This window comes from Cariama cristata, unplaced genomic scaffold (assembly GCF_000690535.1).
Source record: "Cariama cristata isolate BGI_N322 unplaced genomic scaffold, ASM69053v1 scaffold4692, whole genome shotgun sequence".
NCBI lineage: Eukaryota > Metazoa > Chordata > Aves > Cariamiformes > Cariamidae > Cariama > Cariama cristata.
In genome coordinates, this window is record NW_009604267.1 from 1 (window position 1) to 58,774 (window position 58,774).

A 58,774-nucleotide genomic window follows, 5' to 3' on the forward strand; every position below is an offset into this window, starting at 1 on the left:
TGGAGAGAGGAAAATACATTAAACACTTCTACAGCATGAAAAAAAACAGGTTGGTTAATGGTTATTGATGGATAGCAAATGCTTTGTGATTTATGACGAAACAAGTCAGCAGAGCATAGAGTCTTAGAAAACACATGGGACAGGTTGAGTAAGCTCGGAGCCTGTACTGGTTGGCAAACTGGTAAAGTACAGATAATCCTAACCAGATATCCTTAATTGTTATCCTTATGTATGTCTTCCACTGCTCAGGACCATGTTGCGGGTGTCATCTGGTGGTGATTAGAAGCACACTGGCATTGTTACCAGAAGTGCTACATTTCTCTTGGGAAAAGGTGGTTTTCTCAGTGCTGTGCAATATGTACCAGTATGTAGTAGCATCATTATTTCTTATAATGTGAATAATGCTGCCCAGTCAGCACTACCCACTACTTGCATACTGCTACCCAGTCATGTGCTGACCAGATGACTGTCATGTCACTGCTCTAGTTTGGGCATTGTGCAAAAAAACCAGTTGTTCAGGACACTTGTTTTGTCATAAAATTTTATTATAACAGTAGAAAACCCCTTCAGATTGAACAAAAGCCCAGGACATAACAGAAGGCTTTAAGTCCACTGCGTAGGCTCTATCAAAGAACCTCTGTGGCCATTTGTAATGTGTATTTTACATCTTAAATCTGTAGCATGATTATAGCTTGTGTGAATAATGCTTCTCTACTCTGGACACTTGCCCTACTGGACATTCAAGAGACACATTAAAACAAGGCCTTGTACTCTCTCACCTGGATACCTGGGGTTCACCCCATGGGAACCTTTGCCTCTATGCAAGAAGAAGCTGTGCAGAGCTGGTATTTCTCTGCTGGAAGAACAACATCACATCACCATCCATTCGGTTTTCCTCTTGGGCTTCATCTTACAGTGTTAGCTGCATCCGACATTGAAAGCTTTGCTTATCTGCTGAGCTCAGCATGAATGCGGTTTACAGGTGTCAGACCTTGGCAGATGGGAGCCCTTGGGTTAAGAAATGGCACGAGCAGTGAGCTGGGGGCCTTCAGCTCTGCCAAGCGAAGTGAGTTCTCAGGTCTGGAGTTGCACCAGTGGCCATTTGAGTTGCGGTGGAAAAACTCCCATCTCTGCCTGGGTTGCACTTTCCACTGGGGAGCCCGGAGGGGCCTTCCTCCGTTGGTGCCTCCAGCTGTAGATGACTAAGTGAAGCTGTGTGGGCTGCTCGCTGTCCGGCCAGACTGTCCCTGCTATCTCTTCCCATAAACACTGGAGCCTTTGTCTCTGGCCTTATCCTGCCCCTGCCATCACAGAGCCCTTTCTGTGCTCTCCTCCCAGCACAGCGCCTCTGTGTTCAGGGGTCTTTTCTTCAGCTGCTCTTTGTCTCTGGGTGTTTATTGTGCCTGCTGCAGAGTGTGTGTGTTTGGGAGAGAGGAGGAGGGGCTCCTGTTTGTGTGGGGTTTGTAAACCTAGTGCATTCTTCAAAAGAGATGCTGAGCAAACTGGGTGGTGTTAATATTAACCCTTCACTGCCCTGCATTACTGACAGTGCATCACTGCACTGAGATTTCCTCAGTGTGAAAAATGCTGCGAGAGGGTTATGAAGTTGCTTGCTGTGTAAGGCATGGAGTCTTCTCCCTGCCTTGGTCTTAACTGCCCTTTGATTTTCTGTGAATGCTGCACATGTGTATCAGCAAAGAGAGCCTCCCAAACGTGGGGAGATGTAATTGATCTAGGATTTTCCCCTGGAGTCTTTCTGGAACTTGTTTTTATTGCAAACACTGGCTCACTAGCCCTTTCTGTTTGCATAACTGTCCCTTGCATCCTGTTTATGTGGCTACATGGGACAATATCTCTTCCTTGTACTGTATCCCAAAACTTTACGGCTCTGTACTTTAGGGCTTTTCTTTTGAGTAGGGTCCTGAAAACAGGAATTACTTAAATTCATAGTGTTGCCACTTGTAGTGACATATAATAACCTCCCTTTTAAACCAGCTTATTTTCTTTAACCAGCTTGTTAGTACTTTTATGGTTAGGATGGCTCTTATTGTTTCTTCAGTAACCATGGTCCCATATTCCAAGAGAGAGCTTCGGAAGATGAAGATCAGCAGCTTGGAAACCTTATTTCCTTTGTAATCACAGAATGCTTTGCTTTACGTTGATTGGGGGGGGAAGGGGAACAAATCAGCAACCAAACAGAACAGCATCAACTTTCTAACCTCCTTTTGTTCTTCCTTAGTAAGATGATGGGAATTTATAATGTGAAAAATCTTTTGTCCATCTCTGCAAGAAGCTGCAGGAACACAATTGTCTTAGTGTTAGAAGTGCCAGAAGAGTTTTTTATTTCACTGAATCTGCAGTCAGCATATTTCAGACTTTTTTTATGATGATATGCATAAATGGAGCATAATGCAAATGTTAGTTTTGTGTGATAAAATACTCATGTGTGATAATACTTTTTTTTTTCAAAGATGGTATCTTTTCTTAAGTTACTGAACTTTTCCCCAGAAATTAATAGGTTTAAATTCAGCATTTCATAAAATAATCTAAACAATTTTTATTTTCATATAATTAATATCCTGCTATTGGGGGTTGCAGTTCATGTGTTGGAGGATCTACATATTAAATTATTACACTGGGAAAAAGTTCAGCAGACTGTGTTCTTTGGCGGGGGGTGAGAGAGGAAGAAATGCAAAATAATACAAGCCTTTGAAACATGAATCCACACACTCAGTCATGACTAAACCTATTCAAACACTCAGGTGTTTTTTTTTCTGAGACTGCTCTAGGCTCTAGCATTGTTGTGGTGTGACTTGTTTTCTTTATGAACTAACTCAATTTGCCTCATCCCTTTCTCTTCAAGGAACAGTTTCTGCTGCAAAGCGCACAGGCATTCCAGCGCCCCGGGAAATATCATCATCTGTATCCAGAGAGCGAGCCGTATTGCGTGGTCAAGCCAATGCTAGGAAAACACAACCCAGCCCCACCTCTTCTGGTACACCAACTCCTACCAAACACGTGCGCCCCACGAGCAAGTCCAAGCAAGAGAATGAAGCTGGTGACAAGGCTGTTCTGGAATCCCAGGTTAAAGAACTCCTGGCAGAAGCAAAGACAAAAGATTCTGAAATTACCAAACTCCGTTGTGAATTGAAGAAATGCAAGGAGAAAGGGTCGCTAAACGCTGAAGGAATGGGTGCTTCCAACCAAAATTTAGAAACAGTATCAGCTGTTGACATAGATCCGTTAATACGGACCCTTCAGGAAAAAAACAGGACTTTTCAAAAAGAGCTTGCTAACCTGGGAGAAGAAAATCGTGCTTTGAAAGAGAAATTGCTTTATCTAGAGAACTCTCCTCTCTCGGACACAACGACAAGCAGTGGAGGTGACAGCAGCCTCCCAACCCCAACTACCCAAGAATCCAGTTTTGGAAGCCCATCAAAAAACATGTCGAGAGGTGAAATGGATGAGCACAGGCAGCATGTGAATGGGGGTGCACTACGCAATTCAGGTTCTTCCAGCAGTGATGTAACTAAAGCTTCCTTGTCACCCGATGCATCTGATTTTGAACATATAGCAGATGTACCTTCCAGGCCAACATCCTCCAACAGCAACCACTTCAAAGGTTCTAAATGCTCCACTACAGGAAGTTCTCCAAACAATATTAGTGACCTTTCTGTTGCATCTCTTACAGAGAGAATACAAAAAATGGAGGAGAATCACCACAGCACAGCAGAAGAATTACAAGCCACTTTGCAGGAGCTGTCAGATCAACAGCAAATGGTGCAGGAGCTGACAACAGAAAATGAGAAGCTAGTGGAAGAGAAAGCTCTTCTGGAGACTTCCTTTCGTCAACATAGAGAGCGAGCAGAACAACTGAGCGAAGAAAATGAGAAGCTAATGACTCTCCTCCAAGAGCGATCCAAGAATGAAGAAAGCAGAGCTCAGGAGGGGAAGATCCTTGAACTGGAACAGAAGTGTGCAGAAGTTCTTGAAAAAGCACAATTTGAAAGAGAGAAATTGCTCAACATTCAGCAGCAGTTAACCAGCAGCCTACGAAGCTTAGAAAGGGAGCATCAAGATGCCCAGCAGGTGATTAAAAGCCTCAGAGAAGAAAATGAAAAGCTCCTTAAACTTCTAGAAGTGGAACAGCAGAGCAGCAGTACGGTGACAAAAGCTCTGGAGGACTGTAAAATTGCCTTAGAAGGTCTAAAAATTGAGAATGGCTCTCTCAAAACTCAGTTAGAGAGTGAGAAACAAAAGGCTGCAGAAATCAATGTGATGGGATGTACTACTGACAACTCTGAGGTGCAAGAGATGCTGAAAGTAGCCCATGCAGAAAAGGATCAGTTGGAAGCATCTTGCACTGAGCTTAAACAAGAGCTGCTCAAGGCAAACAGTGAACTGAAGCACATTCAGGGTCTGCTATCTAAGGTAAAGCAGTAACAGCTGTTACACATACTGGTTGTTTATCTGTCCTTCCATAAATAGGTAATTGTTGGTCTTTAGATCGCTGTTGAGCCATTGATTGTAAGTTTCCAGGATTTAAATTGCGTGAATTAGTTTTGAATGGAAGCTGGAGTTGTATGATATTATCTCTGTTTCTGCTGCTATGTGTGTATTTTCTCAGAAATAACTGGTAGCATAGCTGTGTTTACAAATTCAATACTAATTTCCCTTAATATCTTCTGCAGAATTTACTATTTTAGTAAATAGAATTGTGTTTATCAAATTTGGAGCAAAGAACAGGTCAGTAAAAAATTACTTTGATATTATGTGAACAAATTGGTGAAAATCACTTGGTAATCCAGATGGAGAGAAAGGTATGAGTAGTTATCAGTGAATATTAAATTCTGAATAACTAATCATGCTTAATTAGTAGTGTACTATAGGTGTCATTGGTCATGGGGACACAAGAACGTGAGCTAGTGCTCAGTGAAGCTGATATTTACAGCAACATGACTAATGATGCACAGTCAAACTACAGATGAGATTATTTTCATAAAACTAAAATATCTTTACAAAACTGAGAAGTATTCTCTTTTGGGATAGGTAATGGCAAAAAAAATGGATTTATTTCAGAACAGTTTTTCTCTGCCTCATTTGATAGTTTGTAGCTTTGCTCAGCTTAAGTCAGTTACTGTTTCTATTTTCTGTGTGATCCCAGATGTTCAGAAGAGAGCTGCAATGAGAGACGTCATAGAAAAAGTATCAATAAAGCACAAACCAGTGATTATGTCCTACCGCTGCAGAACAAGTGATAGTCTGTGCAGCCTTTCCTGTATGGGCAGGGGATCATGAGAAGAATAGTAAAGTTGGCTAGTTGCTGAGGAAGAGAGCATTGCCAAAAAGCACCTGCATGATTTGAGTGATTTAGGAAATCCAGATGTCCTTTCAGATTAAATAGGTGACCACAGCAAATGGAGTTAGTAGAGGAAGCTCCCAAGTGCTTACTGGAGCTGCAGTTTATGAAGAATAAATGAAAAACTGCTGAGTGCTCAAACTTTGTACCGAACTTTTATTGCTTGGTTTGGAAACCACAGATTTCCTCCTTTTTACTCTTCCTTTCCCTTGAATTACTGGCTATTTGTGACACCCAAACAAGACCACAGGCTTCTGTAAGGCTGCCCTTCAGTCAGGCTGTGCCAGTGCTGCTCACTGAATTGGCAGCCTATGCTGTGCTTTTCCATAACTTGTTCATGCTCGGAGATCTCCCCCCAAACCTGGAAGCATTGATCTGTGGGCCTGAGCCAACAAACTGAAGTGCAGCAGATTCCCCCTTCAGTAATTCCAGATGTCCTGTGTCCAGAAATATACTGATCTGCAGTAGCTAGCTCTACTATGTATGTTTTCACAATGCATTGAAAACGCACGTGGCAAAAGCAGCAAAATTGTTAATGTGGACAAACTGATTGTTGTCTTGGCCCTAAGGTAGTGATATCACTCTCATAATGTGATACATAAATAGATGTGGAGCTTTCCAGGAATATAATTCCTCTCTGTTCATTACCTGCAGACATTGGTTTGGAATTATGGTCATCATATAGAGAACTTAACTTCCTTTGTGCATCTTGTTTTACTGTCTTTATTACAGGGAAAGAAAACTGACATTCATAGCTCATCTGTGTTTCCTGAAACTATCTCATTTGCGTACTGAAACTCAGTTTACACAATGCTTAGAACACAGGTTCAATTGTTAAGTCTATGAGATGTCCAGTAAAATCTCTAAGGAGTGATATCTCTTAAGAAATAAAGGCAAACTTGCAGCTTGCTTTCTTCCCTTCCAGGCTGAGAATGAATGTGGTCAGCTGAAGGAGGTGTGTGACCGACAGGCTGAGCAACTGAGCAGAACCAGCCAGAAGCTGCAAGAGAAAACATCAGAGAATGAAGCAGATATAAAAAACCTGAAAGAGACCATTTTTGAGTTGGAGGACCAGGTGGAACAACATCGTGCTATAAAACTTCACAATAACCAGCTCATCAGTGACCTAGAAAGTAGGTGGAGCTGAAAAAAGGATTTATGCGAACTTATTCGGGGGGCTTAGTTATGGCTGCAGCAGGGAGGAGGAGGTATGTCTTGATATGTGTGACAAGGGCCTCACTGTACAATTTTTCCAATTTTGGCCAGTCCATTCCTTTCGTGCACAAAAGTCACTATTTTAACAGTTAGTGCTGTAGAAATAATATTAGAGGCAGTCTCCAGGCCTCATTCTTCAGCGAAGGATGTATTGCCCATTCTAGAAACTGGAATTACTGGCCTTTTGAAGGGCTTTTAGGGAAAAAGCACTAGGAAGAGTGGTAAAGTCGAGGTTGCTGTCGCGTTGTGGAAGGGGAGCCGCCACCTGGTGGAATGGGAGCACATTTCGCTTGCCAGTGTTAACCTCCAGTGCTCCAGGGCTGTGTGTAGTGAAGGGGTGATGCTGCACATGTAGTTTTGTAAATTTAAAAGTCTGGTTTAATGCCTCAAAATAGTTGCCTATTTCCGAGATGTTTGCATTATAAATCTACTGTTGATTCCAATTCTGATGCATTGACAGAGTATCATAGTTTCAGTTTAGCCTATTTAGTGGCATTACTAGAAGCAAAACCAAATAGGCTGCTCTGCCCTCCCATTTTCGCTTTTCACCCTTGCCCTTATGTGTTTAATAATATTCTCCCTTTTTTTACTGTTCCTAGGTAAAGCAATGAAGCTGGAAGAACAAAAACAAGATACTGAGAGGCAGCTGAAGGCTCTGACTAAGCAAATGAAGGTAAGGCTTAGACTCCCTGACGAAGCTAAGCTGAGCTTTTATTGCAGTACTGGATTTGAGAGAAGCATTGTATTTTTCTAGAACAATTGTAGAAAGTTCTTTCTACATCTTTTCATTCTCCGTTCTCTTCATTCATTTCTAGCTGTTTCTTTGCCTATGGAGAAAAAGTATAATACATCATTAGCAAGTTACTTTGCCGCTTTCTGCCTATGAACTTCGACTTTGGAACAGCCGTTGCTGCTTTGTGAATCATCAGTAGCAATGAGCTCTTTTCAGCAACAGTACTTGTAGTAGTATTGCAAGTCTGAACGATCAATAGCTATAGGAGGAACTTTGTACTTCTGTGTTGGAGTGGGGAGCTTAGCACCAGTTTCCTCTTTGGCAGTCTCATTGGTACTGTGTAAAGAGGCAAGTATTTCGTTTGAGGTCGGCGTCATCTTGAGATTGTGGTGAAATCCTGGTTGCTTGTGGTCACTGAAGCAGAGATCAATAACTAAGTGCTCAGCTCAGGTGCATTTTTACAGCAAACAGTTTGGGGTTCTAATTGCTCTTTCTAGGAAGATACAGAAGAGTGGAGACGTTTTCAAGCTGATCTGCAAACTGCAGTGGTTGTAGCTAATGATATTAAGTGTGAAGCCCAGCAGGAGCTCCGTGTGGTAAAGAGGAAGCTTCAGGAGGAAGAGGAGAAGAGCGCCAGACTGCAGAAGGAGCTGGATGAGGTGAAGGGCAGCAACAGGTTCGTTACTTACAAAGGTCAAGATTTGATCTCTGACTGCTAACATGCATGCAAACAGTGCTTTGTCAATAACTATTCATTGGCTTGGATGTGCATGTTTGTCTGTTTTTAACTCTTCTGGCAGATTTTGTTGTCTCTTATTCTAAGATGTTTCTGTTCTTTTTCTTTTTGGTGATCTAGTTCCGTCAACTAGGCCATGAAGGTTTTAATCAGCAAATATTAAGTAATAACAATTGCCAATGTCCTCTTATAGTTTTGTTCTCAATATAGTATTCCACTGTGGTTTATTGCCTTCATAACTCTATGGGCAGCTGTATTAAACCATCTTTGAAAAGATTGATTGGCTACATATATTCAATTGGACATCCAGAAGAGAACTACTTAACCTGAGAGGAGTCAAGGACTGTATATGTTCAATTTAAAATGAAGACTAGCTGGACTGCTTTGTTCTGCAAGTCTGATATGTGTTGACTGAGTGATCAATGCAAGTTCTAGGATTCCTCATCTCACATGTCCTGTCCTTAATTTGAAACCTGTTATGTGATTAGCTGTGTTAAATGGTCTGGACTGTGGCCAGCAATGTGGTTAGCATTTAGCCCAGAATCACCTTCGTCATGCAGTGGACCCACCTGTAAATTGCTGTAGTCATCAGTGGTTGGAGGGGAACCAGTAGTTGTGAACTGGTAAAGAAAGAGATATACCCTAGCATGGTAAGCTGTATATGTGGGGCTTCCCTCTGTGGGGGCATGGTAAGAACAAAAGTGACTTTTACGGTTGAATCTGGAACCAGTACAGATGCCTTACAATGTGGCTTTTATGCAGTGCATGACCTTTTATATACCACCTTTCATTCCAAAAATCATACTACAATCGAAGTACTAAATAAGGAGAGATAGAAAACAAAAGATGTATTAGAAGGAAGAACCAAAATTTCTAAAGATGGTGCTCTACTCTTATTTTTTTGCCTTGATGCAAGCAGAGCCAGCAGAGCTGCAGTGATGAGAACTTGTACATGGGGAACAAAGAAAGACAAAAATAACACAGTCATACTGTTAATTAAAAATGTGTGCCAAATTAATTTTGCTCCTTTAGATTTTTCCATTTAATCTCTCTTACTAGATTCATGGCCACTGGCAGAATAGCCACAGGAACACAGTGAATCCTGTCATTTCTTTCAGGTGGAATAACAGTCCAGCTTTGCACATATTTGCTCACTGTTTTCCGTTCAGGAGTTTCCACAGCAGCTGTACAGTAGATGGGAGTAAAAAGATGGGAAGGCTTTTGTGCGGAGGTGTATGGATCAGAATTCCTGGGTTGAAGGAACAGAAATACTAATTTTCAGAAAAATAAAGAAGGAATGTATTTAAGCTCCAGTTTCATTATCGGAGTCCCCAGTGGATGCAAAGAAAAGCTATTACAGACTATGTATTCAGACTAAATGACTACCAGACAGTAGTTAAGTTCTGGGCTCTGTTTCCATTCCTAATTTGTTCTTAATTAAATTTCTCTTGTTTAGAGCGGGGTCTATATATAAGGGTGGGAATCATATACTTGTAGTTTCCCCTCTTTATTCTTTTGTTGTTTAGGCTGAAGATGTATTTGATAATACTTAAACTGAATAGGAGATGACCTGCTAATTTGCAAACTGGGATATTTATCTTCCATGTGTAAGGAACATGGCTGCATTGTCAGCTCTTTGGCATAAGAAGCCTGAGCTGCAAATACTGCTTTTGAAATTAGATCCCCAGAATCCATACATAGATAGTTCCAGAAGGAGGTATTCAGACATGTATTTAATTAAGTCAGTTTTGGCATTTGTGTCTCCCTCTTTTTCACGTACATATATGTCTGTCTTTGCATCATGTTGACTATGCATATCTTGCTTTGAGTATTACCTTGGTCATAGAGCCAGATATACTGTCTGCAGTGGGCAACAGTTATTCTTTTTCAAAGACAGGTGTTGAGACCAAGTTTTGCATCTGTCAATTTAGGTATAACTAATTTGACTCACAGTGCCCATGCAGAGAGTGGAAAACTTCTGTACTGAGTGGTATGGAGAACGTAATGAAGCCTATGTAAGTCATTGTCTAAACAAACCAGTGATCAACAGCTAAACACCGACACTTTAAAACTGTACTGACCTATAAAACAAATTCTCAAAGTTGCCAAATCTCCTGCTGAGAGCCAGTTCTGCACTCCTAGTTATCTTTACATTCCTGAGGTCACTGTCTTCCCCAGCACCTCGGCTTCTTTCACAGAGAAAGTTCGGGGGATATTCTCATCATTGCTTTTAGTCAGCTTTCACAAATGCTACTCCTCAGAATCAGCAGTAGATTCTGGTACCTGCGGTGACTTTTAATGCATGCTCAGCACTGGTAGAAACAGTTTGTAGCATGATGCCTTAAAGCAGTCTACAAAGTATTCCTCGTATTTGCTAATGCTGAGCAGCTGTGTGCTCAGCTGAATATCTGACAGTCCCTAGTGAAAGTTTCCTGACTGATTTTTAAGCTCCAATTGGAAAATGTGTCTTCCAAATAGCTTGCTACTCAAAAGTTTTTGGCAAAATCTGAGCCATCTCAAGAGTCATTAGACTCCACCTCATAAATTGATCTTGAAGCCATTTTATCTCCTACGACATCCTGCCATTTTAATGTTTGCCTGTGGCTGCCTGAGTTCCTGCCTCCAAGTTTGATTTCACCGTTACATTCTTCTAATCAGACAAAAAGTCATTTTTGGTTCAGGAACAGCCAAAGAACTTGCAGAAAAAATCCTGATGAGGTCATCAGAGTTCATCTGAATGAAGGTAAGAGCCTCCCAAAGGTATCTTTAACACAGATTAAATGTCTAATTCTATGATTAAGAATGTTGGGGGGAGGTTGGACCAGCATCAAACACATGGAATAAGGAAGAGAGGAGTTAACTTGTCCCAAGTTAGTACTGACTGAAACCTACAAATTGATTAACTTGTGTTTCAGGCAGTCTTCTATGGTATTTTACGTCCTAGTTAATGTTACTTCCCTGCAGTAAAAGGCAAGAACTTACAATCCAATGTTGTGTAACTGTCTCCTCACAGGTAGTAGAAATTGAAATTATATAGCTTCCATCCTTGGAGGCTTTCGAGACCAGACAGGACAAGACCCTAGGTAACCTGGCCTGACCTCAAAACTGACACTACTTTGAGGAGGAAGTTAGACTAGGTGACTTCCTGAGGTCCCTTCCAACCTAAATTATCCTATGATCCTGTAGCAAGTTTCATCTTTTCAGAACACTCACCTTGGAGATAAATACTTGATCCTAAAACAGCTACAAAAATGAATTTAAGTAGTGAAAAAAAAAAAATGCTATATTGGGTTTGTAACATAAAGGAAGAAAGTTATTGCTGAAAGTACCCAAATTATGGATGGTTCTTTTTGGCTTCATTACATACCCATTTCCAAGCCTTTCTGGCAATACAGTGTTTAGCAGCAGTGAAAGTTTCAAGGTCTTGCCTTGACTCTCCCTTCAAATTCTCAAAATTATTTTGGCACTATAACATTATGTGCCTTGAACCAAGAACATGGAGGGAAGACAATTGGGCTGGGAGTAGTACTCAGAAAACAGAGCAACTTCTTAGAATGATAAAAAATATTTAACCAAATCTTCAAATGGAAGCCTGAAGTGAAGCTTGTGATGTATCCCACTAATTTGCTTCTGTTCTTCTTCCTAAAGTCTCAAATGCCACAGCATGGCAGTGTTACATGCTTTTTCTCCTGGAAATAAGCTTGTACTCTATGTGTATTAAACCCTACTGTCAGTCTGTATGTGCTGATGTGCTGCTCATTTGTGCCTGTGTTTTGCAGCTGTTCTGTCTTACAGAGGTTTGATAGTTCATTCGGCTCTCCCTGAAAGTAAGCGAACTAGAATGTCAGAGCAGGGTCCTTGAAGTATTGTTTGTTTGCTCTACTTGGTGACTCCTCAGAGTTGTGGGAGTTTTTGGTGTTTTGTGTGTTCTTTTTTTTAACCTGGATGGAGATTATTCAATCCCCTCTGGTGTAAGGGGTGTAACTTTCTGAAACAGAAACTCTGACTGAAGCAGAGTAACTCTAGTTGCCTGGACAGGTTCATGTACCCATTTTGAACGAATACTCCTAAATGATTAGAGGAGAGGTAAACCGGGAACGCTACTGTCCTCCTCCTTTGAAATTAGTTCCTTGGCTTTAAATACTTAATTTCTTCCTATCTGAGCAACATAGATATTTTTTTTTCTCTTGTATTTTGTATTGTTTACTCATCATGTCCCAAAGCCAAGTTAGTGGAGTGTTAAGGCACCCCTTCAACTGTCCTAGCAACGACATCAGCATTTTCTCCTTTCCCCTTTATTTAGTGATGATGGGATGATTAACTGTAAAATAGACCTTGGCTTAAAATACTTAATTTCTTCCTATCCGAGCAACATAGATATTTTTTTTTTCTCTTGTATTTTGTATTGTTGTTTACTCATCATGTCCCAAAGCCAAGTTAGTGGAGTGTTAAGGCACCCCTTCAACTGTCCTAGCAACGACATCAGCATTTTCTCCTTTCCCCTTTATTTAGTGATGATGGGATGATTAACTGTAAAATAGAGCTGTACCTCAAAATGGGCATTGTGTTGCATCTTATAACTTCCCCGATTGTTGTCTGTATCTCCATAGGTGCCTGATCTCAACCGGCTAACACAGCCCTGAATGGATGCATAGCCAGCCCTGTGAGACACTTCAGGACATACCTTCAACTTGCAGCTGAAAAAGGGAAGTTTCAATTCAAGAAGGCACCTGCAGTTTTTTATTGCCCTGCAAAAGTCAAGTGTATCACAAAGTGTGAATGCTACTCAGGTCCACCTCTTCCCCATGGGCAAGAGCCTATTTCTTTGTTTCAGAAGGCTTCTCTCTTCAGAAGACTCAGTGAGGTGGAAAAAGTTCTGAATTAGTCTAAAGCCAACTAGGCCACAAGAAGTAATCACAGAGATCTGGGGAACTGAAATAACTGAGGGCTTTTTTGGAGGGATGGGGGTATTTGCCCTGAAACAGAAATTCAAACATGCCATTTTCAACTTAAGCAAAAAATAAAACTGAGTGTGTATGTCTAACTTTTAAAATTTAATGCACATACACATTGAGTTCTCCATGTAGTAGTATATTCATAGATCTATCTCTGTGTGTCTACATACGTGTATGCATAGAGATCAGTACGTATAAATACAGACACACAAACTCATGTGATTTGTTACTGAAATCCAGCAGGAAAACTGAAGAGAAACATGAAGTTGCTTTTTCAATATCAGCTGCTTTGATGGTTTCAGATTTTTAATATTGTATTGACAAGGCACTCACCACTGGGTGGCATGTCTGACTTGGTGTGTGTTAGGAAGCAGGGTGGTGCCCAAGGAGCATGTCCTGCTATGACTTTCACAGAGAGTGTCCCGTGTGAGCTTTGTCCTGGCTGTAAGAATTGCAGATGGAGCGATCAGAAGGAAAAGAAATTAATATATCAAGCCCCTAGTAAATATCCTCTCAGAAAGGGTTCTTTCTCATACCCTTAACTCAGGTGAAGTATACAATGATCAGGGAGAACTTGCTGAACTTCAGCTTTGCAACTGGAGACACCTGGAGAGAGCTTTACTTGGATGCTAAGGAGAAACTCAGAAGTCACCATCTCTACGAGGAAATCATCAGAATTCATTCCAGGACTGGAATTTCATGTTTTGGCTGTGGGATTCCCATCCTTTCCTTCTGGATATGAAGATCTAGCAAAGGCCTGGTCTCAGAGCAGGCTGAGCTAGTAGAGAATTCTGCGGGATGTCCTGGCTTTGGCATGGCCTTCACCTTTGTGCCGTGCTACTGGAGTGTATGCATATATGCACACGTGTTGCCTTTCTTTTCTGTGCTGGCAGCTGTTGAATGTTGGTTTTTATGTTTAAGAAATATATATTGAAGTGCCAAATAAATGTTTAAGTGTCTGGAATTGTCTGCTGCCTGCCCTTGGCCTCTCTTCTGTTCTGTGCATCAGCAGCTGTGTGTCTCTTCTTTGTGTCCCTTGGAGTTCAGGAGGGTTCACAACAATGATAGGACTGTGTCAAAGACTAGATCACAGAGTAATTATTTCTGAAAATATGGTTCTGTGGCCCTAGGCCACCGGTAACAAAGAGGTCATCAGAGCAGTTTAGAAATTTCACAAACACATGAAGGTTGCTGTTGCCAACATCTATACATTAAGCACAGAAAAATTTGCACCTTGGTGGTCTGTTGTCCACATATTCCAAACCTAGAAAACAAGGAGAGCAACGCTTGCTATTAGAGAAAAGCTCAGTGCATCTACTTGTCTCACCAGTGAATGAAAGAAACTAGGCAGTGGTTTTGTGAAAAGGGCTGCACGTTTTAATTCCTTTGTGGCTAAAGTGCTCTGCTTCCTCCTGGAGCTGCTCCACTTAAGACAGCTGCACTTGCAGCATTTATCTATGTAAACCATTCATTCTTGTTTCAAGGAAAGCGTACAGCAGTAGATGATGTTTTGTTCAAATCCATCCTTTTTGTAGAAGAGCTTGCTTAGTCTTCTTGGATGGCCTAAGCTATAATAAGCTGAATAAGTTCTGTGCATAGGGAGTAATTTTTGGTTTGAAGTTATGGCTTGTCATTAGTCTTTCTAAGTCACGTTCCTCCTATACTGTCCTCCTGAATTGGCTTGCCACTGCAAGTTAAGCTTTTACTCTTCTGCTTCTCTATTAAGAAACCCATAAATGTACACATACATGCATCCCCTTATCATACAGATTTTTCTCTTTAAAAATGGAAAGTACTCACCAAGTTTCATAACACTCCATTGCTTGTTGGCTCACGTATGTGGTTTTAGTTTAAGCAAATAGGTCTCAGCACTGTTCTTCCTACCTTTCATGCCAAGGTTTGCAGCATGAGACGCCTCAGTTTTCTGATGTGATTGTGTTTAACCTAGGAGGTTGTTTCAAGGTACATTAGAAGCCTTTTACAAATATACAGACTTAAGATTACAGGAAGCATCTTAACAAAATTGGAACTGGTAGTAGCTCTGGCACTTGAATCTTCATAATTACTCTGTACAATGACAGAATAATGGCATGTGATTTCTCAATGGACTTTTCTGTAGCACAGCATACGGGCTGGTCTAGTTACTCTAACTTTATTTAACATGTTTGCATCCTTTTGCAATCAAAGGTTAGACTGAGGAGACTAGTTTGTGAGGTTTGAGCTGTTATCAGAGTTAAATCTTAACCAATGAGGTGGTGACTGCTTAGAGCATACCTCTGGCTTGCCTTATTCTCAAGATTTGCCAGTTGGCCTACAGGCATTTGCTATTCCTTTCTTACTCTGATAATACTGTGCAAACCTTGTGCATGCCCTTGTTACCTGGATAACTAGACGGTACTCTTACATAGGGGTGTATTTAATTCTTGAATGTGTAATGGGTTGTATTGGGTGGCTTGGTATCTTAAGGCAGCAATCTATCCTTCCTCCATGCTTTACTAGAAGCAGGACTCCTTTAGCTTTTGTGTTTTCATATAACTAAAGGGCAGATGCTATCACCTGTTGATTTGTTGTTTATGCCTTATGAAGCCTCAGAAGAAAAAGTGAGAGGTAGAACTTAAAGTTAGGCAGCAAAACACTGGCTTCTTCAGAGTTCAGTGAATCTTACCCAATCTGCCTTTCCTCCTTGTTGGATTAAATGGAGAATGGAACTGAAATGGCTTTTTCTCTAGCCATCTGCCTCTGCAGGCTCCTCTGGCACACAAGGAACTTGAATGAATTAGCAAAGAAATAGCTAATGTCTGCTTAAAGACATCTCTTTAAATTCTGCCAAAAATAGAAGCATCAGTCCCTCTTATTCTCTTGTTCATTAACACCCTTTAGCCCCTTGCATTTTGTAGACTGTATTGGCAAAAAGGAAAGAAAAAGACTGTGACCTCTATTTTTAGCTCTATTTTTAGCTCAACAGAAGTTGTTCAACCACACAGGCACCTTCTGGATGGAGTCCTCTAGCCTTCTTATTTAATAATTTCTGGTTTCATGTTCATGTAGCTCTTGGTGCCTACCGTACTTAAGAGTAGGGAAAAGAGGTGATAACTCAGAACCTATAGATCAGCATGAATTTCTTCAGCAGCTAGGAGATCAGGAGAGTAATGTGTAAATACTCTCTTTTTACGTGACTAGACTTTGTTGTCTACTTGCAGCTTTCCTAAACTAAAGCTAGGTAGTTACACTCGAAGTCTGCCTGAGAGCTGCTGGGTAAGTACAGTGTCAGTGCTAAGCAACATCAGCCAGATCTGTAAAATGCATGACTAGAAGCAACAGTTACGGTGTATGATTACATACGCTGTTTAACACAGCTGTGGACTTCCCTGTAAGAATTCCTGTAAGTCCAGCACCTAATCTTGACTTCAAAATTTCTTTTCAATGGAGTAACTTAATGATCCTTCCTGTTAAAATACGAGTCTTATTTCTATTTTGTTTGTCTATCTTTATTCCAGCCATTGAATTTTGGTATTTTTGTGTCTGCTAGGTTGAAGCGCCTAACAGTTTTACTCCCCATATAACTGCTTATGGATTGTGATTGAGGGTTTACTTGTTCAGCAGATGTCCTTGTTGATAAGCTGTAAGAGTTAAGTTTCCAAAGTTTTTCATTATGAAGTATATTTTTCTGGTTTAATTTTTATAGCTCTCATCTGGGCCCTGTCCAGTTACTTATTTTATTTTCAGTTATAGCATTTTAACTGGTAACAACTATTCCAGTAGTGGCCATGCCAATTAAAAACATAGAGTGTAAAATAACATCTTTCTCTTTGGTTACTTTCCTCATTATGCACTGAGGACCACAGTAGCCCCTTGGCCCCTGTGCTGTATTGAAAGCCCATCTTCAGGTAATTATCAGTGATCACTCACAAGTCTCATCAAACTGCTTTTTCCTGTGATAATCCTCCATACCATGTGAGGATGGGGAATGGAGATGAAATGGTTAACAATGCAGAAAAGTTTGTTAGACTCAATGATTTAATGTTTGCTAAGGACTCCAAGAAAAGAATATGAACATTCTAATGAGTGGCCCATGTTCTGGGCATTACGATAAAAGGTGTGCGTGGTTGGATTTGCCTTACTACATGTAAAGACCTTTAATCTCTGCTTGCATTTCCTGTTGCCCCTGACTTTGATCTCGTCTCTGCTTTGCAGGCTGGCAGCTGAAGAGGTAGAATCTCTAGAGGCAGATACAACCAACCGCTGGCAAGGAGTCTGTATTAGCAGAGCATCTCCCACACCGTCAGAATCTGCAGCCACTGTGAAGTCACTGATAAAATCATTTGACTTAGGATGCTCAGGTACTTGAACACTGTATTTTGTAGTAAAAATTTTTCTAGCAGCAAACAGGTAACTTTTGCCATTTTGTGGTGCTTCTTGCTTCTTAATGGATATTTTCTGTCAGTGCTTGGTGCATAAATACTATCTGTGGAATGTCACTACGCTAGTGGTTCCCTGTTCTGACAAAAGGGAGATAGTTGGGTTTGAAATGCAAATGTTTCCATGTTTTTTCCTTGCAGGTAGCACTGGACAAAACATCACGGTTCACAAGGTCCCCAGGAGCCCTCTAAGTGGAATTCCAGTGAGGACAGCCCCAGCAGCTGCTGTTTCCCCCATGCAGGTACAGGGAGCTCTTTCCATCCTTGTAGTTTTAAAATGGGTAGGTGCAGTGTTTGCTACAGCATGACATAGCTTTAGCATGCCAACGTGCATATGTTGATAAGGGGAAGGGGAAACTCATCTGTTTATTTGCTATGAAACTTCAAATGCTGTAGTACTAACAAAAAGGATCAAAGTGAGTTTGTCTTTGACTTCAGTTTAGAGGTCTCAGTGGACGGATGTGAACTCTTTGGAATACAATTCTGAACTTTAATCACTGTTCACCAGAAGATAGGTTTCAATTATTGGGAGTTAGTTACAAGAAACATCAAACTAAATTAGGTAGCTGGCATGTCAGTTGAGAGACATGAGATAGTAAGTTTCTAAGTTGTATGCTCCCAGTTATCCAGTAAGTTCATGCAGCGCTGAATGAAAAGCTCTTACAGTTTGGTTTTTTTCCTACTGAAGCATAACTGCTCTGGAATGTAGTACTACTTCTGTCACTGCACCAGTTAGTTAACTTTCTGTTAGCACTCTTCAAATCTGTGGTGCAATGCTATTGGAAATACTGCTTCTGTGAACGGTGGAGAAGCAAATGCACTGTGCTTCCTGATTTCCATATAAGCTGAAGGCGGCATACAATCAGACTGCTAACTTTTGTAGGCTAGAGAAGCCATTGTCTGTTTTTGACTGGGTGGTCACTGGACTTACAACAGGATATCCCCTTCTGAATCTGGGTAAAAAACAGTTGCGAGGCTAGGGTGTTCAGGTGAGTGTTCTGAAGAATCAAATGACTTGGAAAGACTACTTAACAAATGTGTGAGCACATTTCCTTCAAAGAATCAGCAAAGGAAGTTTAAAGAATGGCATTAAACAGAGGTCTGGGAACCTTCTATTAATGCCTGACTGAGGGAGTATTAATGCTGAAACTGGCAGTAGGGCTGCGGAGACAAGAATCCTTCTGACTGACAATTTGGGGTGCTGGGGACAGAGGCAGGGTTAGGAACAGGCATTCTTACTTTGGGTTTGTGACACTAGATTATATTTGGCAAGAAAAAAATGGTGCAAATAGAAGCGTGAAATAGTTCAGGAACTAATATATTACCAGCTAAAAATGGTGTCCCTTTGTCCTTTTATTTTTCACAACCTTATATCTGGATCTACGTACAGCTGATACCTAGTTGAAAGGTTTCTGCTTTATCATCTTGAGAAAGCAGAAACATCTCTTCTTTCTGTATGCCTTTTTAAGCATGATGGCTAGTATTTTTTTTTGTTATCTTTTGTACATTTGTTTGTTTCACAGAGACATTCTGTTTATAATAATACCAAGCCAACCAGCAAGGGCGTTGCCAGACACACGGATCTTTCAGACCTTCCTCTTGCAGGTAAGTTGCAGTAAACATACAAATGTTGCCTCTTTTTAGTAGCAAAAGCTTGTCATTAACTGTTGGCTTTTGCCTGGGCCATTTTTCCTCTTCTCATATGGTCAAAAGAAACATGAAAAAGTGTCTTCAGAGTCTTTGTTTTAGAGAGCTTATTAATTTTTTCATGTTTCCATTCCCATCTTGATCATAGCCTTGGAAAACTGAAAAATAGCTGATTTATTATGGTTTGCCAACACAAACTTGCCTTCTTTATTCCGAAGTATCCGTGGCACCTCTCTAATCCATGCTGTGGAACTGGAGAGGATTGGATTTTCTTCAATATGTATGTATCTGGAACAAGTCCAAAGCACTGTCTTTTGAGGGTTTATTTGTTTTTAAATTGAGCTTCATTTGAAATACATCAAACATTTCAGATACCAATGTGACTGTTTTAGGAGCAGTCATATTTGGGCTCAAAATAGTTTGTTTTGAGAGTTCTCGAGAGATGCGCTTGTTTTTATTTCACACTTTGCTTTTGTTCTCTTGTCATTTAATATTCTTTTCTACCAGTGTTTGTTTCCCATTTTCTCTAGAGCCCTTTATTTTGATTGTCTAGTCCCGAATGTAGTTGTTACATTGGACTCAAAGCTGGTAACAACAGATTATTGAATTAATAAAGGACAGATGAAATATTATGTTCCTTCAGTGAAATTGCAGGGAGGGACAAAAAAAATCAGTCACAACTTCTTTATCAGTAGACTGGATTTTCTGCAGTAGTGTGCTAGTACAGGAGAGAAATTAGAACCTGTCTTCGTTTTTAGACTCTTCACATAAGCTGCTAAGCTTCCCCTTCCATCATTCAAAGATGAAGAGATACTGGATCTGAACAGCAAAACAGGTTATAGAGTAGATGGCAGCATAAACAAATAAAAGCTTGTCTACGCTGCTGGCTTCTCCTGCAGAATTAAATGCTAAGCAAGCAGAAGTTATCAGTGGAACAGAGTTTACTTATTTGTATCAGTTGGTTTCCAGACAGTGTCTCGCATGACAGTATACAATGATCCTAAACAGAACACGAGACCTTTTTAATCTCTGCCAGTTTACTGTAGAGTGAAGTCTTCTGTTAACTGTGTAATATAATGCCAGTTCTTAATAATAAATATCCCACTTCAGGCAATGGATAATTACTGTTATTACCCATAGACAATTGTTCTGAGAAAATCTGTTGAAATCAACAGGTATTTTATTAGCCATTGTATGGTAAAAATTTATGGTTGCTTATCTAACAAGTTCCTGTATTTACAGCTTCTCTTTGTACCTTGGTTTAATTTAGTTCCAATAATCCATAGCAAAGGTTTACTCACTTTAAAGTTGTAATAGCTCTGGTTCCAATCTAAATAATCCCAGAAGGCAGTTGATCCAAGCCCTGTGCAAACAACACTGAATTAAAAAATATCCCCAAGGAAATTCAGAGTGAAGTAGTCTCCATAATAATAATAATCTTCTGGCTGATTCTATCTGACCAGTATCACAGCAGGGTTCTGTGATGTCCTTAATATGACCCAAATGTTACATCGGTGGAGAGGAGAATGTATTTCTTCACAGAAAGCATTGATCTTTGGCTATGATCTTTTCATTTAGAACCAGAGATTTACTGGTTCTGTCCTGGAATTTCTAGCAGCCAAAAATGCATCAGAGGAAGTATATTACTCATGCAAGTGAGACTGAAAGTACAAAACTGAATACTATTAACTTCCACTGCTTCAGACACTACAGTATAATTCAAACTAGTAACCATAAAGTTTCTTTAAATAGTGCAAATAGATAGTGCTAACAGAATGTGATTTTCCTTAATCATGTTGCATATTTTTCATACGATTATTATCCTGTTTCTCTTTCCAAATGATTCTTAATACGCCCTCATCCTCTCCCTCTTTTCGTTCCAGCTAGATGCTTACGATAGCCTTTATACCTATCTGGGTTCCTTCCTTTTCCTTTCCCTTTCTTTTTCTGTACTATCCATGAACGCATCCTGGCACAGCACTTCCTAATTAGACCATGTCATTAGCGAGTCCAATTATGATAATGACAATTTAGCAGTGCTTTTTTTTTTTTGCTATCCTTATAAAATAGTAAGAAACCTGCATTCCTCTTCATAATACTCAGATTTTGTTTATTGGTGTGCCTTTTGCAGTAGATGTTTCTCTAAGCAGAATATTCTTAAGTTTAAAACAGTCCCAAGAATCATTCATTGATTGCCTGTCTGGTTGGTGTGGCTCTTTAAATTTGAGGCAATTCTCCATAAATCCAATGTAATGAGGAGCTAGAAGTGTCATACACGTTTGGAATATATAGTGGAAAACCAACAAAAAGACCTTTTAAAAGTATGCTGTGTGCTATTTCTTGTTTGTTAGGGGTTCATGGTGCACTCAAAGAAGGGATAGGTGAGTGGAAGGAAGGATGACCCTGACTCTGAAGGTCTGTGCAATTCAATGCAACAAAGCTCTGCCAACAGCCAAGCTACTGGGAATGAGACAATCTTCTGGGACTAGATTCTGTCCTTTTCCATCTGGACTTTAATAGATAGGAACTTAGCAGCCCTTTATGCTGTGGAAAGAAGGTGCAGAAATGCGTATAGCTCTCAGCAGCTGCAAATGTAGTCTTACAAAATTCAGGAGCCGGCAAGGGCAGCCCCATGCTTGTTGGAAGGATATGTTCATCTGGCAACTGCTGATACACACACCCCAGTTACTTCTGAAAAGAAATTTAGGACTGATTCGGTGATACTAGCCTTTGCTGCAGCTGAGATAAGAAGGAATTCATGCCTCCAGGTGATATGGCATTAATTGATAAGTAACATAGGGAGATAACTTAAAAGGAGGAGAAAAAGTTGTGTTCCACATTCATTTAATTTTTGATAACAGCTCAATATGCTGGCCATAGATCCTGCCTTGTTGACAGTTTGTCTACAGAAACGAAGCAGCCAACTTTCCCTGTGTTATACATTGCTCTACCTCATGATTGATATGCCCAGGGATATAATTTGATTTCTATGATCTCTTTGGCTTCTCTTCAAAAACCTATGAACATTGGACTCTATGGCTACTGATTTTGTTGATTTTATTTATTTTACCTATATACACCTATATAAATATATATCATAAAAATATTATATAAAATATGTAATATGTGTAATAAAAATATAGATACATCTGCTATGAATATATTGACACTTCCCAAAGTTCTGTCAGATAGGATACCAAGAATCATGTGATAATAAGTGCCATTTACTGCTGCCTTGAGCTGGGCTGTATTCAGGAGACAAGAGGCTTTCTTGTTACAAATCTGCTAATGGCAGAAAAGAAATTATTATACTCGGGCTGGTCAGTCAGCTGGTGAAGATGTCTGGCAATCAGCTTTTGAACCTTTAAGACTGTAGATTTTGGTATTTCCCCTCATTCACCTGGGGCCCCTACCCCCCAGCAGGAGTATCAATCACAGGAAACCAGGCAGTCTGTACTGTTGAAATCATCAAAGCCATTCCTTGTTATGATCACCTCTAATCTGCTCAAGGTTTCCTAGCCCCATGTGTGTTTAATGAACAAATGAGTACATTTGTTTAGAATCAAAACAACAGACTACATATTGTGTGCTGGGTGGCAGGACAGTGATTAATCAAGTTCCTCAGACTGCAAACTGACAGCTTTTTTTTTTTTTTTTTAATTCCCACAGACCTTCTGAAGGGGAGAAATGAAGAGCTGAAACCAGACCATTACCTCCGTAAAAGCCCCTCCCTGGAATCCCTGAGCAAACCCCCTATGGCCTTTAGCAGCAGAATGCTTACCTCCAACCCCAGCAGCTTGAAACCCCAAAGCAAACTCAGGTACCAACTCAATTTCCTGGGAGAAACAGCACACTGGAAAGATTGACAGCATTACCTGGCACTAAAATGAATGTTTTAATCTGGTGGGCCCCTGTCTCCAGTGAAAATTCTGCTGGCTAGTCTATCTGGTTCAGAATTACCAGGTTCTGTCAGATTCAGTTATCAAAATTCAGATTATGATAACTACAATTATCTGTAAAATGAGCAATCATGACAAAATAAGAATAGCAAGCTTTCAGGAGCCACTGAGTTGTACACGTGACAGAATTCTTGTATATAAGTGGTCAACTCTCGTTATCTTACTGTAGGCTTGCATGTTACAGTGAGTTAAAAACTAAAAGCTTTCAGGTCTAAGGGAAAGCTGGACTCATAATTTTCTTCTGTCTTGAGAAAAAGCATATATTTTCCTCTGATCTCCACCATTATTTCCAACAGTAGAAGCTGTAGGCAGGAGACAATGCGGGTGTTTTGATTTTTGGCCTTTAACTGTCCGTGAGGCCTTGACTGCAATACAGCTTCCAGATTTTTCATTTTATTCAAGAACTGGTTCTGCAGCAGCTCAATTGGATGTGAATTTCGTGTTACAGATTCTTTAGATAGTTTCTTTCAGTTCTACACCCTAAATCCTAGTTTTCAATGTGTAAAGCAAAGAAGTTACTTGAAAATTTTATAAGTAAAGCTGATGAAAATAATAGCAGAAATGCTGGGTTAACGCATGCTGTCAGATATCCGTAGGCTGCTGTTTTTTCAGCTCTTTGTATGCAGTGATACCAACTGAATTTGTCTCATCTAAGGGCGAATATAGAATGCAAGCTCTGAAAGGTATTGTAGGTTGGTTCATCTGTGCTGCCATTCTGCTTTGTCATAAAGATATTATTTACACACTAGTAAAAAATAAGAGACTTCAAGAATATTTATCTTCTCCTCCCTTATGCTTCCCTGCATTAGTGTGGAGAGAAAGGACCCACTGGCAGCCCTGGCTCGGGAGTATGGTGGTTCAAAGAGGAATGCTCTGTTGAAATGGTGCCAAAAGAAGACTGAAGGTTACCCGGTAAGGGAATAGGTACATTTTTCCTTTTCTCTAGAGAGTAATTCATCACTCTCCTATAGGTATGCAGTAAGCAATGTCACTTAAATATCTGTATTTCAATCTGCTGATTTTTGCATGTTTACTGCTTCTGGGTGTTTCCATCCTCTTCCTTCAGATTTCTTTAACACTGCAGTCCCTAATACAACACTGTCATAAGTAATTTGTATACAAAACCCAAAATATTTACTGCATCAAAAGTCGCTGATGGTGAGAAACAGAGTGTATATGTGCAGCAGCTTCAATTTGGCATCATTTTTGAAATTACACTCTAATGTTTTTTTCTTCTGTAGTCGACTGTGGGCGATGTGCTATTGTGAGAGTTATTTTCCTTGGTCATTTCTGTAAAAACAAAGAAATATTTCTTTGTGTGGCCTTGCCCAAATGAAGTTTGCAGCTTGGGGCCCCACTCTTTCTAATCTGCTGCAGTTTAATGGGATTTTACAAAGCAAATTTTGACTGCTTGAGAATGTCTTATTTCTTTGCAGAGTGATTTTCACTGTTCAACAGGCATAATGATTTGTCCATTTCTTGTGTGGCCATTGCTGTGCTTATCAAGCTCTGGCTAGTGTTTGTATGTAGTTGATTTAGGCCTTTGGTTCTGCTTGTAGCTGAGCTGTAGAAGGCAATTATAGACAAGAGTTCAGCCTGTGATATATGCTGGGTGTGCAGGATAGTCTTGGTTTGATATAATGTTGAGATTTTTCTTTCTTAAGAATAATATTGTTTGTTACTTAGAGCAGAAGACAAAAGCAGTTATCACCACATGATATGCACCCTGGAGCAAGTCTTTAATAAAAGCAGAGTCCAGCTTTTAAAGTAAATAATAAAATATTTTTTTTTTCTTAACAACCAGCTCTTTATGAAACATTAGCTGCCAGGTGCAGGAGTTTGGAAGAAAAGACAGTAGCTTTCCCTTTAAGTAAACTTATCTGTAAAGGTTTCAGTTGTTTCTTAGCACTGGCGTATTCATCTGGCTTGCACCAATTTCACAGGACAGGTATCAGAGAAGCTCTTGACTTTAGACACACCTTAGAAAGAATAAAATCAGGGCTAGTGTTCAACCTCCAGTTCTGTGATACTGCCTAAAAGGCCACAGTGCTATCCCCTGAAGTTGTATGCTTTATGCTGTGTTGATTTATTTTATACCACATCAACTAAAATTGTCCTAGTCTTGGATTTGAAGGTGTGTGGGAACGTTCCCATCCAGTCCTCAGAAAATGATTAATGAAATACAACTTTTCCAAGTCTAACTTCTGTTAAGTCAGCAAACCCATCTATTGAGTAACACTTTCTCCTGACAGTGTTGCCCTTTTTTGTTTCAAATGGCACATATGGTGAGCTGCTTCCACTTCTCTTAAAACAATCTAACTTCCCAGAGTTTGCTGTTAGAAGTGTTCTGGAAGAGTCAGCCTGTAGTTTTCTTTCTCTGATTACACCCAAGTTGGACTAAGTGTATTGCTTTTAGAAATTATGATGTGGCTTTGCAAATAGAGCCCTGATTCTGTAGGTACCAGACTGGCACCAAGAGTGACAAGTATTCCCTCTGTGATAGAAGAGAAAAGGAGTTTTGTTTTTCTATGCTGAACCCAAATAGTGGCGCTAACTGTGTATCAGATAGCAGGCCACCCAGGAGGTATGCAAGGCAATCCGGGTCTATTTGTTTTTCCTTTTAGTATTAGTCTCTGGAGGAAAGTATGTCCATGTTTCAGAGGACAGTGGAAGTCTTTGCTTTATATATGGCTGCTGGAGTGTTGTTGCTACGTGACTGTCCAGATGATGTTTCAGAAGAAGCTTTGTTGTTTTCATTCCTGCGCTGATGAGGCTCTTGTTCTGTTCATGGCTGTCCTCTGTTGTTACTCTTTCTAAAGCAGCCAAATGAGTTTTCAGCAGTTTTTGAAAACAAGCAGGTAAAGCACTGACACTGTGTAATCCAAGAGAGTCTGAGAAGTTCAAGCTGATGTGATGGGGGCCTTATTACCCAGACTGTAAGATCTCAGGGCAGAAATTAAAGTCAGATGAACTAAAGGACAAACATGGTATTGATTTATGGTGAGAGCCTTGCTTCTCTATCTTCACTGCTTCATTTAGAGGTATTATCTCTTGGACATTCTTCCTCAGATTCTCATTCCCATTGCACTCTCTGCGGTACATTCACTAACTCTTCTTGAACTTGCTTTTCCCAGACCCTTGCACTCTTAGAATAAGGCTGATATTAAGCTCCACAGGGAGTTTTTGTCATTCTTGAGTACAAAGAGCTGGAGTACAGTAAAGAACGTCATCCTCCTTCCTGCCTTAGTCACTGCAATGGTGGGACTGAGGTAATGAACTCCACTGAGCAGAACCCTGATGACGTGCATGACTTCTTTTCCATAGATAATACCCCTGTCCATGAGGCATCATCTGTGCAAATCCCAGTGTAATCTGTCGTGTTCTTTCTAACATGAAGCCCAGAACTACAGATAACTTTGGATGCAAACTGTTTTCAGCTCTGTGACACAGAGAGTGAGAGAATAAAAGACTTGCTGCTTGACTGCCTGACTTCTTTTTTCAGTGGCAAAATGTACTGCCTTTGAGATCTAGTAACAGTTCCTGATCTGTACTGGTGAGGAAGAGGAAGATTACTTTCTATTTAAATTATGAAGATACCAGATTTCATTAAACAGTATGAGCAAAATGGATTAGAATAACTGATACTCTCAGTAGCAGCCACTACCCATGTCCCAGATTCCCTGAGGAAAGCTGGATTAGTGAGCTAGGAAGGTATCTGGGGTTAAGACTTTGGGACCAGCACACAAGGCTCCACTTTTTAAATGCTTTAATCCATACAAGGCTTATACTATAGATAGAAATTTACATCCTGCTCCTGGCATATACCCTTGCGTTGACTACAGTGGGAACATTCCCTGGCTTTGAACTTCAGTGTGTTCCCCAGGAGGCAATCTCATAAACCAAGACAGGGACACTGGAGGGACTTGAGAGAAGTGCAACACAAATTAGTAGTGGCTTGGAGGATTTTGTTTGTTTTTTATAAAAAGAAATTGCATGAGTTTACAGCAACTGAGGGGAAACATGAAAGCATCTATGTTTCTGCAATCTGCTATGTCATTTTTAAGATCCTTATTTAAACAGTAATTTGATATTAAAAAGATGTGAACTCTAAGCAGAAAGAGTAATTATTTAGAACATGAAAACATAATTGCTAGAATGAAAATAAAGTGGAAGTTCAGTTTAATGACTACGAGAAAAGACTATGAAAGTGGGATTGCATAAACTGTGGCATGATCAATCATATGATTTCAGCTGTCATGTTTCAATGTCTAGATGAATGTTATATGGGATTTTGGGCACTGATTTTTGAATAACTATGCAGGGGAGGTGTGGAAAAAATCTCGGGAGTAAAAAAAATTGTAGTGAAATAAGGCGTTGGGCTCAGTGGCTTTCTGCATAACTCTTCCTTGAAAATATCCAGCATAAAAAAACAACTTTAATCAAATGTATGGTTCCCTATAAGAATTGTGCACTGGCACATGATCTCTTTTGCCAGACATACATAGACTGTTCCTTCTGCCTCTCTGAATTTGTTGACATCATGGTGTATAAAGTAGGGTGATGAAATGACCAGACTTGAGAACTGCTTTTGTGGCTCTGGAACTCAATTACCACAAGTCCTTTAAACCACAAAGCCTGCTGAGAGTAAGTTATTTATGTTAAAATAGCTTTTTCTCTGTTGTCTTGTGGTTGGTTGTTTTTTCATCTATTTAAAAAGATTATACATCGTAGCAACAGTGTGAAGTAGAGATTAGGTGCCTCTTTTCTAATAGGCTCTGTTCTTATGAGTCCTAACTCCTAGAAGCTGCTGAGAGTCATTCTTGTTGCATTATCACCTTCCACAATCATATCATTAGTGACTGTGGTGTTATTTAAGTGCCCTGGTTCTGTTTGTTCTCTGTGGAGACCATTTGTCAAGGGGCCAGACCGCTCCAGATTGTCTATTACTATCCACAGATGTATTGTGAAAACACAGAACATCAAGAGGCACTTAACCCATGATCATTAGAACTGAGGATTATTGTTTCTGCGACATGTACCCTCTCCCGGGAGGGGAGGGAATTGCTACCATGTTAATGAATATGGTTCACTTAAAAGCCAACCATTACACATCCATCCTATAGCACAGAGGAAAAGAGAATCTGAGACTGACTCTTTTCTCCAATGCACAATCATGGTTATTCTTTTCAAAGTTATATTTAGTTTAACAGAACCTATTTGGGATCCACTTGTTGAAGAACCACCATCTCTTACAGTAAAACTCTGTGGTTGTCTTAAGTAGAGGAATGCTAAATAGGAGGAGATGAGGAATGTTCTAGAACTGACAAAGGGAAATGGCAGCTCTGAAGATTTTTATATTTCATCTTTTCCCAACCTGTCCATTCAAGCCATTGCATTATATCATCTCCCTGACTGTGTGTCAGGGACACCAGCTTATGGATAAAGGCAGTGGGCATCTTCAGGAGAAGAGGCAGTGCTCCCTGTTAGCACTGAAACCAATATGAGATGGCTGATAAATTGGTATTGATCTTATTGGTATTTGTGGGACCAGCCTCAGATCCGATTTCATACCACCTGGAGGAATCTAAACAGCATGGAGAAGCTAGTAACCAGAGCAATCTTTACATAGCTTTCATGTTATACAAGTAGTTCCTGGAGAAAAGAATTCCTTTTAATTATTCTACATAAAATATGCTAGCAACTACAAATAAAGCTGGAAGAAAATGATTTATTTCTTTCCATGCCTTATTTGGAGTTATTTGACTTTGCAGTAGGTCCCAGGATCACTGTGCAGTTTTAGAAAGTATGCTTAGGAGTATGTAGGAACTATTTTTAGGGCAATGCTCTCTGATATTGTATTGTTTAGTCTAAATTAGCAAAATACTAATTTCTGTATGCCCAACCATTCTGAATATTTGCCACAAAAGTAGTGAACTGTTTTTCGAAGCTTCCTTTTCCTAAAACACAGATAGTTTTAGGGCTTTGATGAAATATCCTGGTGGAGACTGCAGCCTGCCTAGATTCCAGAAATATAGATTGGCATTAATAGGAGGCTAAATGCTTGAACTTTTGTCTTTGCTGTACATATTGATAAAAGTGCCTTTCCTGTATAATGCCTCAGCTATTCAAAAAGAAGAAAAAAACCCTACGCTGAAGTATTCCTGCTATTATGGCTATTCCAGCCTTGAGAGACAGAAATTGGAAATAAATTACTTCTGAACATAACCTAAAAGTCATTAAATGTAATTCTGAATGCTTTTACTACTAGAAGCATAAAGCTGGTCTATCAGACTACCATAAAGTTGGTGTCTCCGCATAGTACTACATTCTTCATGTAGCAAAGATGCAAAAGCTTAGGGAGAAAAATAAAGGCTGTTGCAGTATTTGCTGTTTGTCAAGAAATTATAGCAAGAGACTGGTTGACTGGTGGTTTGGCAGTGGGTATAATATAAAGCTTTTTACCCTTTTGTATTCAGTTTAAACTCAGACTAATACTAGTTTTTTGTTTATGAATTTGTGGCTTTCTTTTTCTCACAAGAATTTGCGTTCCTTTTTCTTTTTGTACTAGACAGTATTTCCTCCATATCCTCTTTGTTCTCAAGCCCTATTCCATGATGTTATCCCCTGCTTTTTCTCATACTTTTTTTACTTGTTTGCTGGCTGGATGAGATCCAGCACAGATTAAGTGTGGCCCAAAGATGTACAAATGCAGACAGGCTGATGAGGACATAACATACTCCCTTTGGTCAAGTGGTCATGAGGCCAGCGCATTCTCGTTAGGGAGGTGGACTCTCTGCTGCTAGGACAGCCAGTCAGGATGACTGTTTTTTGACTGCTGGTTCATCAAGCAGGTGTATTCCTGGGGTTGCGCATTGTGGGGACCTGCTTTATAGGAGATCCAAAAGCTCTCTCATGGCCAGTTGTACATTAACATGTCTGTGTTTGATGGTTTCTTCCTTATTCTGGAAACTAAGGGTTATATTTAGAAACAAGAAGTCCATTATTTCTTTGTACATCATTAGGGTGGGTAGTTGACGTTATCTTTCTACTTAAGCAACCACTGTCTCAATCTTTTTTGTCTTGACTGAGCACTTTGCCTCTCTTACTCTTCGGTTATGCACCGGCTTGGATCACAGAGGGTGAACAGAGATGATACTGCAAATTCTACCGCAGTCCGCAGGCTTGGTGCTTAGGCTGGTAGTTCTAGTAAAGAGTCAAAGAGCTGAATGGGACAAAAAACAGGATCAACCCTCTCAACCTCTGAACTTGGGCAGAATATAATGCCTGGGACCTGGTTCATAAAATAATCAGTCAAATACTTTCTTTGACACTAATGTAATAAAGCTTAGTTTTAAAGCCTTGAGAATCCCAGCACAGCTGGGATATTCCTGAAGAAATACAGTAAAGAACTCAGTTCTTTCTTAATCACAAGATGGGCACTTGGGTATGGGAGTGATTCTCTTTCCCTTTTCTTCATTACTGTTTGTGTTTGTGTCAACAAGTAGCATTAGCTGTTTCAATATGTTTCCAAATTGTATCAATCTCTCTCTCATATATCAACATTAACCAGGTTTCTATGTAAATATTTAACTAGTCCTCAGAATTAGGTAAGCAGTGGCATTCCCTAATCCAGCAGTAACACCGAGGAGTGGATGTACAGGTTTTCTGGCCACCTGTTCGAGTGGGGCCTTTCAAGCAGCAAGGATCAGAGGTAAATCCCATTTGCTGTTAGGCACAGTTTATGTGCAGTCTGGAAAGGCTGGATTCCTACAATACTGTGATCTTGTGTGCTGAAGATCAACAGCAAGAGAAATAACTCTCAATTTGTGTGATATGGGTGAAGAAAAACACTGAACAAAACCCCTCCAGATTTAAATGGCAGCCATCCATTCATTCTAAGCAGCATTCATGGCAAAATCTCTCTCTTCTAGGGAGGACTGGGAAGATTTCCCTTCTGCTGCTCCAGCCTATGTGCCTGAGATTAGAGGCTGATGGCCAGAGCCTGCTGAGCAAGCAGGAAAAACCTATCTGACTTAAATATTTACCAATACCATTAATGCAACAAAGTTGTTCTCTGCTGAACAATGACACTTGCCCTAAAGTACCGTATGCTAGCATATCCCTTCTGTTAGGAGAGGGTGCACATGCTTACTAAGAGCTCTGCGTCCGTAGTACTTGTAGCATTTTGACATTCAAAAGTAGGATATATGAGCAATGGGTTTGTCCCGGGAAGTTATTAGTATATTCTCTGTGTTTCTGAGAAATGGGTGACATTTCTGGCTCTCTTTGTGTTTCTCTGATTTTTGCCAAAAAGGAGGATGTTGACTTCAGAGAGACTTTGCCTATCTATGCAAAAGTTGAAGAAAGTCTTGGTAATAGCTATTGCGATAGGAGGGATTATCCTGTGTTTAAATAAAAATTGACATTAAATTGGTCAGGATTTTGCTCCCAAGTCTGCTTTGGATCATCTGTGTGACCTTGGCAGTCTTGCATAATACCGTTGCCTTGATTTTCCTAGCTCTCAAAATGTAGATCATCATATCATATATTGTTGTAAGGTGATGAGTTTTCAGTAATATTTGGAAAGATACTCTGATAAAAAGGGCAATCTTGAGAGTTTTTAATTAATGAAAATACAGGCTTAAAATGTCAAGATAGTCCCAATTTTTTTCCAGAATAAATGTTTTCTTCTTTTTCTAAATAAAAACACTTACAGCTAAATGTGTACATGCAGTTTCTCTTTCTGTCCCAGCTGGGCCCAGGGTTGGGTCTGGAAAATAAATGCAGAAGCCAAATCACAGCATGTTGGGAATAATCAGGTTGATTACCAATGTGCAAGCCCCATTCACAGTGATGCCAATGCATAAACGTGCTTCTCCAGTGTAGCCAAATAACTTGAGCCAGGCTCTACCTTTTTTCACATCAGGGGCTTTATCCTGTCAACAAACACAAGTCTCTTGATTGGAGGTTTAAAATAAATGCCCATGCAGCTCTCTCATGCGTAACTTTCTATCCTGCTGGGTAATTTTAAAAATAGCATTTACATTCTATCCATCCCAAAGTCCAAGACGCTTTCCTTGTGTTGCCTGGATGCAGTGACAATCGGTGAAAACACTGAATTGATTGGTCACCAGCTGGAACAGCTCCAAACTGTGAATTTAACGGGGAGGGAGCTGAGCCCTGCTGCCTGTTCCATGAATATCCTTTGCTGTTGAGACCTCTCCCCACCTTGTTTCCATCCCTTACCATGAGCCTGCTGCAGTCTGCAGCCTACCCCTCCGCCCAGGAATTCCAGGACATGACTATCTCAGTACAGATAATTAGAAATAGCTGCGGGAGCAGTCAGTGTGGTCATTAGCGATTCTGCACCAGGGCTCCAGGCAGAGGAAGTAGCTGTGCTGCTGTCTTGGACACAGGGGAGCTAGTTCGTTCGTGTCGTGTGTGTCCCCCCCCCCTTCCCCAGAGTGTCTGTGTGGTCCTTGGAGATATGCTGCTGCATCTTCACCCTTGCAGCCTTGGGAATGAGGGAATACAGGCCAGTCTGTTTCCTCTCTGTGGCATTCAGCAGTGGTGTCATTTATACTAGTTGGTGAGAAAATGGATGGAAGCGTTGATTGTGTAGCAAGCAGGGAGTTGGCTTTCAGCAGGTGAGCATAACAAGTATAATTTATACTGAAGAGCGGGAAAGAGATGCATAGCAAAAATAATAAGAACACATCAATATCTAATGGAATTGTTACAACAAGGAGAACTTGTTAGTTCCTGATCTTGCTGTGTAGCCCATCACAGTGGTGTGAATTACAGAAATACCAGTCACACTTGACTTGATGTATATCTTTTGTGACCATTACCTCATCTCTGAAATGGCCTAGAGATGTCCATAAAATTGCTTTTGCTTCTACCAGTTCTCATTTGGTCCTGTAAGTTTGTGTAATAAAAAGCCAGCTCCCTGTGAACTCAGCATTATACGTGTTCTCTCTCTCTCTCTCTCTCTCTCTCTCAGATAAATTAAGACTCAAAATGAGGAATATGTACAAACCCCTGTTAGTTTACTAGCCTCTAGTGAAACCTTTGAATTACGTGACTTTTAGTAACGAGAATGTTGTCATAGTGTAATTTGCATTCAAGAGAACTCATATTATTTGCTAGGAAAGGTTCAAATACATTCACTGTGTGTTATGTGCACTGTGCCAGCACCTACTCTCAACCCTTGTTCACCAGAATTTGTTTTCATTTTAAGTAGTCAGTCTTTATATATTAAAATGCAAATAAAACTTAAAAAATGTGAACAAAGTATAGCAAAATGTTTGCCAGTCCACACAGTGCTGGGAGTAATAGATCTAACGGGCATGAATGGATGCTATTTGGCTCATTAGGGAGGTTACTCGTATGTATAGTTACAGTGATGGTTTCAGTGTCAGGAGGAACTGTTTTTCGCCTTGCAAGCAGAGGAAATGGGAGGTCACATAATTACTTTATCACGTATTACCTTAAATAGCTCCCATTTGGTACTACTTCCATTTTCTATTCTTATGAAAACTTTAGTTATAGCAGCACCACATCTCTTTTGTAATCAAAATACCAGAACTAAGCTGCCTTGTAGAGGTCGTGGACCTCTTCAGTACCTCATGAAGAGAGAGCTGAGCTTGAAGAATGAACAGATCATTTTACAATGGCTTAACAATTTACTCTGAATGATGTTTCTAAGACAGCTCCTGTCAGATGAGCTTGTTTTGAGCACAGAACTTGAGAGCATCATGCTACCTCTTCTTGCTAGTCTGACTCAACTAGGGTAGGTAATGAAGAAAATTGGATATGCCTGACTTCTGGATATCTTCTCAGATCTCTGGCTTTTGAGAGACTAAAACAGTTGGGAGCTGAAAAATCTTTGTGTAGGGTGCATGACAATAAGCTTGTTAAATTTCCTCTTTTTAAATGCCCATGCTTCATGTGACTACTGTAGTCAACTGATGTTTGATGCTTTTGCAAAAAAGAAATATAACCACAAGCTCTCTTTCTAATGTCTTGTCTATGCTAAGAAGGCTCATTAATTCACACTTACTGAAGCAAAGGAGAAGCGATAAACCCAAGGCAACCCCTGTGGCAGCAGTGGAGCAAGGAGCAAACAGAACCTAGGAATGTGAGGGCGAATAGGGTTTCTTTATAAAAAGGAGTGTAGTAAATGGGATAACCTTTAAAGAGCTGGCACCAGTTCCTTATTTCGCTGTGCTGTAATTACATAATTTAACAGCATTTTCACATAGCATTTTGTGTTATCTGAGCTGTATTGTCTCATACACGTGTAATCAGCAGTAAGATGCATGACTTACTGGTATGGCTGGTAGAAGCATTAGAAATATGGATGATGAGGACAGAAACATAGAGTTTCAAAGAAATGTTAAAACAATTCTTACGGAGACTGCAGCTGCCTGAACCATTTGAACTAGGGATATTAATATAGCCTGGAGGATAGAAGGTCATTTGGCTTCCTTCCCAATCTTGGCTAGCCACTTAATCTCTATACAATAAACAGTATTGCTCTTCCACAAGTTATTATGGATTTTTTTTTTTTTTTTTTTTTTAGTCAAGAGGCATTACTTTATTGTGTGTTCCATTTAAGAGAAAAAGATCTGTAAGAGAATTCAGAAAGGTTCCTGGTAGTAGATTGACTAATGTGAGACGCAAATCACTTTAGACTTGCAGCTACCCATTGAAAATAGCTGTGTGCAATTGTCCAAGTCATCTGGGTGCACCCTGTAATTACAGAAGAATCCAGGCAGCCTTTAATTTTAGGCATTCATGCTTTTCATCCGTGTTAACTGGACCTGACCACACTTCTAATTCACCCATATTTCCAGTAGATTGCCCAAATGTTTCATATCTTTGCTGGAGCATTTTAGATTAACTGGAGTGGTTTTTTTGCTCAGAAGATTAGGTCATGCTAAAAGGAGCCCTTCTTCGCTGGTGTGACTTCCTAGGAAGCATTTAGAAGTTGCCTATCCAGACCTCAAAGCCTATATGCTTCCTCTGATAGAACCTCTTTGGCTGAAGCCTGCTAACATGTCCCCAACCAATTAGGGTGTAATAAATCAAATTAGATTTGCAGTTTCATGCAGCTGTTGTTAAAGATGGGTAGGTGTAGGTAGTCTCTGGAAGTTGCCTTTCAAGGTACCTTGATCAGATTTTACATTAGAAAGGTCAGAGTCCAGATTTGCAGAGATGTGGCTCACGAAAAGGAGGTTCCTGTTCAGACATCTGTGTCTCAGTATAATCACGTAAATACATAGAGCTGTAAGACTTTTGGTCTGTGGAGGAGGTGTGAATCTCTGGTTAGTGGTAAGCAGGAAGGATTGCAGAAAGCTGAGCTAGTTAAGGGAGAGCTGCTATTAAAAACAGGGCAATTCCCTTTGGTTTATTCAATATATTTATTTTAACTAGTTCTGTCTTCAGTATTTAAGTTTATAACCTGTATGAACTGAACCTCAATAATTAGCCACTCTGGCGTGTTCCTGGTGTTCTGTCCCGTACCAGTGACTTCTGAGAGGCAGGCGGGCATGGTGTATGCTGAGGGGGGAGGGTGGGAAGGATGATGCTAAGGTCATATTTATTGCAGGCTTTCTTCCACAGAGTTCCAGGCTAGCTTCAAGCTGATTCATGTTTATAATTTGTAATTCTGGGTCTTATAGAGAAAATTATAACTCGGAGAATCATTGCTGTGGGCACAGTAATATCTGCAGAATAGTGGGAATATCTTGTGTCAGTATTTTAACATACTCGGGCTATAATGAAGAGTGTATGATGTCATTGTTGCCTTTTACTGAAGACCTGGGAGTCAAAGATCTAGTGAAATCTAATGGGGTGGTGGTTTTTTTCTCAGATAAACAAGAAATTGTTTTTAGTGAGAACAGATCACACAGATTTCCCTGTGTGTCTTTACCATGGCTCTCATAGCGCTCTGTTATCTGCAAGCAAAGGTCCTGTTCCTGGAGTGTGGGGCTAAGGTTAATGACTTGCAGGTGTTCTAGTGTCTTTTAGACTTGGTCTGCCACTAATATCATAGATAATACATTTGCTCTCTGAATAACATTGCCTGGATTTATTTTTTTTTTTTTTACTTTGCTTAATGTCAGGTGCTTTAATATTCATAGAAACGAACCATACCGGGTACTTTGGTACTTTCAGATAACTACTCTCCCTGGTGTGCTTCCAGATCCCAGTCTCTTAATATTCCCAGTGCATGTATAGTAGTTCACTCATGAGCTTTCATTTGAAGTGAATGAACTATTTTCACTGACAAGAAGCCTGGAAACTACACTAGAAATAGTTTCATCTGGGCACCTGTGTGCTCCACACAGTACTCTACCACTATCCTAGCTAACTTTGTACCTCACATCTTTCCATGTTCCTTTTTGCCACTCCACACCATGTATGTAAAGATGGTTATGTCATCATGCTATAAAAACACCCCTCTTCTGGCCTGACTTTCATGTTCGTTCAAGATTTTCAACTATGCTACCTCCACCTCCCCAATTATTTTCTTAGCAGCACCGTGGAAGACCCAGGTCAAGTGCTGCGTAATATGGATATGACATGTCTGCTCCGAAGGAAGCTAGTAACCCTGAGTGCTGCACGCCTAAGCTACTCGGCACCCCTTGGCCCATTGGCCAGGGGTTAATCTCTGCTGCAGTCATCCTTAGCAGTGTGAATCTTCTGATGGCATGCTAAAGATAGACACAGGGGCACTAGTGACCATGAGCCATACATGACATGGGACCATAAGATGGCAAATTTTTTACCCTGCCTAATGAGCACTGCAACTCAGTTTGATCTGCAGTCCCTATTTCAATTTTCATCTTTCTCCCTACATTTATTCTGTGTACATTCTCATGATGCATCTTCCTTCTAAAGGGTGCCATCCTCTATAGGTTAATTCTGGGTCTCTCATGAAAAGCCACATGCACTTTTTCAGAGCCTGGGGTGGGGGTTTTGCTGTGAGCAGCACACTGGGAGACAGGGAAATCGCCAAACTCTCCATCCTGCAGTTGGGAACTGTACATTAACAAGCACCATGTACAGAAATAGCTCCCACATATTCGTGGACTGTGTGTCGAGGAATAGAGAGGTGTGGCAGAAAGACCGAGACAGATTCAACTGCCAAAATAATCAAGAGAAGTGAATAGTGTCCAAGGTGTTCATTCCCTAAAGTGTTTTCCTTTTTTTTTTTTTTTTTTTTTTTTTTCTCCCTGGCTTCAGTAGAGTCAGAGATCTTCTGAGAAATGAGTGCCTCTATTTCAACTTAATTCCTCTTGGTGTGGTGTAGTGGGGAGCTATTACAAGTAAAGCTGCAGTGTCACAAAACAGAGAAGATCACTTTTCATTTACCATGTCCTTGTATTCCAAACTGAAAAGCAGTTAACACAGAATCCAAGATGAAATGTCAGAGAGGGGTTTATACCATGTATGAAATGGAAATGCATTTGTTTAGAGGAAAAAACAACACAACGCACTGATGCTTGTTGGATGTGAAAATGGCAACTAAGTGGTTTTGAGTATGTCTAAGTGTTTTTTGTACTATTAACTGAGCAGTTGAGCTGAACCTTTGAACATTCATTTTGGATTTGCTTTTAGGACAAAAATTCAGATACGAGTTCGTTTTCTCTGTTGATCATGACATACCACTTTGCAGCAGATTTCTTCTGTGGTTTATTGTCAGCAGAACCCCATCCTTGAACTTTTGCTTGTTTGCAAGACTTAGATCCAAGAATTACTGAAGATGACTGACTGGACAATGCTGTTGGAGATACAAGGATTTTTGGATCTGGTTCTGATTTTATTGTAGACATTAGCACTTCTTATCTCTAGATATTATTAGATAGGAGGAGAAGAGTTTTAGGTATAGTTAAAACTACAAAGACAAGTGAAATTATCAAACTGATGCTGAGCTCGGGAAATACTATAGGAAGAAACAGTTTTGTATCTCATGTATCTCTCAATAGAATAGCATCATGAAAACAAGGATAGGATATGATGTTCCCACACAAACAAGACTTGCCTTTTTGTCTAGTCCTATTGCTTAACTAAGGCTTTGTTTGTTCCTGTTTCCATGGCCTTTGCCCGGGGGGGACATGACGACCTCCATTTTCCAGTTCTATCATACAATATAAAATGAGAATATTGGCATTTGATGGTAGGCTATTTGCTGATAAAATATACTGGCCTCAGTAAAAAGACTTCTGTAATTTGGCAGTCAGTCCTTTCCTACTAACTACAGATTGATAAATAATAACTAACTTGTTTGTCTGAAACGTCAAGAAAGCAGAGTAATCCAGCTTCAGCCAATTCTGTAACACAAAGTTGGACTTCCATGGTGCAACTTTATGGATTAGGCCAAGCCAAGACTGCTTTCAGAGCGAAATATTTTTTTCTTGTGATGGTACTCAGCCATTACGTTGCTTTTCTTTTATCTCCATTGACAGACATTAATAGAGCAAAGTGCAATGTGGTGGCTGGTGCAGTGTGGTAATGTCTGATGCCGATGGCCTTTCTGAGCCCATTAGATTTATAGATTTATTACAGCCAGAGTATTTTAACCTGAAAGATTCTGTACTGCTTCAATTTAAGTCATGTTTGGTTATGGACATTTATTACTAATCTGAAATCTTGTCTGACTGGACAAAATCCAAGTTGGATAACTATCATCAGTGAGGCATCGTAAGTGAAGAGTGTATGCTAAAATACTTCCTGTCTGAGTTTTAGTGCATCTGTGTTAGCTTTTGTATGAGAGATGCAGTAAAAGCTTTGTCTTTTGGGGAATCTTGAGAGAAACTGGAAAATAGCTAACTAAAGAAAATGAAGTGGCAGAGAGTCTGAGTTGAAGGTCAGCACACAGGAAGATGTGGCTGGTGAGCATGATTTGAGGGTAGCTCCACACCTGCCGTAATGTGAGAGGTAGTGCAGTGCCACCATGTCCTGGAGCCTTCCATGCTCCAGCAGCTGTTGTTAGTTACCTGTTTTGGTTTTAGCTGGTGTTTGGAACTACAGCAGCAAAACTTAGCTGTGAGAATTCCTTAGTGTGCTGGTATGGCCCATCAGTGCAAACAAGAGTGTTAGGTCACCTCGTTCACAGGGTCAGAACTGGGCCACAGGCATATGTTTAACTACAGCTGTGCCTTGCAAGAGAATCCCTGTGAAGAACCCCAAGTGTACTCTGTACCCTCAGTAATCTTTGTATTTTAAAGGAGTTCTTTACAGATGGGCTGATTTTAAAATATTAGTTTCTGTTTCTGTAGTCACTCTAATCCACCTGTTGAACACGGCACGTTCTGGTCTTCAGTTGTCATGAGTAGGGAAACTGGGTTTCCTCTGTGCACCTGAGTGCACCCTTGTAATAAGTTATGTGACTAGCAAAGAAGAATCCCACCGTCTAGCAAAAAGGGGAAGGAGGATGGGTTTTGATCATTTAAACTCACAACCATATTAGACTATTTCTTTCAAAATGTTTCTTTTTCACTGCCCCCCTGTTGGAGCTGGCAGTGGTGGTGGGGTTGCTACAGACAAGTCAGATTTTTCCAGCTCAGCTCTGGAGTTTCAATTGGGTGTTTATTAATATATCCATGCCCCCTGAAACATTGCTTCCTCGAGCAAACTCAGCCTTGTTGTCGTGTTAGGAAATGTGCAAAGACAAGATGTAAAGGTTACTGTTTGTTCCATGAGGATCTTGTATTGTACTTGTTATCAGTGTTGCAGCCACATTTGTTTGACAGTGAGTATGGTGGTAGGAGAGTGAGCATCAGGAAACCTCAGTTCTCTTCCCCAACTGCTTAAGGCTTATTTTGTAAATTAAGGTAGATTATTAAATTCTGTATCTCAGACTTCCTATTCTTTATCTGCCTTTTGTTAAGTGCTCTGTGATGTGCAGATGAAAGATGCTGCATTGATAAAGAATATGAGAATGCAGACGTGCATTCATGCAGATGACTGCAAGCTGGGCACATCTGCCCAGCTCTTGGAAAGCTGTTGCTGTTGCCCAGTTTGAGCCTGCCTCTCACGTACAAGCAAGCACATTCTTTATTTAGGGCTTGAGGACTATGTTAGCGTTTCATTAGTTTGATAGCACTTTTGATAAGGGGCTGAATCCAGTCATAATTGTTAATTACACATTCTCATTAAAGCATATATCTGCTATGTAATATCAGAAAGATAACAGTGGTCAAATACACTGATTACACTGCCTCATTGTTCTGCAAATCCACCCCTCTGTTACACATCATGAGACAAGGAAGCACGAAATCAATTACAAAACACCATTTTAAAATATCAATGACTTCTGTTGTAGGTGCTAGAGAAATCATATTTCTGCCATTCTGTACATGAAAGGGACCAGATAAAGTCCTTCTTGCCAGCACAGGAAAATTGCAGCTGCAGCATGTACTGCACATGATATTTCTCACTTTCTAGAAAGCACTGAAGAGAGTCTCTCTGTTTGGGGCCTGGTGTGAAAAACATTTAACTCCTTAATAATCCATTATCCAGGACTTTGAAACTTACCATCCTACTTGGTATCTTTCTACTTGACATGAAAAAGAAGGGGAGGATGGAAAATGTAAACCAGTGTTCCTTTAATACTCTGAGTCTTTGGTTTCATGACTGCATAAAAACTATTGTTTGGAGATTTATTTATTTTTGTTGTGTAGCACTGTTTAGGAATGGTTCGTGTTTTCTTCTACAGAATATTGATATTACCAACTTTAGCAGCAGCTGGAGTGATGGGCTGGCTTTCTGCGCTCTCCTGCACACGTATTTGCCTGCACATATTCCTTACCAGGAGCTCAACAGCCAGGATAAAGTAAGTTTTGTTGTACCTGCTCCTACAGCATTTGTAGAATTCACAGTAAACATTATCTGTTTTGATGGATTTGTGGTGGAGACACAGTGTTGCAAGATCTTGCTTGATAGAAAATAAGTAGGTGGGAGCAACAGTAAGAAACAAGTGTCAGTTGAGAACGTACAAAGCAAACAGACTGGATGAAAAGGGAAAGGAAACCAACAGTGAGCTCCCAGAGAGAAATGCAGGGACTACTAGATAAACAGTTAGTGACAAGTTGCCTGAATCCGGTGAGTGCTGCAGATAAACATGAAGACAGAATCCTTTTTGAAAGGCTAAAGCATTTCTGGACTCCTGAGTTAGCAGCACAAATTAAAAGTGCTGATCAATAGGCAGACAGATCTTTCATTGAGCTACTTGGACAGCAATGTATCTAAAAGTCAGACCATATCAACACATTCCAAATATGTTAAACCATCACAAAGGGGAGGAACTTGGATTTGCTGGATTTGCTTCAGACAGTTAGTATAATTCTTACTGTAATAGATACTATATAGAGGAATGCCTTATACTAGTTAACACCTCTTCAGAAACCTATCACTCATAATAAAGACAGAACCTCAGTGGGGTTTTTTTGCCCAGTTGTAACCAATTTCACAAGAACCTATTTGTCAAAAACACAGAGGTGTAGCTTGGGCAGAAGTAGATGAGCTATTCAAAGAGAACGAACTTGTTTGTGAGTATACCTTACTGACACAAAAAAGTGTCTGTGTGAAAGTATTGAATCTAGTGTTTTTCAGTTTTCAAATATATGTGCTCATTTAAACTTACTGATTAACCAGATGCAAGGTACGGTTCAGGAATCATACTTTGATGATAATCCTTTTGAACTTTTGTTTTATTTTTACAGAAGAGAAATCTGCTGTTAGCATTTCAAGCTGCTGAAAGTGTAGGCATCAAACCCAGCCTGGTGAGTAACCTTCTTTTAGCAAGGGAAGACTTGCTGCATACACCGTTCCGAAGCCAGTCAATCAGCCTGCACGGAAAGTGTTCACATAGTGCTAGGGAAGGCTGCACCACCATCTCTGAAAGTTCATAGTGTTAGCAGAACTTCCAGAAAGAATTTGCAGAATCAAATAATATAATTTGAAGGAACTTCTCGAGGTCATCTAGTATTGAAATGAGAGTATTGATTATGTCCTCCTCTTGGAAGCCGATTCCAGATGATTCCTATTTTCATGGACAAGCTTGTCTGTTAGACCATTTTCTTTCCTTCTGTTTTAGTGTTTTAAGAAACAGAAAGATAATTTGTTTGTTAAATTGCTTAAAAAGCCTTTTCTAAAGTCAACAATATGATGACAAGGAAGAGATAAGTTCAATATGAAGGAAAAAAGTGTGAGGTTCATGAACTAAATACAGAACCAAAGACATGCAAAGAAGCAACAATTTAAATGAAGTTATATAGAGAATTGATCTTTGATTGCAGATGGAAAAAATCTGTTCAGAATGTAAAATGCATATGGCTTTTAATTAGTTTGTTAACGAGTTTCAGAATTGCACTAGGCCAGTAGATCATTCCCATGGACTTTTACACTGGATGTGGCTTTAAGAAACTCTGGAATGGAAGCAGAAGTAGTGTTCAATAGCCACAGCTGCTCAGAGGGACCCAGTGATGTTCCCAGTGGTGGTGCTTTTTTGACTAAGTTTTGACAATGTGTCTGTCCTGTGCAGGAACTCAGTGAGATGATGTACACAGACCGGCCAGACTGGCAGAGTGTGATGCAGTACGTCGCCCAGATTTACAAGTACTTTGAGACCTGAGATGCAGAGCAAGAGGTGGACAGAAGTGGGGAAGAGAACAAAGAATGCTACAGATGCACTCGATCACTTTAAAAATCCGCTTGCTCCTCTTCCACAACCAACCTAAACTCTTAGTTTGAAAGAAAGCTCTTCCATTATTTTGATTACATCTGGGACTGCAACCAAATAAATATCCGTTGTCCATCTATACAAACCAAATTCATCTGTAATTTTATTCCTATGTGGAAATTGCAAAGCATTTTCAAACACGTGTGGGATATTTCTGAAGAGGATCCCTTGCGTTAAACAATGTTTGCCTAAAACCAGACTCCACCAACTGGAGACTTGCTACAAAATGAAGTTCTAAATCAATGTGGACTATGCTGGCACTCAAGGGAGGCTGGGAGATTAATATTAATACAAAAGTTCACAAAAATGCTCTTCTTGCCAAAACATGCTCAACTCATCCCAAATACATGTTGTTTTCTTGCCTCCATATGTTTTATAAAACATCCTGACAGAGGCACATAAGTGTGTAGAATCTTAAGAATGTGTGAGTTATTCTCACACATCTGACACAATAAGTATACTGGTTTGTTTGTCATAGCTTAACCAGCAGGTTAATAACAGGATTGTTTGTAACTTGGAAACCATGCTCTGTTCCCTCACCAGTTAGTGAAAGAACTCTGGAAGATCCTGCTAGGTGCTCAGACTTCATTTCAGATCAAACAGAAGTAATCTCTTTGAGGAAAAATAGGGTTATTACTACAACTTTGTTACTTGATTACTACGGGAAGCCAGAGCTCGGTTTTCCAGCTGACTGTGCAGGCACAGTTATCATAGGAATATTGCAAATGCAATTTACTAGCTTTAGTTTGCAAGGTGCCAGTAATCAGGTGATGACCCTCTAAGCAATACAGTGACATCTCAGTAGTTCCTATTTTTGTGGATTGAGTGGAGTAACTTCTTCTCTGTTGATCCTGTATAATCATCACAAATATGTAACTGCTGTGTAGAGGCATGAATCTTGAGACAGCCTGTGCCCTGTCCAATAAAAATGTAGTCCATAGGGCACTGTTACATGCTTGGAAGTAATGTTACCCTGTAAAGGAACACAGTAATATATTAGTACCAATGGAAGTTGCAACTTCACAGGTTACAAAGAATGTAACTGGAACCCCTCTCTGTGGCACAGAAGTCTCTCAGGCGCCAGAGAATAGCTTTCCAGATCAATAATACTGTTGGTAAAATGTCTGAAAGATACTGTTTAATTTCCATTATATTGTTTCTCTTATTTTACCTCATGAAGTTACATTTTCTGTTTGTCTCCAAGGATAGCAGGATCAAACAGGCTGCTTAATTTGTTCTGGGAGCAGGTCTTGGAGAGCATGCTTTGTACAGGACCTCATAGAAGGCGGTCTAGCTGCTTTAGATTATGCTGATAGAAGAAAGTTGTTGGTTTAGTTAGCATGTTTTACCCTGTGACTAGACTTGATGCTTTGTCAATGTTAATCATAGGGAGCTAGGGATCATTTCCCTCTTACAAAAAAATAATGGTGTGTACTCACTGCTCTTAACTCCTGAAAAAAGGCTCATGAAATAGAAACAAGCAATTTCACAGAAGAAACTTGGTTTCAGGTTTTCTGGGACTTTGCAGGTGGCTGATCTCAGCCTCTGGCTTCCGCAGAGCACTTTGTTGTTTGTTTGGATTTTTAATACTATTTAATTAGTAAACAACCTATTTCAGACTTTCGTTTTCTCACAGCAAAATACAGGATTAAGGGATAGATGGCAGTGGCAAGGTCAGTGAGTATATTGAACAGAAAGGAAGTTGGAGGAATGCAGTGTATGCCTATTTCACAGGAGGAGAAAAGCATCACTTGCTCTTAGTTCTAGCCTGACATTTATTCTAATCCATCGCCCGCAGCAAAGTCTGATTCCAATCTTTTGAGAGTCTATGTGATGAAAGAGGACAGTGGCAAGCACTTACAGTGCCCTTGCACTCTTTGTGTCATCTTACAATGTGAGAAAGCAGTTGTAAATGCTAGCCAGAGTTATTTCTTTGCAAGAGAATGCTTTCTAGATTGAATTAACTCTCCAGTAATTTTCAGCATACACTCTGCCATCCCTAGAGAACATGGGATGAGTTGCTCTAAGTGTTCTCAGCTACAAGTCTCCTGTTATGGGATAAGATGGAAGAGAAAAATAGCTGCTAAGCAGAGTTCATTTAGGAAGGCAGTTACACTGCAGAGCTCCATTGCCTTGTGGATGGAGTAGGCTCTTTTCCCTTGAGGTATCCATTGGCAGAGATCCCAGTTCTCTCCAACGGGCTGTAGTTCAAAGAATAGTGAAGTCAACACAGAAAATTCCATATTCCTCAGTGGGCTTTGGATCGGGCACTTGCAGGGATGAGAAAAACTGTTTTAATTCCCAGCATCTGATAAACATTTCAAAGTCAGAGCGCTTCACTTGATCTAAAAAAATAAGATAATCTTAACCCTCTGGTCACTGGAAGTGTGTGTTCCATGTGCCTGTCAGATGGACACTAAATATGTTACCTAATGTGTCAGTGTCATTTGCTTCAACCGCTGTTCTGACATTTATTCTAATCTGTTTCTCCAAGACACATTCTAGCCTTACAAACCATCCTGTTTGATCTAGCAGCTTTTTTTTTCCCAATTATTTTTGCAAAGCAATGTTTCTGTCATCTCTTTGCAGCTTATTCTTCCATGCCCCCGGTAGCATAGACCAAACACTAATTCTGCCCGATTCTAATGGTATATTCTTAAAATTTTTTTACTTATCTAGGTGTTAGATCAAGGAGCTGTCTGTCAATAAGGAAGAAGATACTCGGTTTCACCATTTACTCAATGTTTACTTTTTGGTCCTCAAATACACAAAACGTCTCATTTTGAAATGCTGATACTTTGAGATTGAAAGATGGTCTCCAGATTATTTTTGGAGGTTAAGAATATTATTTGTCCATTTAACTGTAACAATATTGTGTATTTTTTCTTCCTTTTGAACCTTGCACAGTTACATTTCTAGACCTGGATTTTCAGAAATTGCTGGTTTTTCATGTTGCTTTAGAATCTGAATCTGAATTTAAATTTGTCCCAGACAAAATGCTGCAGACCAGCCTGATTTTCAGAAAATCTACAGGCCCTTGTAAGACATCTCAAATTTGAACTGCAAAATTAAAGTTCTAGCTACCTTTAAAATTAGAGAGTTTGTTACATAACTTAAGCTAGAGGGTATAGGGATAGTCTTCATAGAATTTCTGAGAATCCTCTGAAAATGTCCTAGAATGGAACATGTGATGATATGACATGGATGGTGTAATGCATTGTATCAGTAACAGTTTGCCTCAACTTCCTAAATCCTTTCTGACTTTGCCTCTTAGGAGTAAGGATCTTTCTCTGATGCAGACAGATGAAATCTCTTCACCATGTCACCATATGCTCCCTAAATATACCGTCACTCTTAAACATACCTGCACATGCTTGTATGTGTGTACTTGGGTAGTCTGTGGGACTACAAGAAACCAAATAGCTGATTTGGGATGAGCACGTGAGAAGAATGGTTAGGATGGGTATTTCAGTGAAGTTCCATGGAGGGTTATCGCGTTGTGTGACTGTTGTACTATAGCTGTTAGAGAGGAAAAGAGGTTAAAGTGTGAAAAGTATACAATCTGACTCCCAGAATTTCTGGTGAGCCATAGAAGATACAAATTGTTTCATGGCTTGGGAAGGTACAGAGGTGTTGAGAAGCGAGCCCGGAGTCAGCCCTCTAAGAAGGTTTTCTAGAAAGACTGATGAGCTGTTTCTGAAAGTATGCAATGAAATGGAATGGAGGGAAGGTCCAGCGTGTGAGGAGAGGGGCATATGTGGGACATACATACCTGGGCCTTTGTGGACAGCTTGAGAGTCCTTACTAACTGTCATCTTGAGTGACATTTCTCCAAAGAGTGCAGCCTGGGGTGGATCTCAGAAGATGAGGAGGGAAGAGAGCACAGAGCTTGCTGCCTTTGCCAGGTTCCCCTTCCTGTGCCGGTGACAGTCACGGAAATGCAAAGGGGACAAAGATTTCCCAGTTCTTCCTGTGCTGCAGCGAGGCAGCTGTACTAAGCAGAGTAGTTTTTGACTTCTGCACGTTCTCCAGCTTCCTCTGTGAGACACATTCTCTTTGAGTTTTGGCAGGTTTTCTTTTTGTAATTTGAAGTTTTCTACAGGTTTTCTTTATGATTTTTCTTGTTTTGTATGTGCAAACAGTTATGTGCAAGTTTTCTGTCCAAACCAAATAAGCTTACACTGGCAGAATGATTGGTTCTTCCCTATTTGATTCCTGACCTGGAACTCTTAAAAAATTCACCTTTTTGCTTCAGTGACTTTCCCCCTTCCTTGGCAATGAAAATACGAGCATTGGCTCACTAGTTTGCTTGTAGCTCCCTCATCTTTCCGTGCTTACGGTACCGGGTCTTCCAGCAGGAAGTATCTGACGGGGCCACCTGTTTGCAAAGCTGTGCCTTGTGTATCTGATAAAAGGCAGAGTCTGTATGGGATGAGATTATGCATTTTCCTGTCGGAAGAGGGCTTTTGCCTAAAAAGACTCAGGGCACTGAGCATTAAGACATTTTTAAACCCAGCAATAACTTCAGCTATGCTAGACTATATTGGTTTCTACCAATTCCAGTGCCATTTAGACTCACTCACCAATACGGTGTAGAATCAAGCTTAGAACTGAACTGCAGTTAACATTTTTCTCAACTGATGGTCTCTACATTTTTGACTTGCCCTTGTGCCAAGTTCCACTGAGCAGTGCTGGACACAATGTTTTTATTGATTGTTGGTCCAGGCTTGAGTTTGTGGTATGGGATAACCACCTCTAACAGTCAAGTACTTTTAGCTTTCTCTGTTGGGTACAGATGTTACATCGTAACCTAATTTATACAAAGAGCACATTAGAATGTATATACTAGGCATTGCCAGATTTGGACATGCTAATATTTAAAGATTAACATTATTAAAATGTACGATGCAAAAATCTGTGTAATATTTCTAATAAATCTTTTTCTGTTTCTGATGTTTGTTGTAATGTTTCAAATATCTACATACAAAACAGATTCTTCTGCAGTCTGCTGGGAAGCAGGACTCCCAGGAGACTTTTAAAAAGATACTCATGGTTCATTGATTCTCCTACGCTGGTAACAAAGAAAATTTGGTCAGAATCTTCTTCTCATAAATACGTCGAGTTCCATCTTTTAGGTAACTTAAATGCATTTGAATGCCTTTCAGAAGGTTGTCTTGGGAATAAAGGAGTGCAAGAGATCTCTTGGTTTCTGAAACAAATAGTATTGAAGAGACATTAGGAAATCATCCTAGTGCAAAGGCAAGGAAAGAGGACAGAAAAGACCAATATGTCTCTGCATTAGCAGCTTTTAAATGGCTAGAGGATTAAGAAATAAGTAGTCAAAATTGGAAGCAAGGACTCATGACTGGAGTAAGTATAAAAATAAGTCACCAGTAAGCCAAGAGGCAAGATGTATAGCTCGCAGAGTACAGTCCACCTGGTAGATAGCGACAGGGCATTACACACGATGCAGAGGACAAGGCCAGTATGTGCGCAGGGCTAGAAAGAGATTGCTTGGCTCTTCTGTGGAACAAACCGTGCAAACGCAAGAGACTGAAATCCTGTGGGCATGCCAGTGACCGGACCTGGAGATATTCTGTTTCCCGCAACAGAGAGGACTAGCAGCTGCTGATATTTTGAAAGGAAGCCAAAGCATCCTGATTGAGTCCACATCTTGCAGACTGAACATCGCCATCCGACTAGTGACACTGCTTGGGAAAATGAGGTTTGTGTTGGAATTTTGGGTAGGGCTGAGTTGTGGAAAAGAGGGCAAAAATAATGATTCCCTGTCAAAACTAGAATGCCAAGCAATGATGCTCATAGTGACATTTATTATAAACATTCTTCATGAAGTAAAGGAGGGCTTCCTAAATTCTGGACTGTATCCTTGGATAGAATTTCTTTTTCCAGCCTGCACAAAGAGGGCTGTGGAGGCCTGCCTTTGCTGCTGAGGAATTCAGCCCCGTGAACACTGTGCTCCAGCCACTACCCAGTCTACATACAGAGCTTTCAAAGATGCTGAGATCAAATTCCGGAATACTTTTCACAGAGTCTGCTTTTATCTCATGAGAGTAGTGGCAACACTGGAACAATCAAAATCGCTGAGTCAGCAACGAAAACAAGATGATAGAAGACACGGGCATTTAAATCTCTTCGAGCCTCTCAGGTATGTTTGTGTCCAACTGGGCAGATGAAACCTTATGGGAAAAAATTCTGATTTACATAATCCAAACTACTTTGCCTTGCCCCAGAAACAGTATCATGTTTCAGCCCTGGGCTTTTAATGCTGGGCTGACGCTTTCTTGTGGCAATGTCACAGGCAAAGCAATGTTGTTTTGATGATTTGTCTGATTTGGGTAGTTTTATCTCCCGGACAAAGTATGACCACATGAAATGGCAAACTAGCGTTCCTAATTTTTTTTCAAGCTGCCACTGCACTTTATTTTGAAGATTTGCTGTAGCTCACGTAGAAAGCACTAGACTCAATATTTGCACCTCAGTTGTCTTTAGGCGTCATTCTCAGAACCAGCCCTGTCTTGCTATCTGGATATCTCACCACCACCGGGAATGCAGGCTCGTATTATGCTGAAAGGGTAAAGAGCAGGACTCTGGATACTTAAGTTCACTGGTTGTGTGACCTTGGAATAAGGCAGTTCATGTCTGTCTGTCTAAATTCCAAGTATTTCATTATCTATTTTCTCTATCCTTTTGTCTGTCCTTGTCTTTTATAGCTATAAAACCTTTGGGGTAACAGCTGTATTTGCTAGGAGTTTATACAGCCTCCAACCACAAGCTAGAATTTATATGCAGTATTATAATAGAACTAATTACAAAACCAATCTGGTCTGATTATTAATGTTGTTTAGTCGCAATAGGGTGAAATCGTGGTTGTCTAGCCCTGCTCAGGGAAGCTGTGATCTATCCGAACTCCCAACCTGTATTTGTGACACACGTAGAAATGATGAAGTAACACGAGCTGGTTCCAGGTTGGCGTGCAAAGCCGTGGGTGACCGACTGCCTCATTTCCACCTTCCTGTGATCCTGCCAGATCTCGGCTGAGACGTCGAGTTGGTAATTTCTGTCTGCCTGTTACACTAACTGCAATAAGTGAGGTTTTTAGTTTTGGGTTTTTTTTCCAGGAATCAAACTGTTAGGTATGCTTGTAGGACATTATCCTTCATGTCTGGTAGCACCCAGCAATTTTTTGATGGGGATAGACTCTTGAGTCCTGGGATGTGGAAAGCCAAAAATCCTTTCTGCCTTACAAACCAGTGAACAAAAATTTCACATGCTGAGCCTCAGTCCCATTCCCTGTCTATAAAGAGAAATGAATCTCCTGAGACACTGCTGTCAGAGTTAATCTGGTTTTTGTACAGTATGGAGATACCAGTGAGGAGCAAGATACCTGTTATTGCAGCTATTGCAGTTCGTGTTTGCTTTGGTTTTAAACAAATGATCGAACAAGATATCTCTGTTTGTTGGCTCTTTAAAAACCTGTCCCCATAATCCTTGCTTGAATTGCTACAAAACAAAAAGCCGTGCTACCACAGACTGTGACTCAAAGCTTCAGCCAAACGAACACTCATAAAAAATATGTTAAAATGGATCCACTGCTCTGCTGCCTGACACTGTGTCAGTGCCTTTGCCATGGGAAATACACCCTGGGAAGCCAGGAAAAATTAACAGCCCAGCAATCAGGATCTACAGTTTGAAAGGATGCAAGACAGTTCTTATTTTTGTCAGAATTTGCTATATTCAGCCATTTGCAACTATTAATGTCTGAATTCCCTTGTTATCTTTCAGAAAATAGATTCTGCTTAGGAACAATTGATTCCAAAGACCTGTTATCTATTACTGCCGGACTTGGCTTTTCCATTACTGAAGTAAGATGCGAGATGCTTACAGGCTGTGCTGTCTCAACTCTTTTCAGAATATACTCCAGATGCTTTGATTTATTTGTTGGAAAAGCTGGATTCTCTGTGGAGACCGTCAGTGAGTAATATGTGCAGATATGTGCGCAAGTGGTTCAGCAAGAGACTGAAAATGAGAGTTGAGGCCAATATTTTCCCAGGATTATTTGTGGCTGGTTGTAGATGGGCTGAGATGACAAGATTCAGGACTGCTTTGCTGCTTAGTTTGCTTTCATTGCCACGTGTCTCCTAATCCTTAGAGAACATAGATAGGGGCGGAAAGAGTAATTCCCTTCCTGACTGGTGCAGATTCTTCTACTGAGATGGAGAGGTTTTTATTTGTTTGCATCGCCACAGTGCCTCTGACCCCATCATGAACCAAGACCTCTCTGTGAACACAAAGACTGCTCCAAACATGGGTTCCAGCATTTTGAGGTTCATGTTCAATTGGAGCCCGTGGCAGAGACAGATGAAAGCAAAGTGCCATGACCTAATCTATATTTGAGGTTGAAGATAACACAGTCTGATCTAAAGTTTAAAGCCCAGAATGAGCACTAGGAGTCTTGCATTCCCAAAATGCTCAGAGACCTTCCATGGGAACCGAGGCAGGTGTGCTAGCCACAAACGTGGTTTCAACCTATGTGAACCCATTTGTGGCTCCATGACGTGGATGACATGACATGATGAAAAGGAAACTCTTGTTTTCAGGAAAAGCTTTTTAACATATTTTTGAGCCTCCCCCATCTCTGAGCCAATCCTTTAATGTCTCCCCTTAGTCATTAACAATGCCCATTTTACCCAAAATTCCCAGGCTCCTGATACCTAAATGGATAGGACCTCAGGTCGTGGTTCTGTTACAACTTCTGAACTACCTTGCTTGCTCACTTTGAGTGGCTGTTCTGACACCTGGCAGGTCTTCCCAGAGACACCGGGCTTCAAAATCTTCAGAGACATCATGCTTTCCAAAGACCATAACCATCAGAAATTTTCCTGGAAGAGTAGAAGTTTTTGTAGTGCTGTAATCAGAATGACCGTATTTTCAATGGGGCTTTTTAAAGAGCCTGTGACTCAGGAGAAAGGGAATGGGATGTAAGCTGCAGTATGCTGGAAACAGTTCCTTCGTGACCCCTATATTAACCGGTTCCAGAGCCAGGCAAGCATCTTGCCCCATCTTCTTGGGCTGTCCAACGACTAGTGTCACCAGCGTATGTAAAATAATGACTTTCTACCTCTCCTCTTTTTAGGTTGCAACAGCTGTAGTAATGTTTGGACAGGAAGCCAGTGCAGGTGAGCATTAGTTGAGAAGTTGCCCTGGTTATCAATGTGCTTGAAAGATATAAGCCATAATAGATGGTGGAGAAGCGTAAGCAATATGAGTATAGTAAAAAAGTCTTCCAGATGGAGACTTGATGGGCTGCAAGGGTCAGAACCAGGTGGCTGAAGTCGCACAGATATAGTTTTTCAGAATTTAGTGCTGGAAAACTATAGGCACAATCTCTGGGTAGCAGGACCCTGAAGTAAATGTCACCCAGAAAAGATGGCAGTCAGATTATGGGGGCAATCAGTGTTTTTTATTGAGCATAGCAGGAAGAAAATGAAAGCTGTAAAATGCCGATGTGGGTAAACATTATTCACATATCTAGAATGTGAACTGCTGTCCCTTCTTAAGTACATAGCAATGACCGAGGTTTTATCCTTACCCACACATGATGAGTTTAAGCTGGTTAAAGAGAAAGTAACAAGATTAAGAGAATTAAGATGGGAACAATTGTTTTTTCTAACCTGCTCCATACAGACAGCTGTACACCTTCTGTGCAAAGCTCCATTTTACCACTTCTCTTGGCTTAAAAAAAGAAAGAGTATATAGCAGTTCAAACCCTTGTTCCACCTTGATGTGCTGTAATTTTTGTCTTCTCAGACAGCTCATCCTTTCTGTCTCATAGTAAGCCACTCCCACACTCTCATCAAGGAAGCGAACAAACTCCTCAGGTTTGCAATTCAACAGATCATACCCAACCTTGTCCCAACAGGATCAAGCTCCTGGGAAGCGAGGCTGCCACCACGATTCTGCTTGGCTTTTTCAGTTATAAGATGTCTGTTATTTTCCTTGCCAAAATAAAAAGTACAGCCAGGACCGTTACAGTGAAAGCAGGGAGCGTGGCCTCTTGCTTATTTGTAATGCAGCTACTAGTATTCAGTTCAGACAACCCAACGTGTCTGAATAGCACAGCAATAATAATAACATATGCATAGCTCAGCCCTTGAGAGCAGTTGTGCTGCCAAGGCCCTGGAGAGCCATTCTGGGAAGGGAGAGTTCAGTCTGAAACTTGCCAAGGGGCTAGTAATATTAATCATAAATAATACACCAGGGGATAGCACGGTCCGGGTTCCAGGCTCTTCCCCTTCGACTGTGATTGAGACATTGCTTTCATAGCGACTAAGCTAGGAGGGTTTCTGATAAACTCTTGCAAGGATGGAAACCACACTAACCAAGTTCTTCGGCTTTAACAGCGTTTAGCACTAGGTTTGCGTAGCACTTTTGCCAATAGTTACGCAGACGGGACAAAACAGAAAAATCTCGTATCTTTGTGATGGAGCAATACAATAGGGGCTGTAATAATGATATTGGGATTCAGTTCAAGCAGGTTTTGCATGCAAATTCAGGATTTGCTGGCAGCTGAGTGTGGAGCCAGCGTGGGACAGGAAGGCTGGTCCCTTCCTCTGCATTGGCTGATTTGGATTTTTGACGTGTGTTCTGCGGCAGCCAAGCTGCCCTTTAACCCCTGAGTGACCTGCATGGCTCTGCCTGTGAAGGGGGGCTAGCTGTTAGAGGTCAAGGATGGTTTTCGGAGCTCTAGCTGGGACCTAGGACGCCACAGGTTCATGGCTTCTCTATACGCCATAGCTGTCCTCTGACAGTTGCAGATGATTGTAATAATAGTAATAACAGATATTTACAAATCTTGGTGCCATCTTGCACAGAGAAAACAGGCTGAAGGATTTGAATTAAATCTAGATTTTCTCTAGAATTTGAGCAGAATGCTATATTCAGAGCAGTTGTGTTGCACCAATTCCAGTCTTGTCATTGCATACATTTGGATCTCCAAATGTCACATTTTTGCATAAAGCAGAATGGCTTCAAGGGCTGGGGAGAAGAGGACATATCCCTGCACTGTCAGGGTTTGGCAGGGAGCGGAATCAGTTCTTATTGTTGCTGTGAAGTGTTGATCGGGAGCAAAGCTCTGAGGCTTATGGAGCAGGCACTTAACAAGTTTGTTTTCTTAGGGGCACGAAGTTGTGAAGGTTTTGCCCAGGAAGCAGCTCTAGCTGTGAACGGAGCAATTGCGGGTTGTTTGAATTGCAAAGGGCATCGCTGCCTGTCCACCTTCACCCTGGGCTTTCCACTACTGATGTTGGCCTGGAGACGTAACAACACTTCCTATTGATTTCTGTGGGGAAATTGGTTGTACCAGCTCCACCAACACAAACGAGACAACTGGGCCCAGTACCCGCTGGGAGCCCTGCGCAGGTGAGACCTTGCAACCAGGGCTCAGCACTGTAGGGCTTCGTACGCTCTTGGCTTGAGCTGCAGCTTTCATTTAAAAGTACTGCTGGGGGAGGTACTTGGCTTTTCGTCATAGAAGGTGGTGAGTAAATAAAGTCAAACACAGAGATAAAATAAAAATTTCTTCAAACTGGTATCCTCATACCCTTGCCTCTGCTCAACCAAAATCCTTCCTTTTTAATTTCACCGCTGTTTACAGTTTATTTCATTCAGTTTTGTGGTGACTTCTTTGTTTTCTAATGAAAAGTGTAAGATATAACCCACAATTTATAAAGAATTCACACACCTGCATTGTTACAAGATGAGTTCTTGCAGACAATTTAAGCACCAGCTTTAAAGTCCAGGATAATATACATTTATTATCTAGCAATGGCCCTGGGGACTAGGAAAATCCAAATTTGTTGATCTGCAGTTTACCAACTTACTGTAATTTTTCTGTTGTGGTTTTTTTTTTTTTTTTTGTTCCAAGGATTTTGCAAACTAATTGGAGTCTCCAATATGGAAATAATCTTCCTCGGAATTTCACTCTCCACTTTCCTTTCCCAGTCACTTCCAGATGAACGCCTACAGCCATAGAGCGGCAAGCCTCACCTTTGGCCATTCACCTCCATCATTGTTTACTTCAGAGCTCCTCTGGGATCTTTGACATGCTAATGCTCAGCACAGCAATGCAGGCAATAAATATTCAGGCAGAGCCCAGTACTTGTTTCACCTGCCTGCATACCAAGTTAGCCTCAAAAATCATGTTCCCTTCACCTAGCTTGCGTAGCCTGCGTGTAGTTCAGCCCGTCGTTGGCAGTACCGCTTTGAAGAGGGCTTTTTGTACCTGCTGTATGGTTTAGAGGTTCTGTTGTGTCTTGGGAATCCTTTCTTGGAGTCGGGTTCAGGACAAGCTATGTCTTGTCCTGCAAAACCACTCGAAGGTACTAGTGGAGACTTGAGTGGTAATGGGGATTCAGTTCACAAGGCAGTGCTAGCTCCGCGGGGTTAATGGTTCCTGTTTGGCAAGTTGCAGCTGAGGTCTGTTGCCCTGGCAGTCAGACACGGCCACATGACAGACAGGAGCTGGTTCTTAGGCCACCTCCTCATGTCCTCCTTGCAAATCCCTATTGTCACCACTGTCACTAGTCATTCCCTTAACCAACAGCCCTTGCGGAGGAGACAAGTAGTGAAAAGAGGTTAGAAATGCGAGTGTCTCCTGGGCAGACACGTCTGTGGAGGCTTGTGCTGAGGTGTGCTGGCAAGGTCTGGAGGGAGAGAGAACCTCTGAGCCTCTGTGGACATAGGAGGGCACACGCCATGGCACGGGACTGTGCCACAGCCTACGCTCCAAACCAGGGCTTGTCCAGAAAGCCCTGGGGACTGCCTGCCTCTCTCCTCCTTATTTCCCAGTCTCCTCTCTCTATGGGCAGTTTTGGGATGGAGCTGCCTCTTCATGGAAGGGGCTGGCTAGCAGCTGCTTTGCTTGCAAAGCCACCAAGTGCCAGGCTAATGCTCTCTACCACCCAAGAGCTAGTTCTACTCACCACCGCAGCGCTCTCAGGCCGATGAAGGATTGCCAGTCAATATGACAGATGTGCCTGTAGCACCAAGACAGATGAACTTTTTGTCTGGCATCCACCTTTTTTTTTTCCCCCCCATTTTTGATATCCAGATGTCTGCGTCCCTTTGAAGCGGAGACACTCCAGCTTCAGTGCTCGTTACTCCTCTGTTTAACATGGGCTTAGCGACCAAGAAGGCAAACCTGGCTGCAGGACCAGCAAGAACATCCCAGTTGTCAGTGACTCAGGAGCTTTTCTTTGTGTTTATAGATTTACCCCTTCTCTGGTGTGTATGGAGAGACGTGTGTTAGTGAGGCACCTCACCAGTTCTTTGTGGCTGGGCCAAGAGTACTGAAGGTGTGAAGACAGAGATTGCCAGGGACGTCCTCGGTGAAGCCCGAGACTGCGCAGAGGCGCAGAGGCCTCACACAAAAGAGATCACAGAGGGCTGCAGGAAACGCACGGCCTCCAAAGCGGCAGCTCTGCTCCCCCGGGGACCGCAGCGACAGAAGGAACGGCACGTACGAGGTTGGTGGGCTTCTGCCAAACCAGAGAGACACAGGCTATGGCCACACCAGGGTGCTGAGCCTGTCTCCCACTGCATCGCCGTTCATAACGTGGGATCTGTTTAGATCAGTTTCCCTCTGAACAAAAGAGCCAGATTAGTTCTTAACACTTGAAAGAAGCAGATTGGGGCTGGGGCTGTTTCCTACATGAGTGTAGAGTAAAATAGAATCCAGGAAAATAATAGTAATGGTGATTCATTTGTCTCTGACATCTTAACATCCAACGGTGCTCCAGTGACCTGTTGCCGTGTTAGTATTACGCTCCGGATCCCACAAGCTGCAAGCTTTGGGCTATATTTATCTTGCTAATCGTGTGACTTCCTTGCTCCTTTACGGACTCCAGTATATAAATATACACATTATCACCTACGGATTCATCATCCTCAGAGCCCCAAGAATTGCAGTTTCACAATGCCTGCGCAGATGATTACTTCACAAGGCCAGCACATTCCGTTGGTACCTAATGGCAGAGTGTTCGATGCTGTGTATTTTAAAACAGGGCTCGAAGACTGCAGCTGGAGGGCAGAGTCGGTATCTCTGGCTGGGAATGGGCTCATCCCACTCTTACCGCCAGCAGGATTTAACCACGTTTGATACAACAGAGCTGAGCGCACTTGTCCTTGGCTCCACTTGCAGGTAAGTTGTATTCAGAATAAGTTCCGTTGCACCGGTTAATGTCAGAATAAACCACTGGACCTTGGCAAAGTCTTTGCTGCTTTGGAGAGCCATGAATCGCTGTGTAATGCAAAATCCACACTATTTGCAGCGCCTTACTACCTGTCTCACAGAGAGAGACCTTGCCCAGAACAACCTATTCATCAGAATCTGAAATAATGGTTTCTCTGTCCACATCTGACTTGATAAACCACAATTTCCCTTGGCTCAGCCTGTAAAAAGTACTTCGTGATCACAAAAGCAGATCCTTTTCTAATAAAATGTATCCACTGCAAAAAGTTAATTCTCCTTTCACTGGAGTGCTACGGAGCAGCAGAAGCCTTCTGTTGGCACGTGTTTTAGAACCAGGAAAACAATGTGTGTAAAAACCCTGATGCAAATCCATTGCTGTGGGGGAAAAAGTGCTTTTCCATGATAGTTTACCATGGTTTACGTGATTATAACAGGCTGTGCACGAGGGAAGCTACGCTCGTACCAAAATAATAAATAAACCAAACCAGTGGAGGCAAGGTCAGGATCCAGCCAGTGCTGAGAAAGACGGAGCAGCCCGACATGGGGGGCTGCGGACCGGCAGCCTTGAGTTCTCCTCCAAAATCTGTCGTTCCTTTCGGTGCGGACACCGAGGTTTGAATCACAGGAGATCTGTGCTTGCCTGTTAGCGCTGTCGTGAGAATTGGTCCTTTGTGCCGGCAAAATGCTTGGAGGATTCAGAGTGCGAAGGTGTTAGGTGGGAGGGCAAGGGGCAGCGATACTCCCCAAGCACAGATCCTTTTGTCTAAAAGGAGCAAAGGGAACCTTGCCGTACGTCCCCATCGAATGAAATATATCCCATACGTGGCTTTCCTTCAGCATCCTAGTCATCCTTAAGCATTCTGCTCCTGAGATGTCCAACTCAAAAAAAAAAAAGGCTTCGTTCAGTATAAATTAGGAGTTCTTCTTCGTATCTGTCTGGTCCAAAGCATTGCTAGTCAATGGGAGTGTTTTCATTTACGCCATGTCCGCAGAAATCATTTCGATCCTGTTTTTCCCATATGTTTTTGCTCTGCTTTAACTTTGGATCTGCGGAAAGCTTTCTTTCCCTTCCACAGGATTTTATATATATTTATGTTATGGCCATTTCTTTTACTTTCTGTTTGCTACAGGAAGGTTTATTTTGCTTAATTATTTGGATTTTTGTTTTCCTAGTTTCTGTCCTAGATTGTTTCATACTGCTGGATGCTACAAAACTGATGTGGAGTTCAACCTCTGATCTGCTTCTGTTTTGATGCTGAACGGAATATAAAGCATGAAAGCTGTGACGAAGAGGTAAGTAGTTATTAAATTGTATTTATCTGCATATTCTCTGCCGGTTTTAAGATCTGCCAGTGCGGACAACCCCTTTCTTTGGTGATTGCATCAGGCTTTAAATTTTTTCCAAGCTCCTTAGACCTCGACTCCACTACTGTAGCCCCGTGAGTAACAGCATTTGCTAACCCGTGGTGTTTTGCCATTTCCTTACACCAGGAAACGTCACGTTGCGTGATAACTGTCGTGTTTTTTGTGAAATCTCCTTACTTTGGGTCAGCGTACTGCCCGCGGGGATTTTTCTCCGTGTGGCAATACCGGCGGGAGCCACAGCTGAGCCTTTGGGGAGAGCGTGGGCCAGAACGCGCGGGGCAGATTCTCGCTCCCCCTTTGGCCAAGTGGCCCCTGGCCAGCTGCAGCCCATCGCTCCGAAAGCACCCGTGGCGAGCACCCAGCCC

General features: G+C 41.0%; 1 protein-coding gene across 1 annotated transcript; it reads left to right on the forward strand.

Annotated features, from left to right (window-relative positions):
* Window positions 1-2,863: 2,863 nt before the first annotated feature.
* On the forward strand, window positions 2,864-42,933 carry SPECC1 (sperm antigen with calponin homology and coiled-coil domains 1; the record flags this gene model as incomplete). Its single annotated transcript, XM_009695505.1, has 12 exons — window positions 2,864-4,431; window positions 6,285-6,492; window positions 7,174-7,247; window positions 7,805-7,983; window positions 17,193-17,338; window positions 17,558-17,658; window positions 18,940-19,021; window positions 22,733-22,883; window positions 23,832-23,934; window positions 40,751-40,867; window positions 41,757-41,816; window positions 42,578-42,933. Coding segments are annotated over 12 exons (2,879 nt in total), but the record flags the coding sequence as incomplete, so codon positions are not given.
* Window positions 42,934-58,774: the final 15,841 nt, after the last annotated feature.